This window comes from Sceloporus occidentalis, unplaced genomic scaffold (assembly GCF_023333645.1).
Source record: "Sceloporus occidentalis isolate IW3139 unplaced genomic scaffold, rSceOcc1.0.p SCAF_272, whole genome shotgun sequence".
Lineage (NCBI taxonomy): Eukaryota > Metazoa > Chordata > Lepidosauria > Squamata > Phrynosomatidae > Sceloporus > Sceloporus occidentalis.
Window position 1 is genome coordinate 445,978 of NW_028317252.1, and position 72,089 is coordinate 518,066.

Consider the following 72,089-nt stretch of genomic DNA (forward strand, 5'->3'; position numbering starts at 1 on the left):
TTTTTAATTTAAATTTACACGGGCCTAAGAGCCTAGCCTACTACTATGCTAAAGCTATATTTCCTTACTATTCTAAGTCTAACTCTAGGCAGATGCTCTCAAGCCCACTAAGCTAAAGTGAGGTTAAATCAGATTCAGTATATGATTTATTAATTAATATTACGTTATATAATATTAATAGATTATAAATTAGAATTACTTATATTATGGATTATAGAATATAGATTATGAATTTTAATTACTTATAGATTATTAATTAGAATTTATTATATTATGTTATATAATATATTATAGATTAAGATTAAAGATTATAATTATTTATTAAATTATATTATGGGGCTAAACAACTTTTAGTTTAAATCAGATACAGAAGCAGACAGATATAGTTGTCCTACTTCTGCTTAATCTACAAAAATGTGCAAAATAATTTTGTTTTTTAATAGTCGTCACACAGTCAATCTTTCTTGAAAATAAATTAGAAAATAAAATGTAACAGCAAAACAGTTAGCTTCACTGCTTGCTGAACAAAAACACACAGCACTTATGCGGCTGCACTCACTAGCCCAACAAGTTCAATTCACTGATGGACTGAGGTGAGCAAAACAAATGAAATAAAATTAAATATCAATTAAGAAAAATTGACTTGGTCTCTTGCTGTTGCTAAAACAAAGCACAAACTAAAGAGCTGCAGCACCAGTACTAATAAGATTAAATGAACTATAAAGTTATTAAATTATTAACTAGGTAAATTATTATTAATAATTTGTTTATTAATTATTAATTAATAATAAAATTAATTATCAAATTCTAGATTGAGTTTAAAGGTAGTAGTGGACTGGTTAATCTTTATGTTGGATTAAATTATTAACCCTTCTACCTGACAGACAGTCTCAAGCAAAATAAGCTAGTAGTAATTTATAGCTAATTACCGTATTTGCTCGATTATAAGACAAGGTTTTTTTCAGAGCAAATGCTCTGAAAAATACCCCTCGTTTTATTATCGGGGTCGTCTTATAATCAGACCTCAAATAGGTCTGACTATGAGACGACTAAGATCCAGATCCCCCGCAGCTGCAGGGGACCTGGATCCTCCTGTCCCCCCCCCGCCCCACTTACCGGTACTTCTGAGTCCCCGGTGTGTAGCTGGGGCAGCGTGTAGATGTCTACGCGATTCGCGCAGACAACTTCCGCTGCAGCAGGAAGGAGGTGTGGCTAGCAGTGGGGGTTGTCTGCGTCCATCGCGCCGAACTTCCCCGGCTGTCAGAGATCAGAGTTCCCCGCACCGGTGCGGGGAACTCTGATCTCTGACAATCGGGGAAGGTCTACGCGATGGACGCAGACAACCCCCGCTGCTAGCCACGCCTCCTTCCGGCTGCAGCGGAAGTGCGTGGGATCTACACGCTGCCCCGGCTACATGACAGGGAAGTCAGATGCACCGGTAAATTTGGGGAAGGGAGTGTTAAATGGGGGGCATAAGGCATTTCTGGAGGCAGAGTGCTCTGTGAAATGCCTTTTAACCCCCTTAATGCCACTCTGCCTCCAGAAATGCCTTTTTAACCCTCTATACGCCACTCTGCCTCCTGAATGCCTTAAACCTCCCTATATGCCACTCTTCCCCATAATATGCCTTTTAACCCTCTAAATGCCAGAGTGGCATATAGGGGTATAAGGCATTTCTGGAGGCAGAGTGGCACATAGGTGGTCAAAAGGCATATCATGGGGCACAGTGGCATATAGGGTTAAAAGGCATATCATGGGGCACAGTGGCATTTAGAGGGTTAAAAGGCATATCATGGGGCACAGTGGCATATAGGGGGTATAAGGCATTTCTGGGGCAGATGTGCATAACTGGGGGGCAGGTTGGAAAATAGAAGGAAATAAAACCAAAATATTTTTCTCAATCATAGCTTTTATAAAAAAAAAAATAGTTTAGATGAATTAACATTTACTGGTAAAACTTTTTTCCTATAGGGTCGTCTTATATTCAGGCTTTTTCTTTTTTTCCTAAATTAATATTCAGATTTGGGGGGTCGTCTTATAATCAGGGTCGTCTTATAATCGAGCAAATGCGGTAGTTATTAAGCTAGCTAAAATGAATTATATAATATTACTATAATGATTTTAGATTAGACACTAGTAGTTGTCTTGTCTACACTCTACATAGTATACTATAGTATATGACTGACAAAGTTTTGTGATAGATATGCTGCCACTCTGCCCTCCCCCCCCCCGACTTACCAGACCAGACTCCTGGGTGTCATGTGGGGCCGGTGGGGGACATCTATGTAATACGCGTATACAACTTCCGGTGCCGGCACTCAGCGGAAGTGCCGGCACCGGAAGTTGTATACGCGTATTGCGTAGATGGCCCCGGGAGTCTGCTCTGGTAAGTCTTGGGGGCAGAGGTAAAACGCATCGTGCACACGTTCACTGGCTGCGGCGATGCGCGTAAACGACCTCCGCTGCCAGCACGTCTGCTCGATGTGCTTTAACAATCTCCCTTGCCGGGACTCCCCTTGTGGGAATTCCCGGCAAAGGAGATTGTTAAAGCACATCATGCAGACTTGCCTGCAGTGGAGGTTGTTTTTACGCGCATCGCTGCAGCCGGTGAATGTCTGCGCGATGCGCTTAGACAATCTCCCGTGCCGGCACTCCCCCCCCGTGGAAAGTGCCGGCAGGGGAGGCTGTCTGAGCGTATCAGAGAGTAGGATGCAGGTCCCCTGCACCGCTGCGGGCTCTAGACCCCGAATGTAGGCCGCACCCCCACTTTAAAGACTTAAAGTGGGGGGAAAAAAGCGCGGCCTATATTCGGGCAAATACGGTATATTCTATTAAATTATTATTTATAAATTATATTATTTATTTAATTTATCTAAGTGAAGACAGGGCAGGCAGTAGGCACTACAGCACTACACAGTTGATGACAGACAGAAGCACTGGGAAAAAAAATTCTATTAAAAAATGACTAAATTATTAATTCAGTAGAACTGAAGTGAAGAAGAGTACACTGTGAGAAATGGCAGGCTGGGGCTTACCAGTCTCACACAGAACTATCTCTCTCTGTAACGCTCGGATGCAGCACAGCAGTGTTGCCAAAGCAGTCACAGCAAAAAATGGATCTCTCAGGCAAGCTCTGGTCTTATAAAGGCGGTTTCAGAATTCGAAAAACAGCAGCACAGGCATTGGACGAGACCCTTAGCGTGAAGTCACAAGTGCGAGCTGATTGGACAGACGAGGATCAGCTCACTCCTGTTTGAAAATTTGGCGGTTGCGCCGCGAAAACGAAGACGAATCGAAGATTCTTCGTGGTTGTGCGTCTTCGTCTACGTTTTACCGGCACTGTATTCTGTTCTACATTTCTTCGGAGCGAACAAAAAAACGGACTCTTCGTGTTCGTTTTCATGTTCGCCCGAAGACGAATGCACAAGTCTAGTAATAGTCAGTTAGCAACTCCTGTCAACTTGGTAGCATGATGCTTCAAGTGTATTAATTGAGAACTAATAAGAGACTCAGTATTATTGGGGGGGGGGGCAATTTATATTTTTGTGTAAAGCTAGGTTTACTTTTTTCTCTCCTCTACCTGAGCTTGTCATATGCCACATTGTATTTGAAATACTATTTACATTGTTGGCACCTTTATAAATACTGTACACCATAATAATAAAGGCAACAAAAAAATGGAAACCATGTAAGTTGTTTAATTACCACGCTTTGGCATGGCCTCCTCTTTTAAAATAATGAATATTAGCGGAATTTTTTTTCTTGTTTTACATTTTTTTTAAAGTCTAGAAATGGTTTTTAGAATGTAAAAGAACAAATTATCCAACCTATGCCTTTATGCAGGAATCAGTGAAAGGGACAGGCAGTGAAAAATGTGAACTCTTTATAAGGATGCCACCCAGGTAAAGCTATTGCAAAAGTACAAAGACTATTCCAGCCTCCTAGTTGGAAAATTTGTTCTGAAATACACAAAAATACCTGTCTATGTTTCAGACTTTTTTTGAGACCAAGAAATTCACAACTTCGTAGATCCCACTTATCCTAGTTCCTTAGTAGTGAAAGTAACTTACTGTATCCCTGAACAGGTATAGTTGAGTTAGTGCTGCATTATAACTTTTTTTATTTATTGTAGTATTCACCAAAAAAGCAACATCTTATGTTAATATCTATTTTAAATTAATATACATTAAATACATTTCTCCTAGTTCCAAAGAAATCAGTACATTGGCGACTTGGCGCAGATCAGGAGGTCTGGGTTTGGGTTATGGGTGAACACTCTTCAGATAAACCCTACAATGTCATCTGTGATGAGATCATTGCTGAGCAAGCACAAAAGCAAGCTGAAAAAGAAGCAGAGGAACAAAGGTAAATTTTACTTGTCTGTAATCCATGAATACATGTCTGAGTAAAACATTTATTTTGGGTGCACAAGGAAAGACAAATATTACCCTGAAGAAGTGTGAAGTGTGGTTATCTGGTTCGCAGGGACAATGTGCCATTGCGGGTGTGTCTTCTTTGCTGTGTATAATCCCGGTAGTAAATTGAGGGACTACACCCATCGTTACCAACTCCTTCTGTGTGGCTGTTTAAAAACCGTTTGGCGCTACCATTGTTTCTGTGTCTGTATCATGTCGCTGAGGATCTATAAGTGTTATCCTGTGCTGGGCTATTTGGTTTTCATTAAATTTAGATTAGGGCTGTAGCAAAGTATTGTTTAAGCTGAATAAGAGCTTGGACTGCTTCTTCAGACCAGTGCTTGCAATTCACTTCTTTTCTTATCATGGCAGTGAGTGGGGCCACGTTCTTAGAGAAGGTCATTATTAAATTTTCTATAAAAATTTGCAAAACCCAGGAACCATCTGAGAGGTTTGAGTACCTGAGGTTGAGGCCATTCCAAAACAGCAGATTGTTTCTTTGGATCTATATTGAAGCAAGAAGCACATGTATTGCAGAAAAGAAACATGAGGAACTTAGAAGGATGCTTCTCCAGCTTGGCATATAGATGTCTCAGATACGTATCCAGTTCAGGAGATTGGTTGCTGGAGTCAGCTGAGCCAGGAGGACTGAATACAGAGATGGATATTTTAGCTTTTCATATAAATTTTATTAAGCACTTGGACTTTATCAGAGCAGTGGCACTTTGTCCTGCATCAGCACTTTATTTTTCCCTTGCTTCTGTGTTTATTATACACAAGCACCCTTAGGTGGATATAGTTTCAGGAGACTATTGGGACAGGACCTGGCAAAATTACCCTTTTGGCCTTAGTAGAAAAAAAGTATTTTGCAGGTCCTTTCTTCTAACAAGAACCACAACTTGCATAGGGCCGAGACACAAGCTGCTGTGAGTCAAGGGAAGTGGAGTTTTGTGTCAGTCTTTTTCTCCTATAAGCCATAAATGCAAACTCCTTGAATTAATTTGGTTGGTTTCTGGTGGACAGTTCCTTTTTGAGACGTTCTGAAAGACCATCGTAGAAGGCCACAATGAGAGCTTCACCTGACAGGGCTATATTTTTTCAATTCAATGGCTTATTCCACCATGGGTTAGAAGTGTTGGGAGACTGACAGGGAAGCAGTGGCGGCTTTCCCTAGGGACATCAAATGTCTTAGGAACTCCAATGTGAAGCCCATGCCAGGGCATTGCTGGTCGGACCCAAGACACCTACCAAGTGGTTGAGCCCCAACATAAGTGATAGGGACAGATGATCCCGATAGTGTAAAGGCCGGTATATTAGGCACTGGGTATAGGTGGCTAACAATTGTAGGAATAGCTGGATACCTGTATTGGCTATACTGCAGGTGGAATATCAGGACAGATAGCATTGGATGACAGGTAGCAATGCAGAACGGATGTTCAGCCACAGTCGGGTTTGGTAAATTAAGCAGATAGTCAGACAAGCCAGGTATAGTACACAGATATGAACAGCAAGGAACAAAATCTCTAAGCAGGAGAGTAGTCAAAGAAGCTAGGCATCAACAACTCAACTTCAGAAACCAATACAGTAGTGAAGCAGGACCACACTAGGCTACCTTTGGTTAGCAGTTCCAGATTTTTAAATCTGGAGCCTAGCCTGCCCTGCGTCATAGACGCCCAGGCTGCTTTGTTTGACAGGCCTCCCTGCTTCCTGACAGAGCCACTTGATGAGTTCACAATGCATAGAGACCTCGTCTAGCCGTGACACTTCTGTAAAAGGGCTGAGCCACAGTGCACATCACAGGGACAAAAACATAGAAAAGACAAGACTTCTATAATAAAAAAAAGTTTCCTGAAATTCCCACATTACTTGAAACTGACATACTGAGGCATCCCAAATTATGCATCCCAAGTTAAAGAAATAATTCTTTATGGTCTAGGAAAAGTTACCTGGGTAAATCACATGGAGGACAAAACGTGTCTTTAAAAACATTGGGTTAATAAATGCCGTCTTGAATAAGCATTTCCTTTAAAGTTACCATAAAGATCCGTTGTCCCAAACCACTGAAATGTTATCCTGTTTTTATTGTTCAATATATTCTTTTATATAATTTTACTATACATAAAGCAATTGAAGTAGAGTAATTGGATATACAGTATATCCATTGTCTTTGATTTCATGTTTTATTCCCACAATGTGCTTTTATGAAGCAGTATTGCACACAGATTTAAATAGATGTAAAGATAAATCCTAAAAGTTCGGTCTAAAATTCTAAAAGCAGGTCTAAAAGATAGGTAAATACACCACATGACATATTACTCCATGTCATGATTCATTCAACAAAAATAATGTCAAAATGCAGGGCATCCTTTAATATTTATAGGATCCTGGGTAAGCATTTGCTTGCTCCCTCTACTCCCAGGCATACAATATGCCCTCTACTCCAACACCAAAAAAACCTCAAAAAAACCCCCAAAAATACTTGCCTCCTTTTGACCCTAGCATGACTCTGCGTGGCATGTCCTCATGCCCCACAAGCAAGGGCAGGGGAGAGATGCCAATTGCATAACAGATGAATCCTGCGGGTCCGGTGAGTGACCTGAAACAGAATGTGTGCCGTGATCAGGGCTGCCTTTAGGTGTTCAGGTGACCTGTGTGAGCCACGCCAGTGGTGCCTCCTCCTCATCATCACTCCTAGAATACCCTTCTTCCTTATACTACACCTATCTTTTCCTCCCTCATGAAGTTCAGGTATATATACTCATTCACAAATATTCTGTCATTCACACATATTCATTCACACTGTATCAATAACCATGGAATTACAGCATTGCAGGTTTAGATCAACCAAATTAGACACAAACCCACCCTTACAGGTATAGATCAACTGGAAAAATCACAAGCAAACTCACTTTAGGTGGTATAGAACAAATAAAGATAGTCACACATATTTACAAATCCTCATTTCTTTTTCACATACTCATTCACACATACTCATTCACACATACTCATTCACAAATATTCTGTCATTCACACATATTCATTCACACTGTATCAGCCTCCACTACTTCTACTGGGAGACTGTTCCATTTATCTACTACCCTCTGCAGTAGATAGAACTTCCTTACGTTACATCTAAGGCTCTGGCCCTCTGACCTCTTCTTCTAACATTGATCCTCCTTCCAAATAAGCTTGCCTCCTGTACTTTGTTAAACCCCTTTAAGTATTTAAGTGTTTCTATCACATCTTCTTTCCTCCAAGATATACATATTAAGAACCTATAATCTTTCTTGATAATTTATGTCCTGGAAAACCACTGAAAACCATTTTTTGTAGCTCTCACCTGAACTCTCTCCAATGTGTCAATATCCTTCTTGAGATGGGGTCTCCAGAACTGTACGCAATAATCTAGGTGAGGCCTGAGTAGAGCTCTGTAAAGTGGCATAATCACCTCCCTCTTCCTGCTATTAATGCCTCTCCCTATGCAACCCAGCATGCTGCTTGCTTTTTGAGATGCTTTATTGCATACCTTTAAGTCAGCAAAAATAATTACTTTAGTTCCCCTGTTATCTTGCCACTGACAGAACAGTGCCACCAAGCTATATTGTGCCTTGGGATTTTTACATCCCAAGTGCATTATTTTACATTTATCAATATTAAACTTCAGATGCCAAACTCTCTACCATTCTTCTAATTTGCTTAAGTCATTCGGCATTTGAGTTGTTCCACCCGGAATGTCTACCCTGTTGCAGACCTGTATTACCTGGAAAAAGATATACAATACCATTAGGACCTTTTGTCATAGTATTAATAAAAGTATTAAAAAGCACAGTTCCCAATACTAGTGCCAATTCCTTCCTCTGTATAGACACCATTAACTACAACCTTCTGCCTTCTATCACAGTTCAACCTCTACAACCTCCTAAGAGGCAGCTGCCCCTTTTACCTCACGATGTAGACTGGGATGGATTATAAGGCCATTTCCAAACAATCATTCTACGGTGAGACAGATTATTCAAAAGTGAAAACATTCAAGATAGTTGCCAATCGTGATAGTACAATTAGACAAAGACTGGATAAGTATGGTTTGTTTGGGAGGGTTGCCCAGAGAAAGCCTCTTCTCTCTATAAAGAACATGGCAGCACGCTTTATGTTTGCAAAGTTGCGTATGAGCAAACCATAAGACTTTTGGAACAATGTTCTTTGGACAGATGAGACCAAAGTGAAGATGTTCAATTGGCAAAAAGCAAAGACAGCATAAACATCTTATATTACCTGTCAAGCATGGTTTGGTGGGGGTTTGGGCTTGTTTTGCAGCCATGGGACCTGGGAATCCTGCAGTCATTGAGTCGACCATTAATTCCTCTGTATACCAAAGTAGTCTAGAGTCAGATGTGAGGCCATCTTTTTGACAGCTAAAGCTAGGCCGACATTGGGTTATACAACAGTACATCAGTGATCCCAAGCACACCAGCAAATCTACAACAGAATGGCTGAAAAAAAAAATCAAGGTGTTGCAATGGCCCAATCAAAGTCCAGACTTCAACCCAATTAAAATACTGTGCCGGGACCTTAAGAGAGCTGTGCATAAACAAATGCCTGTAAACCTCAATGAACTGAAGCAATGTTGTAAAAAAGAGTGGGACAAAATTCCTTTACAACAATGTGAGAGGCTCGATTATAGGCTGCACCCTTAAAGTTAGGTGTTTTTTAAAGAAAACATACATGAGTGGAATGGTTAAATAGTATTTTATCTAATGAACATGAATACATGTATTTTAACTTTTTGGTATCTATTATGCAACCTAGGTTATATACAAACAGAAATTTGGAAAGCCAATAGCCATTTTAACACCCCCATTAATTCATAATGCACCTTACTTATAGATATGCCCCTCAGCCCCCCTGATATGCCACTCTGATCCCCTGATATGCCACTCAGATCCCCTGATATGCCACTCTGACCCACTGATATGGTTCATGTCTCCCTGATATGCCACTCTGCTCCCTAGATATTCCACTCTGCCCCCCATATATGGCACTCTGTACAACTTAGTAACATAGTAACATAGTAACATAGTTCATAAGGTTGAAAAAAGACCAAAGTCCATCAAGTTCAACCTATATACATATTGTGTCCCTACTGTGTTGATCCAGAGGAAGGCAAAAAAACCCTTATGAAGCAGATGCCAATTGCCCCATACCAGGGGGAAAATTCCTTCCCGACTCCAAATATGGCAATCAGAATAAATCCCTGGATCAACGTTCTGTCCCTATTAATCTAATATCCATAACTTGTAATATTATTGCTTTCAAGAAACACGTCCAGGCTCCTTTTGAACTCTTTTATTGAGTTTGCCATAACCACTTCCTCTGGCAGAGAGTTCCATAATCTCACCGCTCTTACTGTAAAGAACCCCCGTCTGTGCTGGTGTAGAAACCTTCTTTCCTCCAACCGTAGAGGATGTCCCCTTGTTATAGATACAGTCCTGGGTATAAATAGGTCCTGGGAGTGATCTCTGTACTGTCCCCTTATATATTTATACATAGTTATTAAATCCCCCCTAAGCCGTCTTTTTTCCAAACTAAATAACCCTAATTCTGATAATCTTTCTGGGTACTGTAGTCCTCCCATTCCCCTTATTACTCTGGTTGCCCGTCTTTGAACACTCTCCAGCTCCACTATATCTTTCTTGTACACTGGTGCCCAGTACTATACACAGTATTCCATGTGTGGTCTGACTAGTGACTTGTACAGTGGTAGAATTATTTCCTTGTAGTGGGCATCTATGCCCCTTTTGATGCACCCCATGATTTTATTTGCCTTAGCAGCAGCTGCCTGACACTGGTCGCTACAGGTAAATTTACTGTTAACTAAAACTCCTAAGTCCTTTTCCATGTCAGTCGTCCCCAGTGTTTTCCCATTTAATACATATTCCCAGCCTGGATTTTTCTTCCCCATGTGCATAACCTTACATTTATCTGTGTTGAACCTCATCTGCCACATCCCAGCCCAAGCCTCCAACCTATGCAGATCCATTTGTAATCGTGCACTGTCCTCTATTGTGTTAACCACGTTACAGAGCTTAGTATCGTCTGCAAAGATTGATACTTTACTATACAATCCCTCTACAAGGTCATTAATAAATATATTAAAAAGAATAGGACCCAAAACTGACCCCTGTGGTACCCCACTAGCAACAGTAACCCACTCAGAGTATGTACCATTAATAACCACCCTCTGTTTCCTATCACTGAGCCAGTTACTTACCCACATACACACATTCTCTCCCAGCCCAAGCATTCTCATTTTATGTACCAGCCTTTTATGTGGCACCGTATCAAATGCTTTGGAAAAATCAAGATATACGACATCCAGCGATTCACCCCGATCCAGTCTTGAGCTCACCTCCTCATAAAAGCTGATCGGGTTAGTTTGACAGGACCGATCCCTTGTAAACCCATGCTGATATGGAGTCATACACTTATTTTCATTGAGATACTCCAAAATAGCATCTCTTAGGAAACCCTCAAACAGTTTACACACAACAGAAGTTAAACTAACAGGCCTATAATTCCCCGGGTCACTTTTTGTCCCCTTTTTGAATACTGGCACAACATTTGCTATGCACCAGTCCTGGGGAACAGACCCTGTCACTATAGAGTCCTTGAATATTAGAAATAGGGGTCTGTCTATTACATTACTTAACTCCCTTAGAACGCGGGGGTGAATGCCATCTGGACCTGGTGATTTGTCTATTTTGATTTTTTTTAGGCGGCACTGCACTTCTTCCTGGGTTAGACAGGCGACATGTACTGGGGCAGTTATCACATCCTGCTGTATATTACCTGGCATTTCATTTTCCTCTGTGAATACAGCAGAGAAGAATATATTTAATAGATTAGCTTTTTCCTGATCCCCGTCTATAACTTCTCCCTCATTACTTTTTAAGGGGCCAACGCTTTCATTTTTAACCTTTTTACTATTTATATAGTTAAAGAACATTTTGGGGTTTGTCTTACTCTCTTTGGCAATGAGTCTTTCTGTCTCCACTTTTGCTGCTTTTATCTGCCTTCCTGTTTTAGTAGCTTAAATGCCTTTTTTTTGCCATTTATTACCCTCTTTACATTTTTATTTATCCACATTGGTTTTCTCTTGTTCCTGACTCTTTTATTCCCATACGGTATGTACCTTTCACAGTGAGAATTTAAGATATCCTCCCATTGAGTGTCTGTACTCTTGTTTTTGAGGACATTTTCCCAATTTACAGTGTTAAGGGCTTCTCTTAGTTGATCAAACTTTGCCTTCCTAAAGTTCATGGTTCTTGTGGCTCCTCTAAGAGTTCCCTTATTGAAGGACAAGTTATAATGTATCATATTGTGATCACTATTTCCTAGATGCCCCCTGACCTGCACATTAGTTACTCTGTCAGGTCTGTTGGCTAATATTAAGACTGCTGGGTCTTCTCCAGCCCCCCCCAGTAATCTGTCAACCCGATCCGCAATGTGCCGAACGCGAGCGCCAGGCAGACAACACACTGTTCGGCGATCCCGGTCTTTGTGACAGATCGCCCTGTCTGTCCCCCTAATAATTGAGTCCCCCACTACCAGCACCTGTCTGGCCTGCCCTGCGCTCCTCCTTCCCTCCTTACTGGAGCAGACACCCCTCTGGTGGTCAGAGGCAGTGACTTGCTGCAGTACTGCTAACTCTGAACTAACATCCCCCTCATCTGCCAACCGGGCAAACTTGTTGGGGTGTGCTAGATCAGGACTAGCCTCCCTGGCGCTTTTCCCCCTACCCCGCCTTCTAACTGTAACCCAGCTAGCTGCCTGACTGTCCTGTACCTCCATCCCGTATCTCCAGGCTCCCTGGTGTCTAGCGAGGGCAGCCGCTGGACGTCTGTGTGTAGACAACCTCTGCTGCTGGTCGACACTTCCGCTGTGGCTTCTATGACGGCTGTCCGTCATAAAAACCCCGGCGGAAGTAGTGGCAGCAGCGGAAATTGTCTGCGCACATCGTACACATGTTCACTGGCTGCCAGAGAGGAGGATACAGGTTCCCTGCATCGCTGCGGGGGATCCTCATCTCTGGCAACCGGTGAACGTCTGCGCGATGCGCTCAGACAACCTCTGCTGCTGCTGGCAGGTACTTCGCACTGATGTCCACCAGCTGCCAGAGAGGAGGATACAGGTTCCCTGCATCGCTGCGGGGGATCCTCATCTCTGGCAACCAGTGAACGTCTGCGCGATGCGCTCAGACAACCTCTGCTGCTGCTGGCAGGTACTTCGCACTGATGTCCACCGGCTGCCAGAGAGGAGGATCCAGGTCCCACGCAGCACTGCAGGGGCTCTGGATCCTAACCCTGCTGTCTCGGGCTTCGGGCGGTACAGATTGTACATCCCTGTGGTAAACCCACATTATAGGCCTATAATCGGGCCAATAGCGTGTGTATATATACATATATGTATACCAATAACCACCATAAATAGCTGGACGCACTATACTAATACACAATGGATGAATTATATAAATATAATCAATATTGTCCGAAATTCATTAATATTTCCATAAATATAATAAATATTCAAATATACCATGGAAAGTTAACTTTGATGTGTATGATCACAGAAGTCTGAGCGCTTCCAGGAGGTTGAATTGAGGGACTACACACATTGTTACCAACTCCTGGGTTGTTCCGAAGAGCTCAGTGAATTCAAGCGTGGTACTGGGATTGGACGTCACCTTTGAAACATGTCAATTCGTGAAATTTCATCCGTGCTAGATGTCCCCACAGTCAACTGTAAGTGGTATTATTGAAAAGTGGAAGCATTTAACAGCAGCCACAAAGCGGGAGACCACATAAAGTCCCAGAGTGGGGTCATCGCAAGTGCTGAGGCACATGATGCATAAAATTTGACAACAATAACTGAAGGGTTCCAAACTTCCACTGGCATTCATATCAGAACAAAAACTGCTTCATGAAATGGGTTTCAATGGCTGAACACCTGCATGCAAGCCTCATATGACCAAGTAAAATGCAGAACAACAGATGTAGTGGTGTACAGCACGCCGCCACTGGACTCTGGAGCAGTGGAAACATGTTCTGTGGAATGACAAATCATAATTATCTGTTTGGTAGTCTGGTGGGCTGGGTTTGGCAGATGCCAGGAGAATGTTACCTGCCCCACTGCAATGTGCCAATGGTAAAGGTTGGTGGTGAAGTGATAATGGTATAGGGTTGTTTTTCAGGGGTTGTGCTGGGCTCCTTACTTCCAGTGAAGGGAAATCTTAATGCTTCAGCATACCAAGACATTTGGTCAATGCTATGCTTCCAACTTTGTGGGAACAGTTTGGGGCATGACAATAAAGGTTCATAAAGACATTACTGGATGAGTTTGGTGTGGAAGAACTTGAATGACCTGTGCAGATCCCTGACCTCAATGAACACCTTTAGGATGAATTGGAATGGAGATTGTGAGACAGACCTTCTCATCCAACATTAGTGCCTGACAAATGTTTTACTGGATGAATGAGCAATGATTCCCACAGAAGCACGCCAAAATCTTGTGAAAAACCATCCCAGAAGATAAGAAACTGTTATAGCTGCAAAGGAGGAACCAAGTACATATTAATGTATTTAATGATATCCTCAATGTCCCAGATGTCTGGTGTCCCAATACTTTTGTCTATATAGTGTGTATATATAAATATATATATGATGGTTAACACTATATCAGAGTGAATATATGGTAATATTGGTTCAATCTATTTTACAATAGTTGTGTTGTTTCAATTACATTTGGTTGTGGTTTCTCACACTTTTATTGCAGACATTATATTAGCACTTTTGCTTTTTTATTTGAAGATCTACCTCAGAAGGTATTAACAATATTCATTTAATTCGCTCATTCATGTTAGTGTGTTTCTTGAGTTCTTGGGACTCCTCATTTTAACACATTAAGTACAAATTAGGTAAAATTGTTTTACAAATCTAAATGCTTTTATGACCCCCCTCCAAAAATCTGCTGTCGTGGCCTCTTGTCTCTTTGAAATATATCAGTAGAAAAAATTGATACTTCATAACTTTCCTGCTATTAACAGTTGATTTTGTTTTTCAAACAGGAAAGCACAGGAAGAAGAATTAGCCAAACTGTCAGCAACTTTGAAACTTCAGACCCAAAGTGAAATTACAGAGAAATGGAAGAAAAGTGTGGAAGAAGCAAGGATGCCAGAACAAGCGATGATCAATAAAGAAAGCCAGGTAACAATTAAATGTAAGAATTAGGGTTGCAACAACTAATCGATAAAATCGATAATAATCGATAATTTAAATCGTTGCCAACGAATTTCATTATCGATTAGTTGAATCGATTTTATCGATTATTTAATGAGGGTTTTTTCAGAGCAAACGCTCTGAAAAATACCCCTCATTATATAATCCGTTTTAGTGACTCACAGCAGCAGCTCCTACTTACCAGCCCCTCCCTGTAATCACTGTGACAACTGGCCCCGCCCCCTTCCTTCTCCCAGAAGGCCAGAATCACATGGCTGTGACACTCATCTAACTGTAAGTATAACATTAATATTTGGGCTACTGAAAGTTAGGGGAGGTGGGAGTTAATTTAGGGGCAGTTATGGTTAATGGGGTGTTTAGGGTTAATTTAGGGGCAGTTATGGTTAATGGGGTGTTTAGGGTTAATTTAGGGACAGTTATGGTTAATAGGGTGTTTAGGGTTAATTTAGGGGCAGCTATGGTTAATAGGGTGTTTAGGGTTAATTTAATGATGAGGACTGAGGGTTAATTTTATTAATTTATTAAAGTTAACTTAAGGTGCAGTTAGAGATAAAGGGGGGCAAACTAAGGGGAATCTAAATCCTGGGGGCAGTGAAGATTAACCCAGTACTTATTTATAATAGTATGGTCTGTGACTCTATGAGGGGACTATGAGATATCTGGGGGGTATAAGGCATATCTGGGGAGGACGGAGTGACATATCTGGGGGTATAAGGCATATAGGGTATATAAGGCATATGTGGGGAGGGCAGTGTGGCATGTCTGGGGAGGACAGAGTGGTGTATCAGGGTGTATAAGGCAGATCTGGGGCCACAGTGGCATATCTGGGGGTAGAGTGGAGTGGCATATGTGGGGAGGGCAGTGTGGCATGTCTGGGAGGCAGTGTGGCATGTCTAGGGAGGATGGAGTGGTGTATCGGGGTATAAGGTGTATCAGGCACAGTGGCATATGTGGGGGTAGAGTGGAGTGACATATGTGGGAGGCAGCGTGGAGTGGCATATGTGGGAGGCAGCGTGGAGTGGCATATGTGGGAGGCAGCGTGGAGTGGCATATGTGGGAGGCAGCGTGGAGTGGCATGTGGGAGGCAGCGTGGAGTGGCATGTGGGAGGCAGCGTGGAGTGGCATATGTGGGAGGCAGATTGGAGTGGCATATGTGGGAGGCAGCGTGGAGTGGCATATGTGGGAGGCAGCGTGGAGTGGCATATGTGGGAGGCAGCGTGGAGTGGCATATGTGGGAGGCAGCGTGGAGTGGCATATGTGGGAGGCAGCGTGGAGTGGTATATTTGGGAGGCAGAGTGGAGTGGCATATGTGGGAGGCAGAGTGGAGTGGTATATATGTGGGAGGCAGAGTGGAGTGACATATGTGGGAGGCAGCGTGGAGTGGCATATGTGGGAGGCAGAGTGGAGTGGCATATGTGGGAGGCAGCGTGGAGTGGCATATGTGGGAGGCAGCGTGGAGTGGCATATGTGGGAGGCAGCGTGGAGTGGCATATGTGGGAGGCAGAGTGGAGTGGCATATGTGGGGGGCAGCGTGGAGTGGCATGCCTGGGAGGCAGCGTGGCATATGTGGGGGGCAGCGTGGAGTGGCATATGTGGGAGGCAGCGTGGCATGTCTGGGAGGCAGCGTGGCAAGCCTGGGCTCAAACGTGCATAAATTGGGGGGGGCTGGTTGCGAAATAAAGGCAAGAAATGCATTTTATCAGAGTTTTTTTATTCTGCTGTTTGTATTTAATATAATTTGTTTATTACATTATTTTAAATAAATGAAAAATTTACATTCATTTTTTTTATCCGATTAATCGAAAAAATAATCGGCCAACTAATCGATTATGAAAATAATCGTTAGTTGCAGCCCTAGTAAGAATATATATTTGTTTTAATGTACACCTTGCTAGTACCGTGTTGGACCCCTTTTGCCTTCAGAACTGCCTTTATTCTTTGTGGTATACTTTCTACAAGGTGCTGGAAACATTCCTCAGAGATGTTGGTTCATATGGACATGATGGCATCACACAGTTGCAGCAAATTTGTCAGCTGCACATCCATGATGCGAATCTCCCGTTCCACCATCTCCCAAAGGTACTCTAGTGGATTGAGATCTGGTGACTGTGGAGTACATTGAACTCATTGTCATGTTCAAGAAACCAGTTTGAGATGATGTGAGCTTTGTGATATGGCTCATTATCCTGCTAGAAGTAGCCATCAGAAGGGATGGACATGGTCAGAAACACGGTACACGAGCGGGCAGCGAGGTACAGAAGGGTCAGGTAGATTCAGAATCAGGACACGAGCCGAGGTACGATACACGAGCGGGCAGTGAGGTACAGAAGGGTCAGGCAGATTCGTAGTCAAAGGAGAGCCAGGTAAATGCACAGATAAATCACAAGCCGTTTAGGGCTCTGTTTTAAACTTGCCGCTTGGGGGAAGCTCCGCCCCCGAGTGGGAAGCTACTGCAGCGAGTTCCCGCAAACAGTGTTCCGGGAACAATAAAGTTAGAACGGGGCGCGCGTGCCTAGCAGAAGCCGAACGGACAGAGGAGGCAGAGGAAGACGTGCCGGATCCGATGCCTGCACGTAGCTGGCATCCAGGTAAGTTCCCTGACAGTTCCCCCTCCCAATGGAAGGCCTCCGGCCTTTGCGAGGACCTGGGCGATCAGGATGACGACGGTGAAAGGAGGAAACCAGAGCAGGACCGTGAACCGTATTGGCAGGTTCCCAAGAGTCCTCGTCAGGATCATAGCCTTTCCATCAAATTAAGTATTGCAGATGATTGCGAAAGAAATGTGAATCCAGGATCTCCTTAACCTCGTATTCAGCAGAATCGTTTACGATGACCGGAGGAGGAGGAGGACTAGCATGTCTACCAGGAAATGGGTTCATGACCCAAGGTTTGACTAAGGATACATGGAAGACTGGGTGAACGGACAAAGATGACGGTAATTGTAATTCCACTGCTGAGGAGGAAATAAGGAGGACTAATGGGCAAGTTAATTTAAGATGTCTTGTGGAGAGCCAAACCTTGTCTCCAGGTTGGTAGGATGGTGCTGCTCTCCGGTGATGATCTGCGAAAGATTTATAACGGTGTTGAGCATCAACCAAAGTCTTGCGTAAATGTAAAAAAGTTTTTGACAAACGCTTAACATGTTCGGCAACCGAGGGTACTGGGCTGAGGATCGGTGCTCCTGGTAGCATGGAAGGATGATATCCGTACGAGGCAAAGGAAGGAGACGTCTTAATCGAGCGGTGGATGTGATTATTGTAAGCGAATTCAGCGAGTGGTAGGTATTGGTTCCAATCGTCTTGCAAATAAGTCGTATAGCATCTAAGATATTGCTCAAGCGTCTGGTTAGTCCGCTCCATCTGTCCATTACTTTGAGGATGGTAGGCAGAAGATAGGTTACGGCTCATGTGAAGTTGTGTACAGAATGCTTTCCAAAAATGAGAGGTAAATTGTGAACCTCGGTCGGAGACGATTCTTTCAGGTAATCCGTGTAGTCGGAAGATCTCCTTAATGAACAAGGCGGCCGTCTCGGTGGCTGAAGGAAGGCGACTATAATGGATAAAGTGTGCCATCCTTATGATCAGTGTAAACAGTCACTGGGTGCAAGGCTCTTTAAGGGCCAGTTTTATAGCCAATAATTCTCGTTCCCCGACGCAATAATTCCTTTCGGCGGGGGACAGGGTACGTGAGAAATAGGCCACGGGATGTAATTGTTCATCGGTGTCCTGTCTTTGGGATAGAACAGCTCCTACGGCAGAGTAAGAGGCGTCAACCTCGAGAGTAAAAGGAGCTTGAGGGTTAGGCATTTGAAGTATCAGAGTGGAAATGAACTTGGTTTTAAGAAAGTCGAATGCTTGTTGAGCGGCCTTTGACCAGATGAACTGGGTGGTCTTGGAGGTCAAAGCTGTGATGGGTTGTATGTGTTTGGAAAAGTCTCTAACGAACTTTCGGTAATAATTAGCGAACCCAATAAATTGTTGTGCTCCTTTACGGTCCATAGGTGGTGGCCAATGGAGGATGGCCTCCACTTTTTTGGGGTCCATTTGGATACTGGTTGGTGAAAGGATGTATCCCAAAAAGTCCACGCTTTGCACCTCGAACACACACTTTTCTAATTTAGCATAGAGACCATGGATTCTCAATCTGGTAAGTACTTGACGTACATACTCCCTGTGAAGTTTCAGTGTGGAAGAAAAAATGAGAATGCCGTCTAGATATATGATAACAAAGTGATCCAGGATGTCACGAAAGATATCGTTAACGAAATGCTGAAACATGGCCGGAGCATTACATAGTCCAAAGGGCATCACTCGGTATTCAAAGTGGCCATAGCGACACCTGAACGCGGTTTTCCACTCATCCCCCTCACGAAACCTCCAGAAACCTTTTATTTTTTTTAGACGCAAACCTAAGATGTGCTGCCATGTTCTTTTTAGAGAGAAGAGGCTTTCTCCTGGCACCTTCCAAACAAGCCATATTTGTTCAGTCTTTTTTTAATTGTACTGTCATGAACTTTAACACTTAACATGCTAACTAAGGCCTATAGAGTCTGAGATCTAACCCTTGGGTTTTTTGCAATTTCTCTGAGCATTGCACAATGCTACACATACAGTATGTGTGTGTTATATATATATAAATATAACACACACTATATCTATATATTTATATCATATATGTATACTTTTTTCCTCTCCTCTTATTATGGACATATTTATTCTCAAAGATTTTATAGGATTTCAATATCATTGAACAAATTGATACATTGCTGTACTTGAATTTTGCAACAAAATAAATGAATCACATGTACAATTATACAATTTACACCAAATATACCGTATTTGCTCGATTATAAGACGAGGTTTTTTCCAGAGCAAATGGTGTGAAAAATACCCCTTGTCTTATAATCGAGATCGTTTTATAATCAGACCTCAAATAGGTCTGATTATGAGACTAAGTTCCAGATCCCCCGCAGCGATGCAGGGGACCTGGATCCTCCTGTGTTATGCCCCCCCCGCAACTTACCGGTGCTTCTGAGTCCCCGGTGCTTAGTCATAAGGCATTTCTGGAGGCAGAGTGAAATGCCTTAATGCCACTCTGCATCCAGAAATGCCTTTTAACCCTCTATACACCACTCTGCCTCCTGAATTGCTTTATACCTCCCTATGTGCCACTCTGCCCCATAATATGCCTTTTAACCCCCTATATGCCACTCTGGGGTATAAGGCAATTCTGGAGGCAGAGTGGCACATATGGGGTCAAAAGGCATATCATGGGGCACAGTGGCATATAGAGGGTTAAAAGGCATATCATGGGGCACAGTGGCATTTAGAGGGTTAAAAGGCATATCATGGGACACAGTGGCATATAGGGGGTATAAGGCATTTCTGGGGCAGAGTGGCAAGCCTGGGGGCAGATGTGCATAACTGGGGGGGGCAGGTTGTAAAAAAAGGAAATAAAAACAAAATATTTTTCTCAATCATAGCTTTTATTAACAAACAATTGTTCACATAGTTTACATGAATTAACATTTATTGGTAAAACTTTTTTCCTATAGGGTCGTCTTATATTCAGGCTTTCTTTTTTTCCTAAATTAATATTCAGATTTTGGGGGGTCGTCTTATAATCAGGGTCGTCAGGGCCGGCCGAAGACTTAACGCCGCCTGGGGCGAAGTTTAAAATGCCGCCCCCCGCCGAGGGGGGGCGGCATTATCTACCCCCCACCACCACCGGTACTTACCCTTAAACAGTCCTGCGGCGAGTCTCCCTGTGCTGCCACGGTGCCGGCTTGTAATGCTGAGCGCCGGAAATTCACGTCACTTCCGGCGCTCTGCATTACAAGCCGGCACAGAGACCGAACAGGGAAACTCGCCGCAGAGGAGAGAGAGAGGGGCGCCGAGCGGGTAAGCGAAAACCACTCGGTGCCCCTCTCTCTCTCCTCCGCTTCAAAAAAAACAAAAAAAAAACCGCTTTTGCCGCCCCTTCTGAAGTGCCGCCTGGGGCAATTGCCCCAGTCGGCTCCATTGTAGGGCCGGCCCTGAGGGTCGTCTTATAATCGAGCAAATACGGTAGTAAAAACACAGAAATTTACCAACTCAGTAGGAAATACTTGGATAACTGTTGATAAAAGTTAGGACAAAAATATACTCATTACAAAACTGGATAACTATTAAATATAAATCATTATCAAGTTCTCTCTTTACTCATTATTCTTTTCCTATGCTTTATATTTGGCAGTTATTGTAATCTGCTATTACACTTGCTCACCTCTGAAGAAGCTGTTGGATATCGCCTCACAGCACCAGACAGAAACATTATAACATCATATGATTTTGAAGTTTTGATTCTCATTTATGAAATGAACATTTATTATTAAATTAATTGTTTTTATATTTTAACGATTCAGTTGTTCTTACCAACCCTCACCTCAATTTTTTTTCCCACAGCATTTCTTTGTCCTTGAAAAACAGTTCATTCAGGTGTCTAGCAGCTCTCCCAGACAGTACTATTCTACCTTTTTTCTATCCATCTTTCCCCCCCCCCCGGCGCATACTTATACAGAATTACTAATGGTTGTACTGAATAACTCTCATCATTATATATTAAATCAGGCACAAATGATGCTACTGCATAACTCCCATCATTAAATAGTAAGCCAGATATTGAGTGTGGTACAGTATAACTTATCAATGTATACTAAGCCTGACAGTGGTACACCACCACTCCCATAATATATCTAGACTGAAAGTGGTAAAGCAAGACTCCTATAATAATAGAAGTCTTGCTTTACCACTTTCAGCAATAATATAGTGATCCAGACAAAGATGTTGGTAGAGCATGACTCCGGTCACTATATACTGAGCCACAAATTGACAGTGGTATACCATAACTCCCAAAACTGTATGCTGAGCCAGACATTTACGGCAGTACTTTATCATAATTTTTCATTAGCATTTTGTTGCTTTTTTTACTCCCTCACTCTTATTCATGCTCTCTCAAATTCTTGCTCATGCTCTCTTAATGTCTCCCTACGTTGTCTAATGAATGCGTCTATGTCCTTGCCTCGCTTCCTGCAGCTCCACTTCTTCTCTTGCCTCTTCTTCTTTTTGTCTTCTTTCTTCTGTTCTCTTCTCCCGGTACCAACTCTTCTGACCAAGGCCTCACAGAGCACTTCCTCAAAAGGGCGGAAGACGCTGTGCTCAGAGACTCCGCCCCTTTAACAAAACACTGAAGGGCTTGTGTGTATATACACTCACGGGCCACTTTATTAGGTACACCTGTTCAATTGCACAATTAGCTAAACAGCCAATCACATGACAGCAACTCAATTAATTTAGGCATGTAGACATGGTCAAGACAACTTGCTGACGTTCAAACCGAGCATCAGAATGGTGAAGAAAGGGGATTTAAGTGACTTTGAACATGACATGGTTGTTGGTTCCAGGCTCTGAATATTTCAAAAACTGCTGATCTACTGGGATTTTCATGTACAACCCAATCAACCCAACAACAATCTCTGGGGCTTACAGAGAGTTGTCCACACAGTTGTGTGGACAAAAATGCCTTATTGATGTCAGAGTGGTTCAAGATGACAGAAAGGCAACAGTAACTCAAATAAACACTTGTTACAACCAAGGCACACAGAATACCATCTCTGAACGCACAACACATCGAACCGTGAAGCAGATGGGCTACAGTAGCAGAAGACCACACTGGGTGCAACTCCTGTCAGCTAAGAACAGGAAACTGAGGCTACAATTCACACAGGCTCACCAAAATTGGACAATAGAAGTCTGAAAGAACGTTGCCTGGTCTGATGAGTCTCGATTCCAGCTGCAACATTCAGATGGCAAGGTCAGACTTTGTCAGGGTCCGGCGACCCGACGCGGCAACTTACCTGGATCCGGTAACTTACCAACTTACCTGGACGCGGCAACTTACCTGGATCCAGCGCGTCTTCCTCTGTCTGTCCGGCTTCTGCCAGGCGCGCGTGCGCGCCCCGTTCTAACTTTATTGTTCCCCGAACACTGTTCGCGGGGACTCGCTGCAGTGGCTTCCCACACAGGGGCGGAGCTTCCCCCAAGCGGCAAGTTTAAAACTGAGCTTTGCTCAGTGCTCAGTTATTGTGCTTCCTGTTACATCCTGAGTGCTTCTTCCCTGTGATTATACCATGTACCTACCTGGCTTTCCTCTGACCTCGCTCCTGCCTGACCCTTATCCACTAAACGGCTCGTGATTTATCTGTGCATTTACCTGGCTCTCCTTTGACTACGAATCTGCCTGACCCTTCTGTACCTCGCTGCCCGCTCGTGTACCGTACCTCGGCTCGTGTCCTGATTCTGAATCTGCCTGACCCTTCTGTACCTCGCTGCCTGCTCGTGTACCGTACCGTGGCTTATCCTGACTCTGCCTGGGCCTTATCTGCTAAGTGCCTCTTCCTGCATACTGAGCTCCGTTTCCCTATTTGTGATCCTTTCCGGATTGTTCCTGATATATATCCTGACATAATAACAGAGCCATATGGAGCCCGCAGGATTTACAGAGGCCCTTACTGCCCTGACTCAGCAAATGGCAGCCATGACACAATCCTTTCAAGAGATGCAGACCAGTCAACATCACCTTAGATAACAGGTGCATCAACTTCAGCTCCATCAAGGAGCTGCATCTGAAGCTGCCGCTACCTCTCCTGCTCCAGCCCCGGAGGGAGCTTCTGCCTTAGTGCCAGCTATTCCGCTTCCTGAGAGATTTGCTGGAGATCGTACCAAGTACCGCACATTCAACACCTCCTGTCAAATCATGTTTAATTTGAAGCCCAGAACCTATGCTACGGACTGTTAAGGTTCACACAGTCATCGCCCTGCTGGCGGAAGAACCTCAGATGTGGGCACATAATTTGATCCACAACCAAAACTCGGTCCTGGATTTCTGGCCTTGACACCCTCTACGATGACCCTTTCAGAGCCTCATCCGCCACATCCACTCTGAAGGAAAAGACCAGTGGAGTAGTATATTACCGAATTCCGTCGTCTTGCTCTTGACTCTTCATGGAACGAGGCAGAATTACACGACCAATTCCGCTGGGGTCTCTCAGAGGCCGTGAATGACGAGCTTGCCTGCACCTCTATCCCTACCAGTTTGGAGGACTTTATTACACTTGTCACCCAGATTGACCGCCGCCTTCGTGAAAGAAGAAGAGAACGGTTGGCTACCACCTCTGCCTGGCCTCCGGTGCGATCTCCACAACCACCTACCCTAGCTTATGGCAGATATGTGGATGATTACATTTTTAGTACATTAGACACTGGGTGGTCCCTGGATAGCACTTTACACCTCAACTTGCATCTTTTAAGGTTGACATTTGGAACTGTGTCCCTGAACCTTTTTGGTTCAGAATTTCCAGCACTGAAACGGTTTAATTGTGTTTTTGAAATAAACATGTATTTACTCATAGTTATCTACAAACTATTGAAGAGCTACAAAGAGAAAATGCTGACCTTTAATCATCCAACCTCATAGTACATATTCAAAAGAGAATCAGGCATTCACCTTGTGAAGTTGCTTGGGAACATGAGCCACTATACCTACAGGTTACAAGTTTAGTGTCCAGACTGGAATTTGTCATCCACCAAACATTCTGAGCTCCTTTAAAAAAAGAGGTACACCAGGGGATAAAAGAAGGAGATTGGGTTTCTTGTCAGGAGTGGACTGGCCCAGTGTCAGGGAACTGGGTCCATACTGTCACGTTCTACCCAGGCTGCGGAGCTGCATATCTATCTTGCTTCAGTTTTTCTGTTTTGCTTTAATCCATTCCTGGATTTCCATATGCTCAGTTCTGATCTTTCATTCCTGGCTTCTAGTTCTGCTCTTTGCTTCAGCTCTGTTTCCTTTATAAGGTGTGTCCCACCCGTTTGTTCTGTTTGTCTCAGTCTTAAGTCTAAAGGTATGTCTCAGTGCTATGTGTTTGGTTTACATGTTTGGTTTGTTTCGTACCACTGTCAGCAGGGATTAGCGTTAGGACCCACCGTCATTGGAGTACTTTGGCGTAGTGGTGGGCTAAGCATACTATGGCCATAAGATGTGACGGAATCTCCAATAGTTATCATACAGTCCTAGGCTAGTTTCTGTATTTATGTGTGTCAGTCTGTCCTGTATCCCCAGCAGCGGGGTGTCCTGTCTTGTTCCCTGTTGTGCCCTGTGTTATGTATATCTTGTCTAGTTATGTTTATTCCTTGTCTTGTTCACTGTTGTGCTCAGTAATATGTATATCTTGTCTGGTTATGTTTCGTGCTTGGTCTCCCTGTCCCTTGCTTGTTATGTGTCTGCTATATTTCTCTGCTTAGCTTCCATACTCCCAGCCTGCAGCATCCCGCACATGAGTCCTGTGTGATGTCTCATGCCGGTTCCAGGGTGCCTGCAGGATTTGACTTTGTTCTGGACTACATCCGCTGTTATATCAGGGCACTGGTGTTTGGCTGCACATCCCTAGATCAACTCCACTACTGCACCGTAACTCCTGCACACAATCTTTGGGCGCGCTGGGTCTTTTAGTCATCTGTTTGGACCCAACCCGTGACACATACGGACGACTGTAATGACCCAGCGCGCCCGAAGATGGAGTTCAGGAGTTCAGTATGCAGTAGCGGAGTCTCAGGACAGGGCCTGGTGCGGGACAAACGGCACTCACCCAGGTGTTGAGCATCTAGGGTTGTGCAGCCAGATACCAGCGCCCTAATATAGCAGCGGATATAAACCAGAATGAAGGTAAATCCTGCAGGGACCCTGGAACAGGCATGAGACATAGCACAAGACTCATGTGCGGGATGCTGCAGGCTGGGAGTGTGGAAGCTAAGCAGAGAATATGGCTGAAACATAACAAGCAAGGGATAGGGAGACCAGGCAAGAAACATAAGAGACAGACAAACATGAATACAGGAACTAGCCTAGAACTATGAGATAACAATTGGAGATTCCGTCACATCATATGGCCATAGTATGCTTAGCCCACCACTACGCCAAAGTACTCCAATGACAGTGGGGTCCTAACGCTAATCCCTGCTGACAGTGGTACGAAACGAAACAAACCAAACATGTAATCCAAACACATAGCACTGAGACATACCTTAGACTGAAGACTGAGACAAACAGAACACACGGGTGGGGCACACCTTATAAAGGAAACAGAGCTAAAGCAAAGAGCTGAAGCAGAAGCAAGGAATGGAAGATCAGAACAGAGCAACAGGAAATCCAGGAATGGATCGAAGTAAAAGAAGGAAACTGAAACACGACAGGTATGCAGCTCCGCAGCCTGGGTAGGATCATGACACCCAGGAGCAATTGCCCCATTGAACAGGTCCATTGGACAGCCCACTATGGAAGGCAGGAGATCAGTGGTATCATGTTACCCTATATGTGACCTGTATGCCACCCTATAGCAGCTCAAGCCAGGCTCCAGGTAAAAACAAGCAAGAGTGAGAGTTTGGGTGTGTGTGTGTATTGCTCCCTCTGTTTCTTATTTTCGTGATGCTTTCTTTTTTTTTTTTTTTTTAATTTGGAACACAACGCTGAAAGTCCTTTTGTTACAGAAAAAAACTATGAACTATGAGACGCACGACAAAGGGATTGAAAGGCTAGAGGAAAGAACGCAGGAAATTTACATGAACTGGAAAGAAGCACAAGAGGTTAAAATAAACTTAGAGAAAGAAGATTCAGAGTGGCAGGAGACATGTAAGTTTTAATGATATGAGCCAAAAATATTAGTTAAACGGACTCAAGGTGTACTTTAGCATGCATTATTCGAAAATAAAAAAAGAAAAATGCTTACCAGACACAAAGATGCAGCCCTGCTGCTGTAGTTGCCCTCTTCTGTGGTATTACCACTGATTGGTTGCTTGAAGCAACCAGACAGCAGCTGGTAAGTGCTCTCATTGAAAATAATCGGAGCACTTTCCACATATGCTCATTGCGTTCTCGGCCAGCACTGGAGCTGACTGGAAGTGAGTGTATCATGTGCAGGGAGGTGTGTTTTGCCACATCTGTGGGGACTATATCTCCACATTTGCAAAGGGGGCCCCTTAGACCACCACCCCTACTTTTTTGCAGCAGTAGGGACATCTCCCTGTCACCATACTAGAGAGTATGGTGACAGGGAGATGTCCCTACTGCTGCAAAAAAGACTGGACTTACTGGTTCGTCCGAAGGGACATCTCGACACAACTTTTATGGACATCAAAAGCGTTAATGGATATGATATATGAGAGGTCATTTTAAAGTACATGGTAAATACATGCATGTGCCCCTTCTGCTATTTTCAGCACAGTAGATATATTAAGATGAACATATCTCCTGCCATCTGATATACTTACTGACAGTGCTTACAAACAACAGCCCGGACTCTCCCCTGTCAGCAGACGCAAGCTTTTCTAGCTTCCTGCTAACAGATCTCCTGTAAGGGTGCACCTTTATCGCTTTAATGGGCGATAAGGCATTCTGTTCCGTTAGGTGTCAATGCTGGGAATGTCAATGCTGTGTCCAGACCCTGCTGGGATCTCATATTGCTCCCACTGCTGACTGATAATACACATTGCTATCACCTATGCATTGCTATGAGCCATGTTTGCTAATCATAGTGGGATCACTGCAGAGGGGAGATCAGAGGGAGAAACAAACTTAATTAAAAAAAAATTAACCAAAGAAGTTAACTTCCCAAGACCCAAGAGCCTTCCAAAGAAATGACCAGCTTACGCTGGTCTTTTTATTAATTACTGTCTTGTGACTGTCTTTTTAAAGAAATGCTTTAAAATGGTTTTATAAATTTGCTAATGTGCTAAATAGCTGTTATACATTTTCTTCTTATGGGAGACATATCTTTGGTGGAATACGTTTGTTGTTACTAAATGATGGATATAGTCTGTTACATGCAAGTATTGTCAGTTTTAAATTGGGTAATGCTGATGTAATACTGAGTTATTAAATTGTGTTGTCATGTTGTAGTAAAAAAGTCAAAAGCAGCTGATCAGCGGAGGAGGTCTATGGCTAAACAAGCCCGGGACGACTATAAGAGGCTTTCGATGCAAGCCATTGAAAGAGGTAGTGTGGCTGAAAAGGCCAAAAGTTTTGGAGAAGTGAAGCGTCCACCCTTGCCTCCCAAACCAAAACCTGCTACTTATGTGAACAACTCTGGCATAAGCAGGTAGGAGCATGTTCTAAGACCAGGAATATTGATTTGGTTTCCAACAATTACTTGTTTTCTAGAGAATAAGTCAGCTCGAGTAAAATCCTAAGATTCTAATCATTTTTGACTGACACCTTGATATTTGTGTAAAAACTCAATGTCAAAACTCAAATGCTCTGAAAAATCTTATAATCAAAAGTGTCTGCGCACCCAAATAATAAGTGAGTAAATTATATGTGCAACACAAAAATAATATGTACAAAGATACCCTTCCAGCGAGAGTTCCCACACACAGTATCCAAAAGGTTCATATATAAAAGGAAGAGAAAAAAGAAAGAAAAAAAATTATGGTGTAGTATATCAAAGTAGGTCTTAAAAAAAAAAAATGCTATTAAGCTGATCGGACCCTTACAATTTAAAGGGCATAAATATGACCATACATAGAGTGTAATGGTTTCCTTAGGAGTTTCTTTATCCCACACTGGTACTTGTGTGGGATACATATTATTTTTGTGTTGCACATATAATTTACTCACTTATTATTTGGGTGCGCAGACACTTGTGTGGTTTTGATTGTATTTAATTTGGGGAGTTTGGGGAGTTTGTTCCTGTGCAGCAACACTTCACCAGAAGGTGTAATACTTATATTTAATTAGAATATTGCGCTTCACTTTTTTGTATTTTGAGTATTATATTGGGTTACCCCTCATCTTATATTCGTCTTATAATCAGACCTCAAAAAATTAATTTTTCTCAAGCATAGTTTTTAAGTAGTATGAAAAAATAGTTTACATGCAAATTAATATTTACTAGTAAAACTTTTTCCTGTAGGGTCGTCTTGTATTCAGGCTTTTTTTTTTTTTCTAAATTAATATTCAAATTTAGGGGGGTCATCTTATAATCAGGGTCGTCCTCTAATTGAGCAAATACGGTATATAATCAAAAATAGAGTAAACTTCATTACAAACAATGCAGTGTACCAATAAGAGTCCTAATAGTCATGTCAGCACTTGCAAACCGTGAGCATGCAAAAGTGGCCAACAATCTTCCCAAAATATTGTCAGTCAAGATGCAAAATGGGCAGCATCATTTCACTAGTCAAAGTCCACCAATAATCAGCTCAGTGGTGTACAGATGTTCAGAGGGCAATCATCTTAAATAACTTCAGCAGTTAAAACAGAATAACTCTTAACCTCTTCTGTACTGGCAGGGCAGACCCAAAAACCTGGAACATTTTCAGCATTTTTATATTGTTTATTTAACCCCTTTGTGACAATTGACGTGACGTTTCACAGAAAAACATACAGTTAACGACAGTTGACATGCCTAACACCTCCGGAGCTATCACATTCGCCATATTGAAAGGCAGTGCGGTGCTGCTAGAATGAGCTCTCAGCTGGTGTTGCTGAAATGCATCAATAATATTCCAGAACGTCGCATGATACTATGGGTATTTATAAATGCAAGACAAATATTTTTTAACCCCTTAAGGACAATGGGCGGTCCCTAAACCCATTGAAAACAATGCATTTTGAGCCTGTACACGGCTGTCATTAAGGGGTTAAATAAGCCATTTTTTAAAAAAAAAAACAACCAATTCACCATATCTTATTATTTTTTATTATACATTATATATGAGTATGAAAATAATGGCATGTAAAAAAAAGCCCCTCTTGTATTATATATAATTTGTGATGGTACAGCAAACAAGAAAGAAGAAAATTACAGACAACACAAACACCAAAGAAATGGAAAAACAGCTGTTGCCATGAAGGGCCAAAATGCCAAAAATAGTCCTGTCACAAAGGGGGTTAACCATGATTCTCCTTTTGTTACATAGTTCATAAGGTTGAAAAAAGACCTAAGTCCATCAAGTTCAACCCTTCTACCTAACCTTCGTATTCTTGATCCAAAAGAAGGCAAAAAAACCCTAATATAAGCTACTTCGAATTCTGCCATCAGGGGGAAAAATTCCTTCTTCGCTTCAAGAGGCAATCGCATTAATGTTATTCTATTTGTATATCCCTAAAATATGAATATTAATTTAAAAAAAAAAAGACCCTATAGGAAAAAGTTTTACTAACAAATATTAATTCACATGTAAACATTTTTTTCATATTTAATAAAAACTATGCTTGAGAAGATGCATTTTTTAGTTTTTTATTTCATTTTATTTGCCAACATGCCCCACAGCTTGCTATTCTGCCCCCCAGATATGCCTTATACTCTCTATATGCCTCTCTGCCTCCCTGGTATGCCACTCTGCCCCCAGATATGTATTATACCCTCTATATGCCTTTCTGCCTTCCTGGTATGCCACTTTGCTCTCCTATATGCCTTATACCCCCCATTTGCCACTATGCCCCTCTGATATGCCCTATTCCCCCTGTATGCCCCCCCCAACTTACAATGCATCCCTAGTGGGGGGTAGCCTGTGACATCTGCACGATGCACGCAGACAACCTCCGCTGCTACCCGGGACCTCCGCTGGGGCTTCTATGACTGAGCACCGGAATGTCTCATCAAAGAAGCTCCGGCAGAAGTGTCAGGTAGCAGCGGAGGTTGTCTGTGCACATCGAGCAGACTTCCATCGGCGAGAGGAGGATCCAGGTCCCCTGCAGCGCTGCGGGGGATCTGGATCTTAGTCTTGTAAGTGCGGCCGAGAGATTCAAAACGTCCGTAAGACCGCCTCCGCAGGCCACATAATAAAATTAACGTGACCAGCGTGCACACACCCTGCCTCGGTGAGGCTCTTCGTCCACCCCTTTCAAGATGTGACGCTCAAAGGAGCAGGCTCATAGAAGAGTTCCTCATGATGGGGAGAGGATCGTCACATCGGAGAACAGGAAAAAAGAAAAGCAAAAATGTAAGTATTATCCAAAAAAATAGTTAGAGGAAAGGGGACCCATATTCAAGTGATGGGGGGGGGATTGCTTTGGGACATCATTAAAAATTAAATAATACAAAAGGGGAGGGGTGACTCGGTTTTGGCATTACAAAATCAATATAAACAGGGGTGGGTGGCATCACAAGAGACAAGAGGGTGGCTGGCATCACACAAATAAATACTAAGCAGGTGGGGGCATCAATACACAGGGGAGGGGGTTGGCTGGTAGGCATCACATAAATCAATACACAAGGTCGTGGGGGGGGGACACATTAATCAATACAAAAGGGAGGCCTGGCTGGGGCATTAATACACATTAAATATAAAAGAGGGGTTAATGGCAAAGCAGTGTAGAAAATACATTTTATAATGCTTAGTTTACACCTGTCCTGATGCATGTGTTTGGGTGTGTGGCAGAGCCTATCCTGGTGTGTGTTTGGGTGTTGGTGTGCCAGAGCCTGTCCTGATGTGTGTGTTTACGTGTTAGTGTGGCAGAGCCTGTCCTGGTGTGTGTGTTTGGGTGTCGGTGTGGCAGAGCCTTTCCTGGTGTGTGTGTTTGGGGGTTGGTGTGGCAGAGGCTGCCCTGGTGTGTGTTTGGGTGTCAGTGTGGCAGAGCCTGTCCTGGTGTGCGTGTTTGGGTGTTGATGTGGCAGAGTCTGTCCTGGTTTGGGTGTCGGTGTGGCAGAGCCTGTCCTGGCATGTTTGTTTGGGTCCTGGTTTTTATCTCATAGACAAAATATGAGAAATAACGTGTGTATATATCTATCATACAATCACTTCATAAACACATACTATATACACTGCATATATAGTTTGAAGAAAATATGCATATAACATGTTTTTTACCATTTGCCAATTTAACTTTAAAAATCTGGTCACCTTACTGTTAGTGTCAAAATAAAGGCCAGAAATGCCTTATACCCACTGTATGCCACTCTGCCCCCCCATATACGCCTTTCAACCCCCTATTTGCCACTTTGCCTCCCAGATATTCCTTATACACCTATATGCCACTCTGCCTCCCTGATATGCATTTAACCCCCTATTTGCCACCCCCCCAGATATTCCTTATACACCCCTATATGCCTCCAGAACACCATTCTAAAGTAGACGTCCAGATAGCCCAGCTTTCCAAACGTACGACCATTCCCATTAGTGAAGTGGCTGGTCTTAAGGATCCTATGGATAAGAGGGCAGAAACGTCTTGCAGACGTATTTACCAATCATCTGGATTCCAGTGTAAAGTGGCGTTGTCTAGCGCATCTGTGGCTAAAGCGCAGGGTGTCTGGTTGCAGTCCTTAGAGGGCAGTCTTTCAGAATCTATGGATGAAGGTTTATCTAAACTATTTAAAAACCTGACACTGGCTAATAGCTTCCTGCTGGAAGCTGCAGAAGAGGGCCTTAAGCTTTCAGCCCGTAACATGGGTTTGTCTTCCGTTGCCAGAAGGGCATTATGGCTACGTTCCTGGGCAGCAGATACTGCCTCCAAATCTACTCTATGCGATCTGCCCTTTGAAAGAACCAAGCTATTCGGTTCTTCCTTGGAGGAACTGATCAGACACATGTCTGATACTAAAAAGGCACTTCCTCAGGATAGGAAAAGCAGATGGAACAAGCGATACCAGTATAGACCTTCCAGGCCTTTTCAACCAGTTTTCAAGACTCAAGCCTTTCGTAAACAACACGAGAGAAAGTTTCAGGAACACCCTAAGAAACCAGAGGGTAGGAAGTTCTGACGGTGTTGGAGGTCGTCTGCAATGGTTCCTACCAAAATGGAGGCAAACCACAAACAATTCCTGGGTCCTCAGGATCATTGCGGACGGGTACAGGATAAAGTTTTCCAGTTTTCCTCGTCCTCTGTTCCTGATTTCGTGTTACCCCTCTCAGGTGAAGAACTCAGCACTGTTGGCCGAAAGCCTTACCCTTCTAAAAAAGGGTGTCATAGAGCCTGTTCCAAAGTATCAGGAGTTTCAGGGAGTTTATTCCCGTCTCTTCCTGGTCTCAAAGCCGGATGGGTCCTTCCGTCCAATTCTGGATTTAAAGAAAGTCAATGCATATATTCCTTACCGTCACTTCAGAATGGAATCCATTCTCACGGTTACCCGCCTGTTGAGACAAGGGGACCTTATGGTTACGTTAGACCTAAAAGATGCCTATCTCCATGTGTATATCGCCATAGCCTCCAGGAAATATCTCAGGTTTGCCATAAGAGTCGGGACAAGAGTTCGTCATTTCCAGTTTACTGCTCTCCCTTTTGGCCTGTCGTCAGCTCCTCGGATCTTCACAAAGCTTTTAACTCCTATTGCAGCGGCTTTACGGAAAGAGGGGATCACAGTCGTCCCTTATCTAGACGATTGGCTGCTAAAAGCAAGTTCTTCTCAGGAGCTCCGGGCACATCTCAGCTTTACGACCCGATGCTTGGGGGAACACGGCTGGATCATAAATTACAAAAAGTCCAACCTGATTCCAACTACGAAGATCCAGTTTCTGGGGCTCATAGTGGATACCGTCTCTTCGAGACTTTATCTCCCACGCTCCAAGATCAAGAAGATAAAGAATCAGGTTTCCTTTCTGCAACAAAATCCAACCCTTTCCTTCAGGTTGGCTATGAGTATCCTGGGCAGTCTTACAGCGTGTATTCCGGCAGTAAGCTGGTCCAAAGCGCAGTTGAGACCCCTGCAATGGGACATCCTACAACAGTGGTCCAGGAGACCGGAGGATCTAGATGTTACCTTCACGGTATCCAGGGAGGTTTTACTCCGGCTGAATTGGTGGAAAGCAAAGGAGCGCCTCACCCAAGGGCGATCTTTTCTACCACGTCATTGGATCACCCTCACCACGGATGCCTCCAAGGTAGGCTGGGGAGCTCATCTACTCGACCTCTGCAGTCAGGGCAGTTGGTCCTTAATCGATCAAGCCCAATCATCAAACTTTCGGGAACTAAAAGCTGTGTTCCTGGCACTCAAGACCTTCGGTCCAAGATTACGGGGGAAAGCTGTGAGAATCCAGTCCGACAATGCCACCACAGTCTCATATATAAACAGACAGGGTGGCACTCGGATTCCAAGGCTACAGGACCTTTCAGACCATCTCATGCGCTGGGCCCAAAGAAACCTGGAGGATTTAGCAGCGACACATATCAAAGGAGTAGACAACTGTCTGGCAGACGATCTCAGCAGATCTCGTTGCTCCCAAGCAAACTGGTCCCTGGACAAGAGCATTTTTTCTCTCCTAGTTCAAAGATTCGGCCTACCAGATATAGACCTTATGGCGACCAGACAAAACAGGAAATTGCCAGTTTTCGCCTCCCTTTACAGGCAGGACAATCCCCCCCTGCTAGACGGAATGTCAGTGGTTTGGTCTTTCAAGATGGCTTATGTGTTTCCTCCAGTAGCCATGATTCCTCGGATCCTCCTAAAGATTCGGGTAGACAGAGCCAGGGTTTTAGCTATTCTCCCTTATTGGCCGAATCGAAGTTGGTTTTCGGAGCTGCTCAGTATGGCGATTTCAGTATGGGAGCTGCCAGTTTCCTCCCATCTTCTGGAAAACAAGAACCTGTCCAAGGATGTTCTTCTGCAGTTCAGATTGACGGCCTGGCTGCTGCAAGGATGATCCTCCAGAGCAGAGGCGTTTCCAATTCTATGTCAGAAATCCTCTTGGGTTCAGTACGAAGATCTACGTCCACTATTTATCTTCGAGTCTGGAATAAATTTCTCCACTGGTGTGTCTCCAAAGGTTTGGATTTCTCTTCTCCCCCCACAAGTTCTGTTCTGGTTTTTTTTGCAGGAAGGTTTTTCAGCGGGTCTCACAGTCTCGACGCTTAAGGGACAGGTTTCAGCCCTGAGTCATTTTCTCCTGTCGGAGTTGGCGTCCCAAGTTCTCGTCAGACGTTTTTTTAAGGCTGCCATCATTCAACGGCCTCCCAGACGTTCGCATTTTCCCTCCTGGGATTTGTCATTGGTCCTCCAAGCACTCTGCTCTGAACCATTCGAACCTTTGGAAGAGGTATCTCTAAAATTTTTATCCCTCAAGACGGCTTTTTTGGTGGCCATTACCTCAGCGAGGAGGGTCAGTGAACTTCAAGCTCTTTCCGCGGCTCCAGAATTTACTATTTTCCACCAAGATAAAGTCGTCCTGTATGTTAAACCTTCTTTTTTGCCCAAGGTTATCTCTGAAGCTAATGTCAATCAGCCATTAATTTTGCCCTCTTTCTTCCCGTCTCCTTCAACTCCGGAAGAATCACTCTGGCACACTTTAGACGTCCACAGAGCTCTACGAATTTATATAGACCGCACTGCTTTTTTCCGCTCCATGGATCAATTGTTTGTTAATTATTTTGGTAGATCCACAGGCAATGCGGCCTCCAAGCACACGATATCTCGATGGCTTTCCGATACTATTCGCTTAGCCTACTCTCTCAGTGGTCAGGTTCTTTCATCCCGCATTACTGCTCACTCCACCAGAGCTATGGCTACATCCTGGGCTGAAAGGTCTTCGGCATCTCCAGAAGAAATATGCAAAGCAGCTACTTGGTCTTCCTTTCACACGTTTATCAAGCATTACCGGCTAGACATCTTCTCCTCCTCTGATGCTGACTTCGGGCGTAAGGTGCTTCAGGCAGTTACCTCGTGACCGTTTTTTCCCCACCCAGGAGGGGTCATCTTGCTATATCCCCGTGGTACTGACACTACACGACGGGAAAAATAGTAATTTTACTTACCGTAAATTCTTTTTTCCTTAGTGTAGTGTCAGTACATATATCCCTCCCTGTGCATTTTTGTATTAAAATTATTTTTTGCAAGCTATCTTGTGTTTCTTGGTACTTTCTGAAGGTATGAGGGTTGCCGGGGCTCTTATAGGGAGGAGTAGGAGGGGTTAGGAGGTATCTTAACCTCTTCGGTTCTAGGTCCTTGTCCCAGGAAGAGCGACACCCCGTGGTACTGACACTACACTAAGGAAAAAAGAATTTACGGTAAGTAAAATTACTATTTTTTATTGTTTCTCAATGAGCAGAAACTTTTAACATGTATAAATTACTAACCATACATGACAAACTGCAAAAAAAAGTTTACGCATTTTTTTAAATAAATATATTCCTGAAAAAAACATTCTCACAATACAATAAATTCTAACTATAACCTCTCTGATATATTAATGCTGTATCTAATTCAACTCGTATGGCAATGTGACATTTATCAAACCTTTTCACATTAGTAACACGTTTTTAACTCTATTGCCTAAATGTGTATTTATTGTTTTTAGCTTTGTTTTACAAAGCTGTAAAAAGAATGACAGTCCATGTCAAAATAGATTTTCACCAGAAGTTCAGATTTTATCAGCTCAATGTTGCATTTTGTTCCTTGGAATGGAATGCTGAGAGGTTAGACAGGTTTTCGGGTCCAGCTTTCAGAAATGTTTTTGACCATTTAACATCGGTGTTGTCACCATCCACTTCAGCACTGGAGGAAACTGAAGGTGTGGACAAACACAAGTGTATTATTCATAAAGGCATTTTATTGAAAGAGAGCCCAAATTCAGAACTTCATCTACTACCACCAGTTTATTAAATGTAAGGTTCTCCTTCAAATTTAAGCACTCAATTTTATTGTTTAAAACCACTGTTCTAAATATTGAATAGTAGCCGGTGCTATGTGATGTTGTCTACAAACAGATTACCTGCGTGGATGTAAATATGGCACTGATAAACAGCACCATCTTTATGTCCAAACAGCTATTCAGTGCCAACCTGGTCCCCAAACAGGACCATAACAGCTAAACAGTGCCATCTTAGTCCCCAAACCGCTAAATGGTTGCGATATTGCTCCCCACAGCTAAACAGTGCCATGTTTACACCCAGACAGCTAAACAGTGCCATTTTGCACCATAACTAGCTTAACAGTGCAATCTTGGTCCCCAAGCAGTTAAACAGTGTCAACAGTTTAACAATGCTATGTTTGTCCCAAGCTTCCCAGTGCCACCTTTGTCACTAAACAGCTTCCTGTTTTCCATAGTCATATTTGTCACTAAACAGCTTTCTATAGTCATCTTTGTCCCAGTTTTCCATAGCCATATTTGTCACTAAACAGCTTCCCATAATCATCTTTGTCCCCAGTTTCCCATAGCCATCGTTGACACAAAGCACGGTACTATGGAAAGCTGTTTAGTGACAAACTCTGTCCACAGTTTCCCATAGGCATCTTTGTCACTAAACAGCTTCTCATTGCCAACTATGTCCCTAGTTTGCCAACTTACCTGACTCTTCACTTTGCTTGATCCCTCCAGTCCTCCACTCTCCCTGACACCTTGCTGACACACAGGGCCATTTGGGTGATATCTGTTATCATTATGATTTAAAAAGAGCCAAACAACTATGTGATAATAAATGTCATCATATGACCACTAGCCTTAAATAAAAGACAGGGGTTTTTTTGCATGATCAGTAATATTTTCAAAATCAATGCCAATATTTCACAATTTCTGCCAGGGTGTGCAAACCTTTGAGCACAACTGTATCGACGAACAGGTAACACTGAAAATGAAGGCAAAAACACACCTAGTGTGTCTGGTGATTGCTGTGATTAGCCAATCACAGCAGTCATGTGACATAGGTGGTTGCTAAGTGGTTCCCACAGAATGCCTTGATTAATAGGTAGATACCTGCACCAAAAACTGGCAGGTAGTGGTGCGCACAGGAGCATGTGCAGCTATTAACTTCATGACGTCTATGCCGTACGCAACGTTTCGACACACAGGTCTTTCTCAAGCCTTAGAAACATAAGTGCACACGCTGAAATATTTATGCAAAACAAGTGATTAAGGGGTCGGACACACCCGATCCTACATAACAATTTAAAATGACAGTGCAAACTGACCAATGTGTATATATAAATAAATATCATTATATTAAAAGTCTGAATAAATATGAAAGTGAAGTGAAAGATATACTACAAATAAATATCTATTATCATATCAAAAAGGTGTACACAAGTTTAAAATCAACACTGTACAACAAATACAGACACTATATGATCTAGAAATATTACTGTAACAAAATTGTAACATGATAATATACAATATTAAAGATCAGTCTGCCATATTTGTCTGTCAACGCAGCTGCACCATATTTCATAATTTCAAAATCTACAAAGAAGCATTAAATAAACCTACAGGACCAGCTGCATCCCGGAATAACCATCAGCCGAGCTGAAATAAACAAAATCTAAAAGATAAAGGATAATGTTTAAGTTAATAAATATATATAAGAATATCATTATATAAAAATATACCGTATTGGCTCGAATATAGGCCGCACTTTTCCCCCCCTACTTTAAGTCTTTAAAGTGGGGGTGCGGCCTATATTCGGGGTCTAGCGCCCGACGCCCGGGACATGCAGTTCCGGGCGCCGGTCAGGCAGCAGGCTTAGGATGCAGATCCCCCGCAGCGGTGCAGGGGACCTGCATCCTACTCTCTGATACGCTCAGACAGCCTCCCCTGCCATCACTTCCCACGGGGGAGGTGCCGGCACGGGAGGTTGTCTAAGCGCATCGTGCAGACGTTCACTGGCAGCAGCGATGCGCGTAAACAGACTCCGCTGCCGGCACGTCTGCACGATGTGCTTTAACAATCTCACTTGCCGGGAATTCCCACGGTGAACATCCGCACGATGCGTTTTACCTCTGCCCCCGCGACTTACCAGAGCAGACACCCGTCGGGGGGGGGGGACAGTGGCAGCATATCTCGGGGGGGGGGGACAGTGGCATTAAATCCAATTCCCTATTGAGTCCATTTGGAAACAATGTATCCAATTCATAAATCCACCATGATTCACGTTGTTTAAGAATATTAACTCGATCACCCCCCCCCATTTAGGTCTAGATACCTGTTCAATAACATGAAATTTAAGGTCCGTCAATTTATGTTTCAACTCATCAAAGTGACCGGTAAATCCAATTTTCTTAATTTGATGGTGGATTTATGTTTGGAAAATCTACTTTTGATCTTCTGTGTAGTTTCTCCCACATATAAAAGGTTACAAGGACACGTAAGTATATAAACCACATAGGATGATTTGCATGTCTAATGGGATTTAAGATTTTTTAACCCCAAAAACCGCTGTGAGTTATCACGTTTAACATTTTTAAACTCAGCATGGACCAGTTGATCCCGCATGGTACCCACCCCTTCTATATGCCATAAGAGGGGGCGATGCAAACTCTTTTATCATTGGGTAACCATCAGATAATATATGCCAATGTTTTCTAAAAATCTTTGTAACAGCTCTGCTATGGGTACCAAAATCGGACACAAAAGCCAGTCTGATCTGTTTTAGATAACAGATCCACTCTAGATGGTTTCTTAACTGATCTATATGTATCATCCAATAAATTTGGGGGATAACCCCTATCTAAAAACTTTTTTGACATCTCTTTAAATCTGGTTTCTTGTGTCTCCTCGTCAGAAACAATCCGTTTTACTCTGAAAAATTGACTTTTTGGTAATGATTTTAACAATCTTTCTGGATGGGCCGAGTCATATCTAAGAAGATTGTTTCTATCAGTCGGTTTAACATATATATATATCGGTTATCAGAGACTCATTTTTTCTTTGGATCATAGTATCTAAAAAGTTAATCTTAGTATTATCACATGTCATCTCAAATTTAATATTATCCGAAAATTAATCAAGATTGACTAAGAATTCCTGTAAGGGTTCAAATGGGCCCTCCCATATGCAAAGTATATCATCGATATATCTATACCATATTCTAACATGTTGAGGGTATGCTGGGAATTGATATATATACTTCTCCTCAAATATGCCCATGAATATACCCGCATAGGTCGGGGCCACATTTGAGCCCATAGCTGTACCACGAATTTGTCCAAAAAATCTATCATCGAAATGAAAATAATTTTCATATAGGACCAAATGTAATAAGTCCATTAAAAAATTTAAAGAGGCTCCATTATATACCAATTTCTTAGCTGCTGTTTCCATAGCATTTAAACCATCCACATGGGGAATAGAAGTATAAAGACTTGCTACATCAAAGGTCACTTATATAGCCTGATCTTTAAGTTTAATATCTGCAATTTTATTTAACAAATCAGTGGTATCAATAAGATTCTGAATGAGAAAAGGACTAAAGATCCTATCTAAAAAGATAGATAATGGACTAAATACAGAGTCCACCCCCTGTTACAATGGGCCTACCAGGAGGTTGGGTCAATGATTTATGCACTTTAGGTAAAATATAAAGAACAGGTGTCATAGGAAATTCTTTCATCAGGAAATCCTTTAAAGCTCCATCAATGACATAATCCTGTACTGCATTGTCCACAACATCAAATATTAACCTTCTAATCTTTGGAAGAGGGTCTGCATTAAGTTCACACGATCACTAAGTTGATTTTCAATTTCTTTAACATAATAAATCTGATTCATTACCACAGGTGAACCCCCCTTATCAGCTGGCCTAAACACCAATTTATCATTAGATTCTAAATTTACAAGAACCTGTCTATCCAATTTGGAAAGATTATATCCTTTTCTATTATGATGTTTCTTTATTTTGGATTTATTGATGGACTTGGAGGTACCCTGGCTTGTGCACCATCTCACTCTGAGTGCTGCATTCCAACCTTTTTTTTTCTGTGTTCTATGCCATACGTGATGGCATAGAAGGCCATGAGGGTTTTAATGAGTTAATGTCTGCCCATTACTGGGAGAGAGATTTAAGATATTACGTAGAAGACAGGGTAAAGCATACATAGTTCCTGAGGGTACAAATTGTTGCATACGCTCACAGCAGGCTGCATGCTTCTAGACATCCTTCTAAGACCATTAGCTGTAACCAGAAAGGTGATAAAATCTCTTGCCTGGGAGTTTACATTATTTGGACAATTGTCCATGGGGCACTTTTGGGTGGTGCCTGTGGTGTGTCATAGCAGAAGTATCATAAAAACGGTCTAAGGTCATAATCCTCATTGAACCATTTGAGGGCTATTAACCCCTTCAATACCCTATGGACGTACCGGTAAGTCCAAACAACGCATCCCAAGAATGCCCTATGGACTTACCGGTACGTCCAGCCCTGCTTGCAGCGCCAGGGACACATCCCTGCCGCTGTCGTTTGACCGCCTGGATTCCCCCCTGACAGCAGAAGCCGGCACTAAAGTGAGCTAAGTGATGTCATTGTGACATCACTGGCATTAATAACATGTTTAGGTAGTCCCTAAGAGGACCTCTAACCATTAAAAAAATATATATATACCGTATTTGCTCGATTATAAGACGACCCTGATTATAAGACGACCCCCCAAATCTGAATATTAATTTAGGAAAAAAAGAAAAAGCCTGAATATAAGACGACCCTATAGGAAAAAAGTTTTACCAGTAAATGTTAATTCATCTAAACTACTTTTTTTTTTATAAAAGCTATGATTGAGAAAAATATTTTGGTTTTATTTCCTTCTATTTTCCAACCTGCCCCCCAGTTATGCACATCTGCCCCAGTAATGCCTTATACCCCCTATATGCCACTGTGCCCCATGATATGCCTTTTAACCCTCTAAATGCCACTGTGCCCCATGATATGCCTTTTGACCACCTATGTGCCACTCTGCCTTCAGAAATGCCTTATACCCCTATATGCCACTCTGGCATTTAGAGGGTTAAAAGGCATATTATGGGGAAGAGTGGCATATAGGGAGGTTTAAGGCATTCAGGAGGCAGAGTGGCGTATAGAGGGTTAAAAAGGCATTTCTGGAGGCAGAGTGGCATTAAGGGGGTTAAAAGGCATTTCACAGAGCACTCTGCCTCCAGAAATGCCTTATGCGTGTAGATCCCACGCACTTACGCTGCAGCCGGAAGGAGGCGTGGCTAGCAGCGGGGGTTGTCTGCGTCCATCGCACAGACCTTCCCCGGCTGTCAGAGATCAGAGTTCCCCACACCGGTGCCGGGAACTCTGATCTCTGACAGTAAGGGACATTAAGACATACAAAATAAACCACACATAGATAAATAAAAATGAAAACACCAAAATTGGATGAAACAGGCCGTGGACTTTTATTTGGTTTATCAAATATACAAACTTCAAATATAACAAAATAACTTTGCAACCATTGTATCAAAAACATAACAAGCCCTTGGCACAAGCCCAGAGCCTCCGACTAAAATCACATAATCTTGCCAAACCGCCATAAAAGCCAGCCGGCATAACTTAAACTTACAGTTCACCCTAAAATTATAGGATAACTATACCCCGATAAAAGCCACGACAAAAAATACAGAACAATATAATACAGGGTGGGTGGGAGGGCGCATTTTCATCAATTCTTCCATGGCGTCTTCAGCTTACCAGCCTCGCCACTGCTCACCAGACTCAAAGGTCAGTGCAGTATCGGCTCAGCGGTTCGCCAGGTAAGTGAACAGCTCCCTCAAAACGACTCTATAGGTGATTTTCCCGCCCATAGCGCAGCGCAAAGCACCTGCGAGGCAGGCACGCGGCAGCGCGAGACCCCTAAAAAACGCGGCAAAGTGCTAGCGCATGCGCAAAACACAAAAACTTACATAAGCTTCACATTTTTATTTTTTTTTATACAAACTACCTGACCTTTTCTTGACCCCACAGCCTATACCTGATAATGATAACCATGACCTTTGTTTGCCCCCGCAACCTCATGGCACCCTGCCCTATGGTTGCAGGCTTTATCATTACCTGTGATTCTATCATCTACATACTTAAATGTCCCACTAGTTACCACAAGTAAAGTAACCTTTGATCTTAAATTTCTGACTATTATATGGGTGTGCGAATGTCGCTATTGCAGTGTTAGTGCCCCAGGCAGGGAAATTATATGATATTCAATACATTTCATCAATTTAATTATGCAGGGCCTGTTGTTTCTACATAATGCACCGTGTAGTTAATGAGCATAAAAAAGTACAATTAATTACATGCTACATTAGAAACCTGGTTCATAGTTTAGTGAATTAACTTCATTGTGTCAGATCAGTGCCCAAGCTGACTAAATGTATGCACTCCTAATCAATTAAATAGAAATTATAAAGTTTGGACTGACAGAAATTCTTGTTTCTAATGTTTTGCATGGATGTTTTTTAGATCCGAGAGAAGACAAGGCGTCAGAAGAGTGAATTCTGCTTCCACCCAAGAAAATATCATAAAATGGTTTAAGGAAGAGCAGCTAAGTGCGGGATTTGCAAGATCAGCAACTTCCATTGCACCATGGTTTCATGGTAAGCTTTGGTTTAGTACTGTAAATGTAGAACTAGATTTCATGTGATTCTTAGTTGGACCCAGAGGGCCCACTATACTTTAAACACTTATTTTAAAGAAGCCAAAGTTATTCTTACAGAGCTCCCAGAATTTAGAGAAATGAGATTACACTTTGGTAGTTACAAACTGTCTTCTCAGGGTGACAAACAATATATGACATTTTGAGACCTAAATTCACTCACCAACAGCCACCCGCTGTTTCTACAGTGAGCAGCTAACTTTTAACGTAGATTCATAGAGGAGGTTTTAACTGGATATATTCTTTACAATTTGTGATCCGCAATTAGTTTTCCTACTGCAGGAGCAGTGAGAGAAATTTGCTCATTTGGTCCGGTGTGATTAGGGATATATGCTGATATAAGCATGCACCTGAAGGTACAGAAAATAGGTTCTGTCTAGATATATTTAGTTATGTGATAATTCCACTGTGAAATAAATAACATAAGCATCTGTCAGAAAAGTCAAATATTTCTAAAGTTTAGTGGGTCTTTAGCTTCTGTGTTGGGATTCACATTGGCAATTTCTATACCAAGATTTCATATTTTCAGATTGTTATTTTAAATTCGATTCACTTAGTATAACTTAGTTAGGACAAGCAAACATATGTTCCAAATGTCACAAATGTGTTGTGTGCAAGTACAGCTGTTTGAAGTACTGCGTAATGTATTTTTCCATTATCCCGTAATGGAATATTATGAACGTAATAAATCATTCTTTGCAAAATGATGACCCCGCTCCCCATATAGTTACATAGTTTGCCTAGTTTGTTGACTATAACAATTCCCAAATCCTTCTCATTTGTCGTGACTCCTAATTCACTACCGTTTAGGGTGTAGGTTGCTTGTGCATTCCCTACCCCGAATTGCATAATTTTACATTTATCTACATTGAATTTAATCTGCCATTTGTGTGCCCAGTCCCCCAGTCTATCTAGATCCCTCTGCAGCACAGTAATATCCTGCTCGCACTGTATTACTTTACTCTGCAAACACAGAAACATGACTTTCAACGCCTATTGCCAGGTCATTTATAAATATGGTCCCAGAACAGAACCCTGAGGGACACCACTTACCACTTTTGACCAGCTTGAAAATGTACCAATTATAACAACTCTCTGTTCTCTGTCTCTAAGCCAATGTTCTACCCAAGAACAAGAATTTGCCTCTAGACCAATTTCCGTCAGTTCCACCTATTCTGTGGAACTGTGTCAAACGCCTTGGCAAAATCCAAGTAGATTACATCCACTGCAACACCCTGATCTACACTTCCACTTACTTCTTCGTAGAATGCAATTAAATTAGTTTGACAGGACCTATGTTTCATAAAACCATGCTGATTTTTGTTAATAATACTGTTCTTCCTAATGAATTCTTGAATATTATCCCTAAACAGCCCTTCAAATACTTTCCCAACCACTGAAGTTAAGCTCACAGGTCTATAATTTCCGGGCACAGAGTTTGAACCCTTTTTGAATATAGGAACCAAATCTTGCCTTCCTCCAATCCTCTGGTACAATTCCTGATAATAGGTTTTGAGCTTGGTACCATGCAATGCATATCCTGAAGAAAAAAAAAAAAAAAGATGTGTATCTCTGAGGGCTCAGCCATTTCATTCTCTGGCCATGGGTTGAGTATCTTTTGAAAGACTCCCCATACTGTCATATTTAATTTCAGTGTAAGCTACTTGACAAGGTTGTATAGCAAAAGTAGACATTACAATGTATGCTGAAAAATTCAATTAATGGTTTTTGTAAATGCAAGTTTGTGTGATCTCTGTAAAAGAGTTACATTTCCTGTGGTGTTTAAATGTACATGCTCCCCAGACAATTATTTTCAAAACAGAAGCTTTTAACAAATACAAGGTTCGTTTGCTTTTATCACTTTAGAAAACAAATTTTTATTCACACATCCTGGCTTCTCTCTTATAGATCCACACTTCTTGTTATTGTCTTTCTATTCATGTAGCTCTCACCTCCCAGAACATGTAGGCCCATTTCAGATCAGCCTTGTTTGAAAAAGTTGGGCCAGTCCAGGGTGCAACGCCAGCCCACCCCTGTGCTCCTTTTTGCAAATGCAGACATATCTGCAAATCTAATCATAAAAAATATTCACATCAGTACTATGTAATAAGTAAGACTGTTAGTGGTATGCTTTTACACTGGCATTGTAATTTTCAGGTAAAAGTTGCTACTCTAATTAGAACTACTAATTAGTAGTTCTTTCCCATTTCATCTTCTCTACCACCAATAGGTATCATATCAAGAGCAGAATCAGAGGATCTTTTAAAAAGCCATGTGAAAGGCAGTTTCTTGCTGCGTATCAGTGGAAAGATCAAGGGTTACATTCTCTCTTATCGTTCTGAAGAAGGATACATGCACTTTATGATAGATGCGTCTCGCACATCTTATGGCTTCCTGGGCGTGGATCAACTGCAGCATGCAACTTTGGCTGAGCTTGTTGAATATCACAAGGTTAGAAAACAAAAATATTGAAGTCAGAAAAGAACCCTTTCGGCCCATTTTTCTTATCTAAAGATAAATAAGACCTGGATCTTGTCTTACATTTAAGAAAGCTTAATGCTTGTCAAAGGGATTTTAAATTCCCTCACTATATTAGACTCTACCACTTCTGCCAGTAGGCTGCTCTGCTTATCTAGAGTAAAGTAAAACTTCCTTACATTACATCTAATTTTAGATAATGGCCTTTTGTTCTAAAATGTCTCCTCTTTTGAAATTAACTTCTCTCCTGGACTGTTGTAGCTTTTGTTGATCAAAACTAACATTTCAGCCAGAATGATCAAAAACATTTTCTATGTTTGTTTTATGTGTTTTCTAAGGCATCATTATGGAATTGAACCCCTTCTTGTGTCTTCTCTGCAAGATGTACTGTCACAGACACAGACATGTGCGCAATCTACATGTATGCACAACTACATATACTAAATACTAAGAGAGATGTGAGGACTTTTAGGGAAATTATTTAGTTTTTGTTACTTTTACTATTAGATTTGGTATTAATGGGGAAATATACTGTACTGGCTCGAATATAGGCCGCACCCGAATATATGCCACTCTGTCCCTAATATGCTTTATAACCCCTGATATGCTTTATGCCCCCCAGATATGCTTTATGTCCCCTATAAATGCCCACCTGCCCCCCAGATATGCTTTATGCACCCTGATATGCCACTCTGCTTCCTAGAAGTGACTTACCAATGCACCCCCAGACTCCCTGGTGTCTAGCGGGGCCGGCCGGTGGACATCTGTGCGACAACCTCCGCTGCCGGCACTTGTGCCAGGGATTCTATGATGGAGAAGCACCAGCGGAAGTGCCGGCAGCGGAGGTTGTCTACGCACGCCAGGGCAGCCGGTGAATGTCTGCGCGATGTGCGTAGACAACCTCCGCTGACGATACTTCTGCCAGGGCTTCTATAGTGGAGCACCAGAAGGTTATGTCACGCCGGTGCTCCACCATAGAAGCCCTGGTGGAAGTGCTGGCAATGGAGGTTGTCAATGTGCATCGCGCAGACATCCACGGCTGCCAGAGGTGCTGCGGGGGATCTGGATCCTAACCCTGCTGCTTACCTGCAGCAGGGATGAATGGAAAAAAAACAAAACAATCGCTTGGGCGGGAAGTATGAACTGTGCATCCCTGAGCTACAACCCGAATATGGGCCACACCCACATTTTAAAAACCGAAAGTGGGGTAAAAAAGTGCGCCCTATATTCGGGCCAATACTGTATGTGACGGGCCTTGGGTACCCCGGCTGGGTATACCCGTCGATTCTTTGTTGCTTCCTCTCGGAAGCACAAGGGTTAACCACTTCCAGTGCTAGATTATACTACTGAGGAAGGGACCAGGAACTGCTTTGATTCTTTGGTGAAATAGCACCGTAGCCCGCGATCCCGAGGTACCGATGGATAGTTCGAGAACAAAGGCACATAAGATATTCACACAGATAGATATATGCTACAATCACAACCCCTGATTATTAAATGGCACTTTTTAACCCAGGGTTGTGACACAGTAAATTTTTAGGATGGGTTTGTCATAATCAAAAGCAACTTGTCTTTTTTTTTTTTTGGTAAATCAAAGTTTATTGATTTTGTGGAACAAGAGAAACGGAAAGATGGGAGGGGAGGGGTCAGCAATTATCAAGATCCTGGTGCAGCAGAACATTATAAACACAGGGCAAGCATGTATAAGCACCTTACAGGAAATTCCAATGGAAAGTCGCAGATCCCATCACACACCACAAAGCTAGACTAAAAGTCACATACCGGGACCAGTAAAACCAGTTCTTCCCATGTTTCTCCTCGAGACCATTTAATCCGGCCACTATTTCCTCCAGGGCACGCACTCCCTCCACTCTCATAACCCACTCTCGGAAGGAAGGCGAGGTTTCACCCCAGTGCAATGGAATCAAGGCCTTAGCCTTGTTTAGTAAATGCCTGAGCACCGATTAGCAACTTGTTTAATCACATGATACACTGGTTATCAGTGTATCATGTGATTCGACGAGTTGCGTCTGATTATGAACAGCTTAACATGTCTCACGATTACAGTTATAACTATATAGGTTTATCTAGGTAATGTGCAAGCTGTTTATAATGATGACTTATAAATATAGTGATAGCAAAACTGTAGAACTAATAGAATTGATGCTATTATTATTTATTGTTTATATAGCGCTATCAAATTCCGTAGTGCTGTTCAATGGGTATACAGGACATAACAAGTAGGATGTAACATAACAGTTTGATTTACAGAGACAACAGGTGAGCTCAAATGATCTTACAATCTAGAGGGATTTAGGGTGTATTACATAATAGGTAAAATGTAAAAATAACATTGTAAGGGATGGACCCTAGTGTAAGTATTGCAGAATAGGGACTGGAAGAGGTGAGCTAAAGGAATTTGGGGGAATATTAATGTGCAATATTATAAGCATCCTTAAAGAAGTGGGTTTTGAGGGATTTTCTGAAGGACCAAAGGCAGGGGGAGAGACAGATAGGCCGGGAGAGGGCATTCAAGGGGATAGGGGCAGCCCTAGATTAATCTTGTAAGCGCGCATGAGAGCTAGAAATCGGAGGAGAGGCTAGAAGGAGATCATTGGAAGAGCGGAGAGACCGGTGAGGAGTGTATTTAGAGATGAGAGAGGAGATGTAGGGAGGGGAACCGCTGTGAAGGGCTTTGAAAGGAAGAGTCAGGATTTTGAAATGAATCCTGAAGCACACAGGCAGGCAGTAAAGAGACTGACAGAGGGGAGAGACGTTAGTAAAACGATGGGAGAGGAAGATAAGTCTGGCAGCAGCATTCATGGTGTATTGTAGAGGGGTGAGATGGTTAAGAGGGAGACCAGCTAAGACAGGAGATAAGGGCATGGACAAGAGCCTTAGTGGCATGCTGTGTTAGGAAGGGACGGATGCGGGCAATGTTTTTTAGATTGAGACAACAGTTTTTAGTGACAGACTGAATATGGGGGTAAACGAAAGGTCGGAGTCAAGGGTGACACCAAAACAGCAAGCATGAGGAGACGGGGAGATGATAGCACCATTACCATCGAGGGAAATTGATGCGGGAATCTTAGAATTGGAGGGAGGGAAGATGAGAAGTTCGGTGTGGAGAGGTTGAGTTTCAGGAAACGTGCAGACATCTAGGTAGAGACAGACGCAAGGCAGTTAGTTACACGATCTGAGACACAGGAACAGAGATCAGGGAAGGATAGATAGATCTAGGTGTCATCAGCATACAGGTGGTATTGAAAGCCAAATGAGAAGGGATCCTAGAACTGAGCCTTGGGGTACCCCAACTGAGAGGGGGTGTTGGGAACTCACGAGGAGTTCCAAAAAACAAATACAGGTGGAGACCGGAAAGCAGGAAGCAGGCTGAGGAACAGGAGCCGGGTTTGGTATACGAGGGGTTAATCTTGAACGAGCCGGGTCTGGTACACAAAGGGTCAATCTCATACAAGCCGGGTCTGGTACACAAAGGGTCAATCTCATACGAAGCCGGGTCTGGTACACAAAGGGTCAATCTCATACAAGCCGAGTCTGGTGCACAAAGGGTCAATCTCATACGAAGCCGGGTCTGGGGCACAAAGGGTAAACTCAGGAACGAAGGGCGAGAAACACACGAACTGCACAGCACAATAACTGAGCACTGAATGAGTCTCAGTGCTCAGTTTTTGAATTGCCCGCTCATGAACGCCACGCCTACGTGCGTGACGTCACTCAGGCGCGTTCCCCGCCGTCCGCGGCAGGGAACGCATAAAGTATTGTTGTGACGCGCACGCGTCTAGTAGTTGCCGTGGAGGAGGCGCCGCGAACGGCGCGGGACCTGCCGGATTGGACGGGCGGGCGTCCCGGTAGGTGCCGAACCCCGGGACCCTTACAGGGGGAGAGGAAGTGGTACTAGAGATGGAGATGCTGAAGGTACGAGATCAGAGAGGTAGGAAGTGAACCAGAAGAGAGCAGTGTCTTCTCCTATTTTAACTTGTATGAATCTTATTGTCAAATTGCATCTTGTCAACTTTAATGTTATCATCAATTAACACTGCATGCCTATTTTAATAGCACTACAGAATATGTGCTTTATAAATGAATGTAACATAATGAAAACAAGCTCTGTCTCCCAGGGGGAAAATGCACCCTGATGCTTACACTTAGAGTTGAAGCACACAAGCCCACAGTGAATGACATTCTTAATGCAATTGAAATGCAAATCTAGCCCAGTGCATCTCTATGAATTTGCCCCATGGCCAATCCAGCTGTGAATTAATTTTAGTCACAGTGTTGTCCCTAACAGTGTGCCTAGTGGTTTAGACCACATGCAGATAATGTGCATAGAAGATTTCTAGTTTACACAGATAGGCGTGTCATACAAGATCAAATATGACCTCCAGCTGCACTTTGCGTTAGTTATTTATGAACATTCACACATGTTATGAATAGTGGCATAACTATAATGTGACAAGACAAATTCCACAGTAACCGGCCAGCTATTAAGATATGTGTATACTCCAACCAACTGCTTCCCGAATGATGGTTAGATTATGAGAGACCTGCTGCAGGGATGTCTTTTTCCTTGTAATGACTAGGAAAAAGACTTATCCTTGCAGCAGTTAACATCATAGATCAGGGGCGTCCAACATGCGGCCCGCAGGCCAAATGCGGCCCTTGGCACCTCGAGTTGCGGCCCGCGTAAGATCGGCAGCCAGGGCAACCGGGATCACAAGAGCTCTGCTTAGTACCTGTGGGAGGGTCTTTTGTACTGCACAGAGGAAGCGGAATGAATGAGTGTGTGTGTGATAGCATGGATGTGTAAGTGCTGGAACCTAGGCATGATGGGACTGTGATTACTGTTAGTTTACTTATCCAGAATCCTGAATTTGTAGTCACAAAACTTTCTAGGTCTAGAAAATCAGTGAGAGGAAAAGTAAAGGTTTTTTGTCATTTACTTTATTTAATTTGCATATTAACGGGGAATGGGGGGGAGGAAAACTACAATATATATTACAGATAAATGTAAGGTTATGCACACGGGGAAGCAAAATCCAGGCTGGGAATATGTATTAAATGGGAAAACACTGGGGGACGACTGACATGGAAAAGGACTTAGGAGTTTTAGTTAACAGTAAATTTACCTGTAGCGACCAGTGTCAGGCAGCTGCTGCTAAGGCAAATAAAATCATGGGGTGCATCAAAAGGGGCATAGATGCCCATGACAAGGAAATAATTCTACCACTGTACAAGTCACTAGTCAGACCACACATGGAATACTGTGTACAGTACTGGGCACCAGTGTACAAGAAAGATATAGTGGAGCTGGAGAGGGTTCAAAGACGGGCAACCAGAGTAATAAGGGGAATGGGAGGACTACAGTACCCAGAAAGATTATCAGAATTAGGGTTATTTAGTTTAGAAAAAAGACGGTTTAGGGGGGGACTTAATAGCTATGTATAAATATATAAGGGAACAGTACAGAGATCACTCCCAGGACCTATTTATACCCAGGACTGTATCTATAACTGGACGTGTTTCTTGAAAGCAATAATATTACAAGTTATGGATATTAGATTAATAGGGACAGATTTATTCTAATTGCCATATTTGGAGTCGGGAAGGAATTTTCCCCCTGGTATGGGGCAATTGGCATCTGCTTCATAAGGGTTTTTTGCCTTCCTATGGATCAACACAGTAGGGACACAATAGGTATATAGGTTGAACTTGATGGACTTTGGTCTTTTTTCAACCTTATGAACTATGTTACTATGTTACTATATCTTATTAAAAGGCCATATTCTCACAGTGAAAAATGAGTGCGGCCCTTGCACGTATACAATTCTGATGAAGTGGCCCACTGCAGAAAAAACTTGGACACCCCTGTCATAGATGAATCTGTGCCTGCTGCGATTTAGACATTTTGCTCTCCTCCGCCAAACAGAGATTAAATAATCAATAGCAAAAGATAAGGGGATGGTGTAGGCTTCATAATCTGCTTTTATTGGTGGGTAAGAGTGGGAACCAAAGAAACAAAAAACTCTTTTCAGGAATAAAATAGTGGTGAGGAAAAGAAGAGGGACAAAAAGAATGCAAACAAAAGAGAAAAGAAAATGGTGTGGGGAAACGGGTGGAATAATTGTAGGGCAAAAGTTATGAGCGTAACAACCCTGATTAAATTGGTCTGAATACTCATCCTTTCAACTGTTCAAGATTTTTTCTTCTGTTTGGCCCTCATGTCTTTTTTCCTTCTGCCCCAAGTGTCTTCCAAGATGTTGGTTTGCAGAGGGCTTGGGTTGTTTCAGGAAAGTTGTTTGGTTCTTGAAAGGGCTTTTCATTAGATATTGGTTTGTAGAGCTTGGAATGTTTCTGGAATGAGAGGAAAGAGGCACTCTCACCCACCAAAAAACTGTTTACAAAGTCCCTTATATTTTACTAGTGATTATTTAATCTTGGTTTGGTGGAGCAGAGCAAAAGGTCTAAGTGCCCACCAGCACAGAATGTTTTGTCAATGTGGGTGTACAATTCTACATGCTTTGTAAGTAGGCTTTTTACTGGAGTGTTCAAGGTTTAGAATTATTTTAGATTTAAACTTATAAGGCTGAATTTACCCCATCTAGCCATTGATTCTATTATTTAGTACATTTGTCTCCTAGTTTAACCTCTTCATGGAAATGGCTGATTTTATATCTGTGGTGTTCGTGTTAAACTGTAATTTTCTTCTTTCCCGTTTACTGAACCCACACAAGTTATATATTGTTTTTTTTCAGGACAAGAAGGGCTTTCTTTAGATGTCATTATTTTGATTGTATCATATCATTTACTATAAAATATGGTGGAAAATTTAGAAAAAAATGACTTTTTCTGACTTTTACTTGACAAATATAAAAGCTAATGATAAAACCTGCTAAAAAGATTCTACTATTTGTCCTGCGTTTAGTAATACTAAACTAAGTTTTTAGGGTTTTTTTTGCTTTTTTATGGGGTAATTAGTATAAGTTGCTATTCCAAAACCATTTTTTCCAAATCTTTGAAGCTGGCCGATGCAATTTACCCGATCAAACCATATGTTTTTTGAAGACTAGACACCCCAGGGTATTTCAAATGCTAGTATTTTAACTCTTTCCATGCCCTAATTCTACCACCAGTCTTTGTCAAACTTTGTGGTAGTCATTTTTTACACACATTTTACTTCAGGTATGAATTAACAGGTCCTGGTATATGTCACTGTCACACAACACCCAATATGTATTCAGCAACATCTACTGAGTACAGTGATACCACCCACGCATGGGTTTTCCTGGCTGTTTTGGGGCAAAAGGGCCACATTTGGGGCATGCACATTTTTCAGTACTTTTTTTGGTGATCCACTGCCCATGCCCTATTTGGTACATCTTTGAACCTGGTCAATTCAGTGTGCCCAATAAAACCATATGTTTTTGAAAACTAGACACTCTAGTGTATTTCAAATGCTGGTATTGTAACTCTTTTCATGCACTAATTCTACCACCAGCCTTTGCCAAAGTTAGCAGTATTATTTTTGTGTGTATTTTTCCCACACATATTGTACTTTAGGTATAAATTTATAGCTTCTGGTATATATCACACAACACCCCAATATGAGTTCAACATCTCCTTAGTACAGTGATACCAAGCATGCATGGGTTTGTTGGGTTGCTTGGGGGCTAAAAGGCCAAATTTGGGACGTGTGCATTTTTCAAATTGGAAATTAGACATGTGTTCATCCTTTTTCAATTTACCCCATCAAATCACACATTTTTTAAAAGTAGACACCCCATGATCATTTAACATGCCAGTATTTTAACAGATAACTCTCTTAACCCTTTGCTCATAAAAAATAATATATATATATATATATATATATATATATATATATACAGAAAAATGGTTCAGCGCTGGGAGTAGTCTTTGAAAGGAGGTGTAGGCAGCAACACGAACCATGCCAGGAATCTCTCCTATCTGTCTTGAAGGTAGAATCTTTGGGATGGGTGTGACGGTCGCACCTAAGGGTATGGCTGTAAGGTTCTTCCAATATAACCAGGGGATGGAGATGCAAAATGAAGGAAAAAATTGTAAAAGCAGTATTATCCCTGCCTGTGGATGCTCTTGTGGGTGTGACTTCTTCTGATGATATACTTTTTTGATGGTTACATCAGTGGGAAATTATTTTCACATTTTTTATTTTATTTTAACTATTGTTATTTTTTTTATTAATGATTATTTTTTTTACATTTATTTTCCTAATCACATTGTGATTAGAAAGCTGAGCTTGCACGGTTGAATGCAGTACCTGTTATTCATCTGCAAGTGAAGCCAGAGTTTTCAGGAGGGTCTGAAGAGACCCTTTTGGAAACTTTGCCATTTGCCAAAACTCTTATTTTTTTAAAGAACCCTCCGCCATCTAGAGAGTGGCAAAATCACTCACAGTCCTGGGGTGGGTGTTCGGTGTTCCATTTACGCGGGCATTTCAAAGACACTCTTTTGAAACGGGCGTCCGCCGCCTTACAGTATATGGCAGACGTTGATGCCATATACATTACAGCAACACTGTTCAAAGCCGTGATGGTCCTGGCATGTCAATTGTCACTAACTGCATGGCGTGCCCGGACCGTCAATTGTCATCAGGGGGTTGAAGATGCTTTTGTATGGTAGTTAACAAACTTAACTAAGACAGTAATGCAGTCCAACCACTTTGTGTGTTAAAAAAATCTAATTTACATATGTTCATGTTTTTATTTTGACAGACTGAACCCATTACTTCATTGGGAAGAGAGATGCTGCTTTATCCAGTTGGCCAGCCTCATCCCAGCTGTGACTAAAAAGACATCCTGTAATGAAATACCTTCTTTTTAGTTGAAAAGGTTCATTGTCCTTATTCTCCTGACAACAAAAATGAGTGCTAATGGTATCTTCTATTTACTATTTAAAGATAAATTATTTGTGTACTACCTAGTTTCTTACGAGTGGCATACTTGCTTAATACCCTGGAATAATTTATCTTTAAATAATAAATACAAGCAGCTGCAGGGAGACTTTCTCACCAACTAATTCAGCTAATTACAGGATTTTCTGCAGAAAAATACTACCTCCCAGAGCATTTTATCACCAGAATGCAGAAAACATTTAACCTCTTATTACCCATACCCTTCACATCCTAAGATTCCAGAGGTGGAACAAGCAGCCCCAGCTGTTTGGGGGCACTGACCAATTTGAGACAAAGATGGCACAGATAAGCTATTTGGTGGCAAATATGCCATAAACATGCTGTTTGGAGGCAAATTTGTGTAATACATTTTCTCAGAAACATATTTCTTTGTGGGTGTTTTTACATTTTAAAGTGTGGGAAGTGCCAAATATAAGATCTACCCTGGATGCCAAATACCCTAGTTACGCCCCTGTTTCTTATGCATCTTTTAGTTGATATCTGCTGGAAAATATTAGACTGAAATCTTGAGATCCTAATAAGGTACTATGATTTTGTAAATAACCTGTGAGAGGTGATAAGCACAGTCGTAAGAAAATCCAACAAATATGGATGTGACTCTACAAACCAGATGCTGTTTACTTAAGTCACTGCCTGTATATTTGATTAAATAATCATAAGGTTATGCATTTAGGATATATCTGTGTACAGAATTGTGGTGTATTCACTATTAAAGTCTACACAACAGTAAAATGCTAAGGCATTTTCAATAACAAAATAACATTTATTAACCCCTTAAGAGATGGGTTTTTTTTATTTTTATACCCTTCTTGACCAATGGCTGTTTTAATTTTTTTGCGAGGTGGCTGTTTAGCTCTAATTTTCTTCTCTCTCATTTAGTTTACCTACACAAATTATAGGCTTTCTTAAGATACCATTATTTTGATCATATCATCTTCTTTACTATTACAAATAAAAAAATTGTGAAACATTGAAAAAAAGCACCTTGTCTGACATTTATTTGATTTAGTTTACGCATCTACAAAAGCTAATGAAACGGCTAAATACATTTTAATGATTGTCCTGAGAAGTTTAGAAATACCCATTTTTTGTGCTTTTGCTTTTTTAGCAAGTTATATAAGTACAAGTAGCATATTGTAATTTCAAAACCATTATCTCAAATCTTTAGAGCTGATCAGTTCAATCTACCCCCATCAAATCTTATATGTTTGAGAACTAGACACCCCAGTGTATTTCAAATGCTGATATTTTAAATCTTACTCTGCTGTGCATTTACTGATGGGGCTGACGAGAAGGACAGCGACACCTGAAACTTGGATCTAACAATTCATATTGACACAAAGCTGATATGGATCAGTTGGACATGGTAGAGATTACTGGGGTTACATAATTGCTTCAATTGACAAAAAGGGGAACAGGCATCCGTATATGATATCCTCAACAAACGACACACCTCCAATAGAAACTTAGCAGCAACATACCTGTAGCACACACAGAAAAAATTTTAAATACACCACGAAGATGCCAGCAAAGTCTGGACACAAGAAACCCCAAAATAGCGCTACATTTGCATTACCCACAAATCTTTCAGGCCCTATAAAATAGGACCTGAAAGATTTGTGGGTAATGCAAAACCAAGACCAGCCATTTTTAAGCTATTAGATTTAAGGGATAAAACTAAGATCGTAAATGCCTACAGAACACAACAAAATATTTCCTATGAAGCAAGAAATCTTTAAGGAGATCACCACAGTGGTTTCTGCCAAACCCAGGAAATTTAACTCATTTTGTAAACAATTGGTTGACAAGAAGATTTGTATGGGGTTTTCTGGTGAAACTGAAAATGTTTAGCTTATCTTAAAGGATGAACAAGGCATCTTGCATGAAGAAGAAAAAAATAGTTTTCCTTAGGCCACAGGATGTGAAGGGCTTTGAAAGTAAGAGTAAGGATTTTGAAATGAAAAGCCCATAGGGAGCCAGTGAAGAGACTGACAAAGGGGAGAGGTGTTAGTGAAGCGATGGGAGAGAAAGATAAGCTTGGCAACAGCATTCATGGTGGATTGTAGAGGGTTGAGACCGTTAAGAGGGAGACCAGCTAAGACAGAGTTACAGTAATCAAGACGGGAGATAATAAGGGCATGGACGATATCCTGTGTTAGGAAGGGACTGATGTGGGCAATGTTTTTAAGATGGATATGGCAGATTTTACAGACAGACTGAATGTAGGGGGTGAACGAAAGGGTGACACCAAGACAGCGGGCATGATGAGACGGGAGATGATAGCACCACTAACATTGAGGGAAACTGATGGGGGAATCTTAGCGTTGGAGGGAAGATGAGAAGTTCGATTTTGGAGAGATTGAGTTTCAGGAAACGTGCAGACATCCAGGTAGAGACAGAGGCGAGACAGTTACACGATCTAAGACAGAAAGTGTTACTGGAGACAGACGCTGAAGGTACGATCAGAGAGGTAGGAAGTGAACCAGGAGAGAGCAGTGTCACAGAGACCAAGAGCATGAAGAGTTTGAAGGAGAAGAGGGTGGTCCACAGTGTCAAAAGCAGCATAGAGGTCCAGTAGGATTAGCATGGAGTAGTGACCCTTGGATTTGGCAGTTAGTAGGTCATTTGTAACTTTAGTAAGGGCGTTCTCAGTAGAATGTCAAAGGCGAAAACCAGATAGAAGAGGGCCAAGTAGAGAGTTGGAGTCAAGAAACTTAGTTAATTGGGTATAAACAATTATTTTAAAAAGCTTAGAGGAAAGAGGAAGTAGAGAGATGGGACAGTAATTGGGCAGATCAGTCAGGTCAAGGGAGGGCTTTTTCAAGATTGGAGTAATGGTAGCATGCTTGAAGGAGGATGGGACAGATCCAGTAGTGAGGGAGAGGTTGAAGATTTGAGCTAGAATAGGAACTGGGTGAGATGGGAAGGGATCGGGTCAAGGGGGCATGTGGTTGGACAAGAGGAAAGAAGAAGAGAACGTATCTCCTCTTGAGTGACAGCAGAGAATTGATGTAATGTAGTAGAGGGAGAAGAGGTCAGTGGGTACTACGCAGTCAGAGGAAGGGTGAGGGCAGGGCGGTGACTGTACAGATATGTCATATCTGATAGTATTGATTTTGGTATTGAAGTATGTGATAAAGTCAGAGGGATTAAGGTTAGTGGAAGGGGTAGTAAGGATAGGTCAAAGGGAATTGAAAGTGCTAAAGAGTCATTTAGGGTTATGAGATAGGGAGGAGATGAGGGAGGTGAAATAGTTTTCTTTAGCAAGATTGAGAGCGGAGTAGTAGGAACGTAGCATAAATTTGTAGTGCAGAAAATCAGCCATGGAATGAGAATTTCGCCAACTACGCTCAGCAATTCACTACCATTTAGGGGGTAAGTTGCTTGTGCATTCCTTACCCAGAATGCACAAGCAACTGTAAATTAATCATTTCTGCATTCTAAATTTGCCTAGCTTCCAGGGATAGCCGTAGTTATCACGTTACCATTTATTGTAAGTTGAAAGTGCTATTTTTTAACTAAAAAAACTTTAAAGAAAGCTTGGTGGTGGCAGCGAATACATTTTGGGGGTTGTGGGGTGAACAGGTTTGGGGTTAAGGTACAGTTGATTTGGGCCCTGTGAGGAGAGCGGCGAGTGAGCCTGTGGGCTGGCTTTTACCATTAACCCTTTTCACGTCCACATTCCCCTTAACGTCACAGTGAGAGCATCTTGTGTTGTGTGGCAGGGTTGGGATATTTTTAGAGTGTTTAGTGTTTCTTTTTTGGATTTTTTATTTTTGTTTTTTATTAACCAAGGAAATTTTAATACTAAGGAAATTGTATATTTTTGTTCAATTTGCAAAGACAGAACTCAGTGCCTAATTACAGACATGCCGTCCAAAAAAGTTTCTTCTAGACCTGGGGTCCTCAAACTACGGCCCGCCGGGTGTTTTTGCCTCAGGACATCCATGTGTTCCGAAAGATGCTTTCGGAACACAAGGATGCCTCTGTGAAGTCCCTGCGGCACGCGGTCCGCCGGGAGCAGGCGCACGCAGCGACGTCACTGACGTCCCATGCGTGCACCCATGGCAACCGAGCGCGGAGAAGAAGAGAAGAAGCAAGGACGCGCGCTGGCTATGGGCGGAGCGGTGGTCGGAACACTGAAATGGGGCAGTACACAGGCATACAGCCTCCAGCCATACTGCCTGTGGGGGAACATACTGCCAGCCTAATGTGGGGGGAACTATACTGCCAACGTAATGTGGGGGACTATACTACCAGCCTAATGTGGGGGGAACTATACTGCCAACCTAATGTGGGGAACTATATACAAAATACATTGACAGCTCAGCAAAATACTTTTGTGAAGCAGAAGCAGCTAAATATTTCATCACTGAGAGCAAGTTTTCAAGTTGCCAAGCTAATAGCGTGCACTGGCAGACCATTCGTGGAGGGAGAATTTGTTAAAGAATGCCTTCTTTCTGTTGCCAAAGAGATGTGTCCAGAGAAGGCCGATTTATTTAATACAGTGAGTCTTTCAGGACCTACAATTACACGGAGGATTGAAGAAATGGGAGACAATCTGTATCAGCATTTGCAAAACCTGACAAAAAAAACTTTCCTATTTTTCCTTGGCACTTGACGAAAGCAATGATATTCGTGATTCTGCACAACTTTTAATTTTTATTCGTGGGACGAATGACAATTTCGAAGTCACAGAAGAGCTTGCTGCACTGCAAAGCATCAAAGGAACAACTACAGGAGAGGATATCTATGAAAAGGTTTGCCAAACTGTGAATGGTTTGGAGCTGGACTGGGCTAAACTAGCCAGTGTGACAACTGATGGTGCTCCTAGCATGGTGGGGTCTAAGAAAGGAGTAATTGCTCGCATTAACCAAGAGATGGACAAACATAATTATTCTCATCCAATAGCCATACACTGCCTCATCCACCAACAAGCGCTGTGTCGTAAATCACTGAAGTTGGACTCTGTTATGACAATTGTGGTATCTTGTGTTAACTTCATTAGAGCTCATGCACTAAACCACAGACAATTTCAGGAATTTCTGTCTGAGCTAAATGCTGACTATGGAGATGTTCTGTACCACACAGAAGTCCGTTGGCTGAGTCGAGGGAGAGTTTTGAAACGTTTCTATGACTTACTTCCACAGATTACAGCTTTTCTGCTTTCAAAAAACAAAGAAGTACCAGAGCTCAATGATGCAGAATGGAAATGGCACCTTGCCTTTCTAACAGATGTAACAGAGCTACTCAACAGTTTCAATGTGCAACTTCAAGGAAAAGGGAAGCTCATCTGTGATATGCAATCACATGTCAAAGCATTTGAAGTAAAATTAGGCCTCCTCATCAAACAAGTGAAGGAGGAAAACTTCTGCCATCTACCCACAACTCAAAATCTGTTAGCGGAAAAACCATTGGTTGCATTCCCAAACAAAACATGTGTGGATTCACTGGAAAAATTGCAAAAGGACTTCCATTTTAGATTTAAAGAGCTTCGTCTCCATGAACAGGACATACAGCTTTTCCGTAACCCATTTTCTATTGACATTGAAAATGTCGATACAATTTACCAAATGGAACTGGCTGAACCGCAGAATTGTGACTCTCTGAAAGACGCATTCAAGTCAAGCAGCCTTCATAGTTTCTATGCATCTCTCCCCTCTGAGACATCTCAGGAACCATGCACTCAAAATGGCAACCATCTTTGGCAGCACTTATATCTGTGAACAGACTTTTTCCAGAATGAAACATCTGAAATCTCCAACCAGATCTAGACTAACGGATGAACACTTGCATCACTTGTTACGACTAGCAGTGACAAATTGACCATCTCATTAGCCAAAAGCAGGCCCATAGTTCCCATTGAAATACTGGTAAGTTTGTTGATTTAACTTTACTTGTTCTTCATTTTAAATATTGTATTTATTCCGGTTTTGTTTCTTCACTTCAAAATAAGATATATGCAGTGTGCATAGGTATTTGTTCATATTTTTTTTTTTTTAACTATAGTCCGGCCCACCAACGGTCTGAGGGACCGTGAACTGGCCCCCTGTTTAAAAAGTTTGAGGACCCCTGGTCTACCCGTTCCTTCTCTGTCAACTTCTCTGGCAAGACATCATCGCCCCTTCCACTTTCGGTTGGCGTCGCCCAAGGTTCAGTCCTTGGCCCTCTGCTGTTCTCTCTTTATACTTCATCTCTTGGCAAACTAATCTACTCATTTGGCCTCCCGTATCATCTAAATGCAGATGATACCCAAATCTACCTATCGTCTCCTGATCTCTCTCCATCTCTCATGTCCCGTAACCTGAAACTTAATCTTTCAAAAAACGGAACTCATTATCTTCCCTCCCTCCATCTCTACTCCACTACCTGAATTCTCTTATCACCATTAACAACACGACTATCTCTCCTACTAACCAGGCCCGATGCCTTGGGGGTCATCCTTGACTTTAACCTTTCCTTCATCCCTCACATTCAGTCCCTCGCCAGATCCTGCCGCTTGCACCTAAAAAACATTTCTTGTATCTGCCCATTCCTCACCCAAGAATCCACAAAAACTCTGGTTCGTTCACTTATCATTTCCTGTCTTGACTACTTCAACACTCTTCTGGTTGGCATTCCACTGTCTCGACTCTCTCCTCTACAGTCTGTCCTAAATGCTGTTGCTTATCTTCCTTGCACGCTGCTTCCCCACTCTGTGAAACCCTCCATTGGCTCCCAATTACCTTTAGAATTAAATTTAAAATCCTGGTACTAACATATAAGGCCCTCCATAATACTATTCCTCCATACATTTCTGCCCTCATAAGCAAATACTCTCGTACTCGATCCCTACGTTCTTTCCATGGGCTAAGGAATACAGACTTCACAGTGCTGTGTACAAACATACAGAAATAAATGACATACAGAGTACAAGTTACAAAACAGTCCATAAAATCAAATAGGAGAAAACACAAGAAATTCATATATTATATATATATATATATATATATATATATATATATAATCCTTTTGGGAGATTCAGATGGTAAAGGTTCTCCATGCAGTCGTTAAAAGAAAAAGACTCTCTCTCTCTTATATTGAACCCTGGTTGTTCTTAAAATGACCAGCCCCCTAGGTGGGTCAGAGGGGTTTGGCCTTGACAGTTTATGGCCCACTCCATCATACCTGCCAGGAGCCCAGTAGAAACCTGAGAATGCAGTAGTCTTCCCAACACTAGCCATTTACAATAGACCATTATAATTTTGATATGATCATATTCCTCATATCTTTGTGCAGGGCCAGACTGGGACTGAAAAGCAGCCCTGGAAACATTTGGAGACCAGCCCCATATAGATTATCTCGCGGTCGAGCTCTTATGCCCTCACGCACCCCTAATACATACCCGAGTCACACTATTTGCCGTACAAATAACTATAAAACATTCTTTTTATCACATTATTTGTATTAAAATGCCAGAAAGCAAAAGTGTTAAAAGGCCCTAATAAATTAAATACATTACACATAATGGAATCAAAACATTTGCTACTGCAAACATTTTTAGATGAAAAAGTTCCATTTTATTCAGTGGAACAAAACAGTGATCACATTATTCTTCACGATATTCTTGTAAGAAACTTTTATTTCTTTATTAATTCATGTAAACTATTTTTCCATATTTAATAAAAGCTATGATTGAGACATTTTTGGTTTTTGTTTTTATTTCCTTTTATTTGCCAACCTGCCACCCCAGCTATGCACATCTGCCCCAGGCTTGGCACTCTGCCCCCTGATATGCCTTTTAACCCCCTATATGCCCCTCTGCCTCCAGAAATGCCTTATACCCCCTATATGCCACTCTGCCATATAGGGGGTTAAAAGGCATATCATGGGACAGAGTGGCATATAGGGGGGTATAAGGCATTTCTGGAGGCAGAGTGGCATATAGGGGGTTAAAAGGCATTTATAGAGGCAGAGTGGCATATAGGGGGTTAAAATGTATTTCTGGAGACAGAGTGGCATAAAGGGGGTTAAAAGGCCTATCATGGGGCACTCTGCCTCCAGAAAAGGCTTATACCCCCCCTATATGCCACTCTGCCCCATGATATGCATTTTAACCCCCTATATGCCACTCTACCTCCAGAAAAGCCTTGTAGCTCCAATATGCCACTCTGGCATTTAGGGGGTTAAAAGGCACATCATGGGACAGTGTGGCATATAGGGGCTATAAGGCATATCAGGGAGGCAGAGTGGCATATAGGGGGGCATAAGGCTTTTACATAAAAAATATTATGCAGTTTGTTCAAAAAATAAATTAGTTTACTGACCTTCTACTTCTTCCACTTTGGGGCTTTTTCATCTTGTCCTCCGTCCTCTGGTAGCTGCAGGCCGCCGTTTTCTCTGCTAACAGGATGTCACTGACCCAACATCCGGTGCTCCAGCAGTCTGAGTGCGAGTGGGCGGAGTTTTCACCCCTCACGCTGCTCCCTCACTATGCGACCATCAGATTGCTGGAAATCTAATCTAAGCGGCCGATGCCGCCGGCCGGAGCTACATTAATACTTTTTTTTACAATTTAATATGTCGGATCGGCTTGCTATATTAAGTAAAAAAAAAAAAAAGAATTAAAGTAGCTCCGGCCGGCGGCATCAGCACGCATCGGCCGTTTAGATTAGATTTCCAACAATCTGATGGCCGCGTAGTGATGGGAGCAGCGTGAGGGGTGAGAGGTCCATGCGAGGGGGCGGAGCTTTCACCCCCTCACGCTGCTCCCATCACTAGGCGGCCATGTGCGATGCTGATGCCGCCGGCCGGCGCTACCATAATACTTTTTTATCCAAATTTAATATGGTAAGCCGGCCGCATCAGCACACAGCGGCCGTTTAGATTAGATTTCGGGCGGCCAGGGGGGTAATTGTCCCCCTGCCCAGCCCACCCCTGGCGCCGGAGGAGGCTTCCAATCCCGCTTGCAGCCGCTCAGCAGCTGTTTTCAATGTAAGTTTGCCCACGGATCTGCCGGCCCACCGGCAAATTTCCCGGTATCCCGGTGGGCCAGTCCGGGCCCTGTCTTTGTGAATCTTTAGAAACACATTATTACATACCAAATGCCAATTCATGAATTGACATTACACCCCCCACCCCTTCAACCTCTGCAGCAATGCTGGCAGCACTCATACATCTATTTACCAAAGACAACCTCTGGATATGACACTGAGCATGTGCATTCAACCATGGCGAAGGCCTGTTTCTGAGTGGAGCCTGTCTTGTGAAACCGCTGTATGGTCTTGCCCACCGTGCTGCAGCTCAGTTTCAGGGCCTTGGCAATCTTCTTATAGCCTAGGCCATCTTTATGTAGAGCAACAATTCTTTTTTTCAGATACTCAGAGAGTTCTTTGCCATGAGGTGCCATGTTGAACTTCCAGTGATCAGTATGAGAGAGAGTGAGAGCGATAATACCAAATATAACGCACCTTCTCCCCATTCACACCTGAGACCTTGTAACACTAACAAGTCACATGATGCAGGGAGGGGAAATGGCTAATTGGGCCCAATTTGGACATTTCCACTTAGGGGTGTACTCACTTTTGTTGCCAATTGTAGCAGAGTGTCATTTCTTCAGTTTTGTCACATGAAAAGATATAATAAAGTTAATACAAAAATGTGAGGGGTGTACTCACTTTTGTGAGATACTGTACATGTCATCCAGTCAGTAGACAATAACTATAACCCTTCCTCAAAAAAGAAGAACTGATTCCTCAGAGTAAGGTAGAGTAGGGAATAGGCCAGGCAATGGCAGACAGACACATCCAGCTACATGACTGACATCCTCTCCCCTCAATATTCGAATAAATAAGAATTGATTCTTCAGAGTGAGGAAAGAAGACGAGACAACACTGATTCCTTCCCCAAAAAAGGAACAAAAATTGATCTCCCAGAATAAGGTAGGCCATTGAGTCACCAGGCAGGGTATAGGCAGACACACTGCACATCCAACCTTAAGACTGATTCCAAACCCCTCCCCCATATTAGAAAATGCAGAATTGATCCCCAGAGTAAGGTAGGGCATTGAGGTGTAGGGACAGGACTGGGTATATGCCAGTTGCTGGCAGACAGACAAATCCAGCCACAAGACTGTTACAAATTATAAAGAAACAATCTTTCAGAGTAAGGATAGTGAGAGAGGAGCTACACCACACCTCCCAACATTTCAAAATGTGAAAGAGGGACATTTTCCTCTCTTGCGGAACTCACCAATACAAGCATTTGCAATGTCATGCTTGCATCACCACTTAAAACATGCTTCATTTTTGTCAGCACAGTCATGCATATTAAAAATAACCAACACATTGAACACATCAGCCAGACATACTACTTCCATGATGCTGACTGAGCATCATGGGAAGTGCAGTTAACAGTAGTTAAAGCTGCAGATGTTAGCTGTGAACTAAAATTCCCATGATGCTCAGCCAGCCATGATTACACCATGACTAGTCATCATGGGAGTTGTAATCCACAACTAACACCTGTCACATCATCTGCTGTTAACTACAGTTCAGTTAACTCAGACAGACATACTTCTTCCATTATGCTGGCTGAGCCTCATGGGAAGTGCACTCAACAGTAAAGTTGCAGATGCTAGCTGTGAACTACAATTCCCATGATTCTCAGCCAGGTGTCCACCATAAAGCAGAGATTTTTTCTAATAAAAAAAGGCTAATGTTAGCCTCCCTCCCAGGACCCTTACACACTGCCTTTACACACACCTGCCCATAAACACACATATACACTGCCCTTACACACATTTGTCAATTAAGGTGACCATATTTTACTCCTGCCATTCAGGGACACACTATGAAGCACATTAGATTACACACACAGGTACATAATATGTACTTATCTCTTTGAAATAAAGAAATATAATTTCAAAATAACAGCTGGCAGTTAGTTTTCATTCTTTAATATTAGCCCCTGCTGCCAATAATATATATATTAATAATAGACCCTGCTGTCAATATCTAATAATATTTTAACCTGCTACCAATATATATTAATATTAAACTCTGTTGCCAATATATTTTATATTGAAAAAATTGGACCCCAGGAAAGCTTGGACCCTAGCTTACTCCCTCCGTTACCACAACAAAAAAAAATATTTGTCACACTGACTGCAGATTAGGGGAAGACTGTGAGTATCAGTGCAATCTTCCCTCCTTCTGACGCTACCGTGAGAGAGGTCCTCTTCCCCATAACTATCACCAGAGTCCCTATGTCCCCTCATTCACTAAGCCATTTCTCTCTTTTACTCACTCCCTGTAGCTCAGGTATAGATCAAATAAACAACACATAAAACAGCACTTGCATGTATAGATCAACTATAAACAGTATTTGCACGTATACATAAATAATGTATGGAAACATACATGTAAACTCAGTACTGAAGGTATAGATCAAATAAACAACACATGGAAACAGCATTGCAAATATTGATCAATTGAATAAGACATACAAACACTGTATTTGCAGGTATACATAAATAATGTATAGAAACGTAGCATAGTGATATAGATCAACTCAATAACACACAAACCCAGCTTTTGTAACGTTTAACCCTTCGCTGTCTAGAATTCTTCAAGCTCTGTGCTGCTCATTTTCTTTGCCAACCACTAGTGGCCGCCCTTGTCACTCTGCAGCACTCAGACCTGATTGACATGTCCAGGTGCACCTTATTTCCTGGATTACACAGCCTTTATAAACCTGCCCAGCCCTTCAGTCTCGGCCTTGACATTAATGTTTTAGGACTGCCTGATCGCTTTCCTGATCGCTTTCCTGATCGCTTTCCTGATCGCTTTCCTGATCGCTTTCCTGATCGCTTTCCTGATCTGTTCCTGAGTTACGGCCAGCGACCCACAAGTGGACTCCAAAGCTGAGTGCCCCATCTAGAGGGCTTCTAGTCGTGTGTGCCCCATCTAGAGGGCTTACCAGTCGTGTGTGCCCCATCCAGAGGGCTTACCAGTCGTGTGTGCCCCATCCAAAGGGCTTACCAGTCGTGTGTGCCCCATCCAGAGGGCTTACCTGTCGTGTGTGCCCCATCCAGAGGGCTTACCTGTCGTGTGTGCCCCATCCAGAGGGCTTACCAGTTGTGTGTGCCCCATCCAGAGGGCTTACCAGTCGTGTGTGCCCCATCCAGAGGGCTTACCAGTCGTGTGTGCCCCATCCAGAGGGCTTACCAGTCGTGTGTGCCCCATCCAGAGGGCTTACCAGTCATGTGTGCCCCATTCAGAGGGCTTACCAGTCGTGTGTGCCCCATCCAGAGGGCTTACCAGTCGTGTGTGCCCCATCCAGAGGGCTTACCAGTCATGTGTGCCCCATCCAGAGGGCTTACCAGTCATGTGTGCCCCATTCAGAGGGCTTCCTGCCGTGTGTGCCCCATCCAGAGGGCTTCCTGCCTGTGTGCCCCATCCAGAGGGCTTCCAGCCAAGAGACTTTCCTTGTTTATATGTTGTACCATCATCTGCAATACAACTATTATCAGCATCTTCTGTCTGTAACAACCCCAAGCCATCATGCATCGTGGGGTACAGACAGAGCCCCTCGTATCCCCTGCAGGGATACCTGCAATGTAGCAATGGCGAACTGTGAATTCCAGTCATGCAATTCGATAAGGACTGTGTTGGACTCTGACCGTGTCATCAAAGTGACCACCACTCTACAGGTCTGTGAGCATCCGGAGGCTGCTCCTTGCAGTGGGGTATGTAACGTTTAACCCTTCGCTGTCTGGAATTCTTCAAACTCTGTGCTGCTCATTTTCTTTTCAATCACAACCAGCCTTACTGTTGTTCAAACAATAACAATTAACAGTAAGGCTGGTTGTGTATTTCTAATAATTGAAAAGAAAATGAACAGCACAGAGTTTGAAGAATTCTAGACAGCAAAGGGTTAAACGTTACAGCTTTGTATGTATAGATCAATTGGAATTCACATAAAAACTCAGCATTAAAGGTATAGATAAAAACGTCTAAGTTACAGACACAGATCTGTAAGGACTTACCTGCCTCTCCGGTCCCGCGCCGTGGCCGGTCCCGCGCCGCTTCCTCCTCGGCCGGCTTCCCGGCAGCGAGTACCACCGCTACCCGGTCGGCGTCTTCACCGCGTGGCCGACCACGCAGCAAACAGGTAGCACGTCACCGTGTGGTCAAAACACAATATTACACGTTACAGATGTAACGTGTTCTTATAACCTCGGGTGACCTCCTTAATGCAGGACACACCTTCACCTGTCCCTATTTAAACCTGGACTTCCTCTTCTGGGTCACCCTTGGTTGGTGTATTTCTGCTATTTGCTTGCACATTAGATTGTTACTGACCACTCCGGTTTGACTTGGCTTGTTGACCTCGTTCCTGTCTCCTGATTCGGCTCCTGATTCTTGCTCGTCTGGCTTGTTGACCTCGTCTCTGGATTCTGATTTGGCTTATCCTGATTACCTGTCTGACCCGGTTGGTTCTCTGACTTTCTGGTTCCAGTTTGGCCTGGCCCACTCCGCCATCTGGGGTCCTACCTCACCATACCATTACAAGATCGCAGGTTGTACACTCCAAAGGCCAGCCCTGGCTTCCACACTGCCCACATAGAACCTGACCAGCACCCAAATTACACACACAGGAATTTGTCCCCAAACAGTCCGGCCTGTGCCATCTTTAACCGATAAACACCCTGCCTGTGCCATCTTGGTCCCCAAGGCTCAAACACCCTGCTAGTGCCATCTTTGTCTTTCTACAAATCAATTATACATCTATGATACACATAAACACTTTTACAGTCACTCACTAATTCACACTTTCATTCACATAATTCATTCACACAGTCATTCTCTCACTCATTCTTACAATTCATCCTCACATCAATTCATTAATTATTTCACTCATTCACACAATTCATCCACACATTAATTCTCTCACCCATTCTCACTCTAACTACCCCCTTCTCACTATGTACCCCCTCTCCCCTTCTCACTATCTACCCCACCCCCTATTTCTCAGTATCTACCCTCTCCCCCTTTAAGGTTCATTTACTATCCAGGAGTCCTGCGGAGGGAGCGCAGGCCAAGCCCCACTTGACACGCCCCACTCCCCGCCCATTTTACATTTAAATGGGGGTGTTTCCCGCTGCCCCCTGACGTCAGTGTGAGAAGGCTACAAGTACCGGGAGCCCAGAAGATGCCAGGTATGGCCATCACCTGGCCTATACCCGACCTGCCTCTACACCTCAATGCCCTACCTTACTCTGGGGATCAGTTTTGTAATTTCTAATATGGGGGGAGGTGTTTGGAATCAGTCTTAAGGCTGGATGTGTCTGTCTGCCAGTGCCTGGCCTATAATACCCTGCCCTGTCACTCAATGGCCTACCTTATTCTGGGAGATCAATTCTCATTCCTTTTTTGGGACAGGAATCAGTCTTGTCTTGTCTTGTCTTCCTTCCTCACTTTGGAGAATTCTTATTTATTCTAATCAATGTTTTGCCCCACCAGAGCGCTCTTTTGTGGATCTGTTGGAGACTTTGTGGGGTATGGGAGGTTACTGAGTGAGAGCTGACTGGGGAACTCCAGTTTCTATCACCATCTTTAGACTTGAGTTCAGCCCGGTTGCATTACGGATTGTCAGGCAGCCTGGTGCCACAATCCAGCCACCAGGTACAATAATGCCTGCATAACCCAAGTCATTGTTTTTAGGCTGATCCCGGGGTGTTGATGGCAGCAGTAAAAAAGCTCCTTATCTGATTATTACCTTAGCTTACTCAGCTATGTATATTTGTTTCTGTATATTATGTTTCTGTAATAAAGTGTTCTTGTTTCACCTCAACATTGGTCTTGTCTGAAGCTTGGGGTAAATGGCTGTAATATCCCACAGTCCTTTTCAGGACAGTACAAGCCCTGTATATGCTACACTATGGCCAGCTACAGTACCATTGACAATGCTGGTTTTGCCTGGAGCTTGAAGGGCTCAGAAAAAAAGGAAGCACAGTTTGGCAGGTGTACACAGCTGGGGTACAGGTCGTTCCCATCACAAATATGGTACAGGATTGCACAAGACTGATTCATGTCCCGTATTAGAGAAAAGGGACTAAAATTGTAAAGAAGAAGCAGTAAGGATGGGCATTGAGTTGCAGGGCAGACACTGGCAGACAGACACATTAAGTTATATGACTGAGCCCCCTCGATATTAGAAAAAATAAGAATTGATTTCCCATAGTAAGGAAGGTCATTAAGATGCAGGGCAGGCAAGGCACTAGAAAATAGACATATCCAGCTATTTGAAAAATACTTTTTTTTAATGGTGATTCTTATTTTTCCTAATATTGAGAGGTCCTCTACCTATCCTCCCTCATCAGCAAATATACTCCAGCCCGCCCTCTAAGATCCAACAATGACCTGCTACTTGCATCTTCACTCATCACCTCCTCCCAGTCCTACAGGACTTCTCTCGCGCAGCACCAACCCTCTGGAACTCTCTTCCCCGTGCTGTCCGAATCTCACCAACTCTACCCTCCTTCAAACGCTCTCTAAAAACCTTTCTCTTCAGGGAAGCCTACCACTGACATTAACATCAAAACTTCTCTCTCACCCACTTACAACCCTTATCTCGCCCTACATTAACGTCATTCACTACCACGCAGTCCTCACCTCCTGTTTCTCATGCCTTATCCACCTAGATTGTACAGTGGGGCAAAAAAGTATTTAGTCAGCCACCAATTGTGCAAGTTCTCCCAATTAAAAAGATGAGAGAGGCCTGTAATTTTCACCATAGGTACACTTCAACTATGAGAGACAGAATGGGGGAAAGAATACAGGAAATCACATGGTAGGATTTCTAATGAATTCATTGGTAAATTCCTCGGTAAAATAAGTATTTGGTCACCTACAAACAAGCAAGATATCTGGCTCTCACAGACCTGTAACATCTTCTTTAAGAGTCTCCTCTGTCCTCCACTCGTTACCTGTATTAATGGCACCTGTTTGAACTTGTTATCAGTATAAAAAACACCTGTCCACAACCTCAAACAGTCACACGCCAAACCCCACTATGGCCAAGACCAAAGAGCTGTCGAAGGACACCAGAAACAAAATTGTAGACCTGCACCAGGCTGGGAAGACTGAATCTGCAATAGGCAAGCAGCTTGGTGTGAAGAAATCAACTGTGGGAGCAATTATGCGAAAATGGAAGACATACAGGACCACTGATAATCTCCCTCGATCTGGGGCTCCACGCAAGATAGAGAGCATTTGGATGATCCAGAAGAGAATTGGGCGAATGTCATATGGTCAGATGAAACCAAGGTAGAACTTTTTGGTAGAAACTCAACTTGTCGTGCTTGGAGGAGAAAGAATGCTGAGTTGCATGCAAAGAACACCATACCTACGGTGAAGCATGCTTTGGGGCTGTTTTTCTGCAAAGGGACCAGGACGACTGATCCGTGTAAAGGAAAGAATGAATGGGGCCATGTATCGTGAGATTTTGAGTGAAAACCTCCTTCCATCAGCAAGGGCATTGAAGATGAAACGTGGCTGGGTCTTTCAGCATCCCAAACACACCGCCCGGGCAACGAAGGAGTGGCTTCGTAAGAAGCATTTCAAGGTCCTGGAGTGGCCTAGCCAGTCTCCAGATCTCAACCCCATAGAAAACCTTTGGAGGGAGTTGAAAGTCCGTGTTGCCCAGCAACAGCCCCAAAACATCACTGCTCTAGAGGAGATCTGCATTGAGGAATGGTCCAAAATACCAGCAACAGTGTGTGAAAACCTTGTGAAGACTTACAGAAAACATTTGACCTCTGTCAAAGGGTATATAACAAAGTATTGATATGAACTTTTGTTATTGACCAATACTTATTTTCCACCATAATTTGCAAATAAATTCTTTAAAAATCAGACAATGTGATTTATGGACTTTGTTGTCTCATTTTGTCTCTCACAGTTGAAGTGTACAGGTGAAAATTACAGGCCTCTCTCATCTTTGTAAGAGACAGAACTTGCACAATTGGTGGCTGACTAAATACTTTTTTGCCCCACTGTAAGTTCCCGCAGGAACAGGGCCCTTCATTCCTCTTGTATCTGTATGTCAATTGCTGTATTGTACTTGTTGTTATCTGTAACATTTTCTTCTTTGTAAGGGCTGTGGAATCTGTCGGAGCTTTATAAATAAAGTATAAAAATAAATGTGTCTGTCAGGCCCAATATCTTCCTTACACTGGGGATAATTTTTTATTTTTCAATAAAAGAAAGCACTGTCTGGGCATGCAGGCACTAGCAGATCATAGGCATATGCAGCCCCTTGAATTTCCTCAATATTATAGGTATTAGAAAAAATTATCCCTCCAAATAAGCATGATGAGAGAGAAGCAGCAGCAGTAGGACACTGGGCCTGGGTAAGCAGACACTGACAGATGATAGGCACATGTAGCTCCTTGGTGCAGGACTGAATTTCACCAATATTACTAAAATTTAAATAATTGATCGTTTAGAGTAAGTACTGTAAGAGAGAAGCATAGCAGCAGTAAAGCATATGGCCTGGGAAGGTAGGCAGATGATAGGTGC

General features: G+C 42.7%; 1 protein-coding gene across 1 annotated transcript; it reads left to right on the forward strand.

Annotated features, from left to right (window-relative positions):
• Nucleotides 1–26,295: 26,295 nt before the first annotated feature.
• LOC149275644 (SH2 domain-containing protein 4A-like) lies at nt 26,296–54,400 on the forward strand. Its single transcript, XM_089504483.1, has 5 exons — nt 26,296–26,428; nt 27,695–27,893; nt 42,887–43,020; nt 45,310–45,530; nt 54,326–54,400. The coding sequence occupies exons 1-5, from the start codon at nt 26,296–26,298 to the stop codon at nt 54,398–54,400; spliced, it is 762 nt and encodes a 253-aa protein (XP_089360609.1).
• The last annotated feature ends 17,689 nt before the right edge of the window (nt 54,401–72,089 follow it).

Excerpts from the sequence above, each read along its gene's own strand:
- LOC149275644 (XM_089504483.1), top strand. The coding sequence starts at position 26,296 with ATGAACTATGAGACGCACGACAAAGGGATTGAAAGGCTAGAGGAAAGA. Across the intron at positions 27,894-42,886 it reads AACAACTCTGGCATAAGCAG|ATCCGAGAGAAGACAAGGCG; the intron begins GTAGGAGCATGT and ends GATGTTTTTTAG. Across the intron at positions 43,021-45,309 it reads CATTGCACCATGGTTTCATG|GTATCATATCAAGAGCAGAA; the intron begins GTAAGCTTTGGT and ends TACCACCAATAG.